The sequence below is a fragment of the Temnothorax nylanderi genome, unplaced genomic scaffold (genome assembly GCF_030848795.1).
Source record: "Temnothorax nylanderi isolate EJ_2023f unplaced genomic scaffold, tnyl_v1.0 TNYL_tig0394_pilon, whole genome shotgun sequence".
Lineage (NCBI taxonomy): Eukaryota > Metazoa > Arthropoda > Insecta > Hymenoptera > Formicidae > Temnothorax > Temnothorax nylanderi.
In genome coordinates this window covers 29,056-99,952 of record NW_027249456.1, presented here as the reverse complement: position 1 = coordinate 99,952, position 70,897 = coordinate 29,056, and the positions used below count along the sequence as shown (strand labels likewise).

The following is a 70,897-nucleotide window of genomic DNA, read 5'->3' as shown; positions in this document are numbered from 1 at the left end:
CTCCGGGACAGAGGTGTATTTTTGGACTGAGGGGACGAGTTTAAGGTGCACTCCGGGTGGATCGAGTGAGTCGTGTGGATTTCTCGGGCGTATTTTCTGGATTGGAACCGTGGGATCTCAGTGCCGCTGTGACGTGTAGCGTTTGGTCATGCACGTGTCGCGTGCGTGATCAGAGATGGACAGGAGTCGTTCCATTTGACGTGGTGTGTGACTGCCGAAGCGGTGACTATCGGGGACGGTATCTGGGCCTCGAGGATGTCCGGTTTCGTGCCCGAAGCGACTTTCTCATTTTCATTTATTCACCGCGAGGCGTGTTAAAATGCTCGCGCTCGTGTTCGCGCACGTGGCGATGACGTGACGGGGAAGCGCTCGGCTCGTCGTTGCGCGCTGCTCGCCTTTCATCGTGATTATTCGTAGTCGATCTTGGTGGCCCGCAGGATATCCGGCGTGCAGGTGGTTTCTGCGCAATCACGTGGTGGCTCTCTCGCGTGGGTTACCCCCGTCGCGGCTCTGCTCTGCTTAATATTAATATATCGCGATATTAAAGTTTGAGAGGAGTTTTAGCGATATTATTGAGAGAACATTCGATCTCCGCTGATTCGTGTGATCTTCCGCTCGGGCGTCGCCCTTCGGGCCTGGTGATAGATCCACGCGCCAGGCGTGTGGCAGTTGGAGGTTGCGTGCTCAGTGGTGTGCTGGGATGTCTCAATCGAGCAATGAGACTCATAGTTTTTTAAGTACTCTGTAAATAAATTTGCGTGCGTCATATTGCGCCCTCCTTTCACCCTCTTCCAGGTGGCGGCAAGCTAAAGAACGAGGATCGCCATCCCGATCTGAGGAGATATCCTGGGGTGGTGAAAGCTGTTGTAGACCGATAAGTCTAGGTCGAAATAAGTTATAGAGCTCTTATTGGTACAGACTGTGTACTAGCAATCATTTGAGTAGTGTAGATTGACTTGTTTCCTTAGAACTGGTCTACTTGCGCGCCCGGTTTAAACTAAGCCGTGATTGGTCCTAGGGGAGGGTACCCCGAATATAAACCTACCATGGAAAAGTCTCATGAAAAAAATTCACCACTGCCGGGGTATTGGAGCCCTGGTGGTCGGCTCGCTGCCTCTCCCGTCCCTGGGGGTAGCGCGTCGTTAAGTAGCGAAGGGCTCTCGTCGACGTTGCCCACGGGCGTCGACGAGGATAGAGCTACCGTGGAAGCTCAAGCGTTTGTTTCCGAAATGGAGGAGGGTATCAGGAAAGATATGATCTCCGCTGCGAGACAACAGGAGGTAAGTCTGCGTCCCCAGTGGCTCGCTAGGAAGCCGACATTTTTTAGAACGGATGTAGCCGCTCTCCCGCAACGAGAACGACCTGAAAAAAGGAAGGCAATCGAAATCTCTCCTCCGCATGACCTGGTTGATGGAGGGACTGACCTGGGCCTCTCGCAGGCGGACGAGCCTGTTGAAACTCTCTCTGAGGAGGACAGTGATTGCGGTATTACCTCTGTAGGTGCACCTACGCCTAAACCCAGAGGTATGGGAAAGGGTAAACGCCCTTCGAAGTTGCTGAAGATTTCGGATCCAGCTGCGGAGGCTGAATTCGCCAAATATGTTAAGTCACTCGCGGTTGAGGATCTTGAGCTGATGGAGGCGTCTAAACTGGCGGACCTTGGTCAACAGATCATGGACAACGTTGAGATTGTGAGACTCAAGTCCTCGAATTTTCAGAGGCCTATGAGAGGTCGATTGAAGGACTTCGCTATCCGTTCGAAGGAGATCTTTCGAGTCTTCCTCGATAGACTTGAGGATAAAGGAGACCCGATTTACATGAAGATAAAAATCAAGGAGCTAACCGCACAGGTGGACCAGGCGAAGAAGGCCCTGAATGATCAGAAGTCGGTCATCTCTTACCTCGAGAAGGAGCTCCAGTTGCTCTCAAGGGGAACTTCATAATGAGGGTTATGATGCGTGTGCGACTGTGCCTGTGACGAAAACTCATACCGAGGAGGTCTCTAAGGCACCACGTGGGAGGCCCAGGGAAACTCCTAAGGAGGATCCTAAACGGCGTGTGGGAGTGTCCTCACGAGGGTCGCCGGCCAAAATTGGAGCCGGCCCCTCCCACGCGGGAATGGATTTAACGCCTTCGCGACAGCCTGGCGTAGTGGAGGGCGAGTCTTGGTCGTTGGATATTAAAGGGTATGAGATTGGCCCTGGTGAGACCAGTAGGGAACTAGATGAGCATATTGCCAAGCTCGTCAATTAAAGGTGAAATTCACAGTATGCAGAGGTCAAAACTTATGGCTCTGCTGGATCCAGAGTCTGATTCGAGTGTTAGTGCGAGAGGCTCCGTTGTCTCCAGAAGAGGAAAGAAGACCGTACCTAGGATCACAAGAAGTGAGCAGATGGTTCCGCCTCGTGATCCTGTCTCTGTTCGGACTGATACGGAGTGGAGTAAGGCTGTTGGTAGGCATGTGCGCAGAAACGCAAGGAGCGGGACACAGGCTTCCGGAGCTGAGACTTGACCTCTCCCCCCTCCAACGGTGGTGCAACCTGTTTCTGGGGAGAAAGCTCGTGCGAGGAAGGTACCTAGACGTAGGCCCCCCAAGTCTGCCGCGATTTCCATTACCGGTTCGAGGGAGGGTTTCTCATATGCTGAGGCACTTAAGAAGGCGAGAGAAAATATAGTGTTGACCGACTTGGGGATTGAGTCTTCGAAAATTCGAAGAGCAGTCAACGGAGGTATCATTATTGAGATTCCGGGCGACGAAGGCGCGAAGAAAGCGGATACCCTCAGAGATAAGCTGCAGGAGATACTCGGTAATGAGGCGACCATTACCAGGCCAGTTGCCAAAGGGGAGCTTAATATTACAGGTCTCGATGATTCTGTCACGGTCGAGGAGATTATCGACGTCGTTGCTGGTATTGGCAATTGTAGGTTGGACAGCGTTAAAGCCGGGTTAATTCGACGCATGACTAATGGTCTGTGTGCTGTGTGGGTGCAGTGTCCCCTGTCCGCTGCGATCGAAATATCTTCCCGCAACAAGATTAAAATTGGATGGTCCACAGTTCGAGTGAAACTATTGCAGGCAAGGCCTGTGCAATGTTTTAGGTGTTGGCAATTTGGGCATGTTCGCAACACTTGCCCGTCGGAGGTGGACCGTAGCGGGCACTGTTTTAGGTGCGGCGGTGTAGGGCATTTGGCGCGTGATTGCTTCGCGGATCCTAGGTGCGTTGTGTGTATCGACCAAGGTAAGGCCGGTAACCATCGTTTTGACTCTGACAAGTGCCAGATGAGTGGGAGTGAGGAAAGGCCGAATCGTCCTACTCGGAGAGGCACACCGGCGCGGAGGGCTGGACCCGTAGTTCCTGAACTATGACCCGAGTCCTGCAATGCAATCTAAATAGGAGTTACCGGGCTCAGGATTTGGCAATGCAGAACATGATGGATTTAGAAGCTGGCATGTTAATGGTGTCGGAACTTGCCAGCATTCCGGATACCTGCTTCTGGTACGCCAGTGTAAATAGGTTAGCGGCGATTTATTGGGCCCCTGACAGGCTTTCTCGTGTGTGCGTTCCGCATAGTCGTGGCACCAACTACGCGGCTGTTCTGCTCGGTGATATACTCTTCGTGTCGTGTTATATTTCCCCGAACATGGATAGGGGCCTGTATATAGAATTCTTGGATGAACTCACCACCGTTGTTACTTCCGCGGAGGGCCATGTGATGATTTGCGGTGACTTCAATGCCCACTCGACCTCTTGGGGATGTCGCTCTACTAAATGGAAAGGTCGAACTCTCGAGACATGGGCTGCAGAATTTGACTTGCGATTAGTCAACTCGGGCAATGTGCCCACGTGCGTGCGTGAGCAGGGAGAATCAATCATTGATCTCACCTGGGTCTCTCCGGGACTAGTTAAGCGTGTTAGAGACTGGATGGTTTTGGAAGGTCTTGAGACCTTGTCCGATCATCAATATATAAACTTTGATATCCGTGGAGTTGGTGCTGTCCCGACTGTTGAAAGACTGGTGCAATCTAGGTGGGACATAAAAAATATGGATACAGAGCTATTCGAGCTGGCCCTTGAATGGAAGTGTTGGGTTGATCCAATTGACATGGGAGCGATTTCGGCCGATGAGAGTAGTAGTTGGGTCCGGCGTGCAATGAAATTTGCGTGTGACGCTGCGGTTCCGCGCACCAGTGCTCGGGCTAGGAAACGACCTATTTATTGGTGGTCTAATAATATTGCTACGTTGAGAGCGATATGTATGCGCGAGAAAAGAACTCTAACCCGTTCTAAGAGACAAAAATCGAGCTCCTTAGAATATATCAATGGTCTGAAGACCTCCTACAGACTGGCCCGCGACAATCTTCGGAGAGCGATCGAGAAAGCGAAGTCGTCGGCTTGGCAGGAGCTATTAAACAGCATCGAGGATGATCCATGGAGGCTTCCGTATAAACTTGTTCTCAAGCGCCTTCGGAAGTCATCCCCATCGCTCGCCGAAACGTTGGACGATGTGACGTTGGAAAGGCTGTTGGACTCTTTGTTTCCTCCTGGTAGAGAACTTATTGAGGAAGATTGGTCGGGTATCGTTTGGAATGACGAATGGGACGTCACGTGTGATGAAATGTGTCGAGCAATCCAAGAGAAGGGTAAGCCTAACACGGCTCCGGGTCCGGACGGCGTTAAAGCCGCTCTTTGGAGAAAGGTTCCGCCCAGTATGACTCTGAGACTGGCGCGGTGTTTCGACACGTGCTTGAAAAGCGGTACCTTCCCAGCAGTCTGGAAGATCGCCGGACTAGCTCTGATCCCAAAGGCTGGACCTGCTCAGGTTGGACTATTGCCCAGCGTAAGACCGATTTGCCTTTTGGATGATGTGGGCAAGATATTGGAGCGTATTATCGTCGGTAGGCTTCTGGAGTGGATGTCGGAGCATCCGGTTGCCGAGTGTTCGGACAACCAGTTCGGCTTCAGAAAGGGCCGGTCGACCTCGGATGCGCTCTTGCGTCTAAAACAGTTTACGGAGGAAGCGCGAGCCGCGGGGAAGATTGTTATGGCCGTTAGCTTGGACATAAAAAATGCGTTCAATTCCATTCCTTGGCCAATGATTAAGAGAGCTCTAAAGAGGAAAGGTTTCCCCGATTATTTGCGTAGAATTATCGCGAGTTATTTATCCGGAAGATTTGTGGAGTACCCGGCTAAGGGCGGTGGCTTCCGACGTAGAAGAGTACGGGTAGGGGTCCCTCAGGGTTCCGTGCTTGCCCCGCTGCTGTGGAACATCGCATTTGACTGCATCCTGCGCATCGTCGTGCTGCCTGGATGCATGATCATCTGCTACGCTGACGATACGCTCGTAGTAATTAGGGCCAAGGACCGCGATTATCTTATTTATAAGGCCAATCAAATGGTCAAAAAGGTAGTCCGTAGAATTAAGGAACTGGGACTTGAGATCTCGGAGAGTAAGACGGAGGCAGTGATCTTCGGCCTCCGTTTCAATCGGGCAAACGCGCCGGTGATCCGGGTGGGCCAGTCGGATGTTACGGTTAGCGGCTCCATGAAATACCTTGGGATCATGGTGGACGGAGGTTGGCGCTTCGTTCAACATTTTGAGTATACCGCGCAGAAGGCTGCCAGAATTATGAGTTTTTTGGGGCGACTTATGCCTAATTTGAGAGGACCGAACGAGAGGAAAAGGCGTTTATATTACAACGTTATACTCGCCGTGTTATTGTATGGAGCCCCGGTTTGGGCTGAGAAACTTGCGGCGTCGCGCAAGCTGCAGCGAGCGTATCGGCGTGTACAGCGTACCGCGGCGCTTAGGGTTGTAGCTGCGTATAGAACAGTATCCTGCGATGCGGCCATCCTGCTGGCTGGGGTGCCGCCGGTAGACATCCTAGCGGTGGAGCGTAGGAACATTTATACACGAATCCGTGAACTTAGGGACCGTGGCTTGGTAACCCTTGATGCGGTGCAGCGTATCAGGGGTGAGGAAAGTGTGCGGGCCAGAGAGACTTGGATGGAGCGTCTCCGGGACGATCGCTTGTTTGGTGCCAGGACGAGGGAGGCGATCTCCCCCGATCTGGACTTGTGGATGGATCGAAACCACGGTTGTCTTACTTTCCGAATGACGCAGCTCCTTACCGGGCACGGATGCTTTGGAAAGTATTTGCATAGAATTGAGCGGGCTGACACGGACGAGTGTCCGCATTGTCACCTAGCGGTGGACACGCCGGAACACACTATCCAGGAGTGCCCGGTTGGTGCTGTGGCGAGACAGGAGCTAGTGTTGGTCATCGGCGCTGACCTGACGCTGGTTGCAATTGTCCGGGCCATCACAAGATCGGAGGAGAAATGGAGGGCTTTTTCCACCTTTGCCGAACGAGTTATGCGGGTTAAGGAGGAAGAGGAGCGGCGTCGACAGGAACTGCGGAGGAATCCTCCAATAGACGACGGGGCTCCTCCTGATTTAAACGTGCCTTAGAGATCTTAGATCACCAGTGTTTATTGGACAAACTAGCCGTCCTACTTGCGTGGGCATGCGTGCGTGTGTACTGGCACAGATTAATAGACAGATAGCCAATGGCCCCTCAAAAGTCGAGACCAGCATTTCCGTGCTTTGATTACCGACACACTTTGCCCCTTACCGACAGACTTTGCCCCTAGGATTGAGTCCGGACTAAATCACATTACAGACTTTGCCCCTGGTGCGAGTCCGGACTAAATATACCCGATTTTACCTACAGACTTTGCCCCTGGTGCGAATCCGGACTAAATATACAGTGATGCCAGATTTCAGCAGTGATGTCAGATGCTCGACGCTCGGTCAGCCGCGAGCCGGCGTCGCCGGCGAGAATCGTGCTGGGCTTCTTTATTAATATCTCGGCGCTCGCGCTCGCGCGCGCGCGCACACCTAGGTCTTGTCGTACTTATTAATTAATTACTTATGATATTTATTGTATATATATATATATATATATGAAGCTGAGACCGAGGATTAATAAACAATACTATTGTTATTATATAATAATAAAGAAAACTTATTTTGTAATTTGAAAATAATTTCTTATTTTTTTATGAGCAAATCGTTAACTTTCCTAAAATTGTTAGAAAATATGCGAATAATGTTAATGATTGTCAAATAATTTTCCTAGTTTATATGTATTACATAACAACTCATTTGCCTAAAAAAATAAAAATGCAAAAAAAGTTAGAAAAAAACCAGGACTCGAACTTGAGACCTTCAGCATTCTAGCCGATCGTCTTACTCGCTCGTCCACGTTTACTATTAGAAAATTGCTTCTACCGGCTTGATAGATTACGCACATGGAAACTTTAAGCAATTTTATTTCATTAATTATTTGACATTGGCACAAGTTACTATGTTTTGTAAAATACATATAGTAAAATTAAAGGACAAATTTTTGCAATAACAGTTCTGTGTATTTCACTTTTACGAATAGATTACGTACATATTGTTGCTCAACGGAAACCGCGAGAAGGTGGTGCTCTTCCGTCATGAGATAATGTAAAAAATTAGTTTTTTTAACATTGCAATAATTTTAATATGTATAAATAAAAAAATATATAAGTAGATAAAGCTCGTATGTCTTAGATAAAACAAGGACAAGAGCCAATAACCAAACAACAGGATTCTAAATAATATAGTTTAATATTCCGTCAAAATAACTGGGACGTTTCGTGCTTTACAAAGACTTTTTCAATCAATCAAATAAATCCCTCTAATTAACTGTAATACATCATAATAATCCCGTTACATAAAAAATCCGTCGAGAGATGAAATAAATTAAAAGAAAGTTTAACATCATAAGATTAACATTAATTAATAATTATAGCATTTTTATTATGGAATTTATCCTCTCTATTGATTTAAATCATAGCGTTCGTTTTTTTTACTTTCTTAATATTAATAATTATAGTATACAAATTACATGGAGTTATTAAGAAGCCACATCAAGTTGAAAGCCCAAAAAACCTTCCCCCGAATATTACTGTAAAGAATTTATTGCGAAAAAACCCTGACTGAGATAATATTTTTTCGCAATAAATTCTTTACAGTAATATTCGGGGAAAGGGGGGATGTTAGATACGATTTGTATCAGCATCAAAAATTAAATCGATTTGCGATTTATTTAAGTGAATTTACTGTTCTAACGAAAAACTGTGTTTCAAGACCGACAATTCGTTGGCGCGCAGTTTAGTTGGAAATAGTATTAGAAATTCACACGGAAATTATTTGCTACTTAGATCCTAGCTCGGACTTGATGGCGTTCTTATATTATAATTAATTTAATGTCAAATATACAGTCTTAATAACTAATTTTTGAAGGAAATTTATAGTTTTCAAAGGAAGAAAATTCTCGAAATTATCGATGATTATACGTGTTATAAAGTGAAGAAAAAGTTTCTTGAAATTTGTATAAAACACGTCCAGCATGCAGATGAACATTGGTTTGACCAGAACAACGAATGTTATCCACATAGAATCCAAATGTTAGACTTTATGTTAAGAGTTAAAATATGTGCAATTGCAAAAAAAATAACACTGGAGGAAGAGAAGAAATAAATACAGCATCTAGAAGATCAAAAGAAATTAAGACAAAATGTCAAAAACTGAGAAATATAAAACATATGTAAAATCGTCTATTATGGCCCAACTTATTATGACTCAAAGTTTTCCACTTAAATTAATTTTTACATTTTAAGCATAAAGTCGACCGTCGTAATAAGTAATGTTAAAATGCATTCTACGCTCGCCGCAGTGACTACTGTCAAAATGCCATGCATTCTGCGCTCGCCGCAGTAAAATGCATTCTGCGCTTAGCGCTGTTTATAATGTGCAAATAAAATATACGCTCGCTCATCTATCTGCATTAGTGTCATCTTGTGCACTGTGTTCATACAAGAATTCGTGCAAATGGAGTAAGGTGCTACCTATATGTGCACATGGGTATCTTACCGTTTAGAGTACAAAATATCTATAATCTAATGGGTAGATATGATTGCAACCCGTCTGTAATACAGCAGCGTGTTTATAATCCAGTAAGTAAATTAATAGCAAATTGTTGCCAATTTGGCATTAAACTCACTTACAAAGAACTTTGCCCATTTTTATAAAGGTTTTAGGTCCCTCGCGTCTAGTAACGAGACTTAAAATGAAAGATTATTGTTAGAAGATCGAAATATTTCTGTATAAACATAATCCTTTATTGTAAGTTAATACCGTTCAGAGATACACTCTTTGAAAGATTAGAAAAATTTACAAAATGGCTTTATTTCATTCGATTTTTCGACGTCCTAGGCATCTCCTTGTGATGACGGATAATAAACTATTTTAATATATCAATTGAAGTACTTTATACAAATAAATTTGTTACTACTGATCCAGCTAATTGCAAATTTCTGGATGTGAGTCAGGGATATTCAAAATAATTGATTGTAGCCATTACCTACCACTATCACCACGGAGAAATGTCCTGGATGCCGAGAAATCGAATGAAAGAATGCTATAAAGTAGGGGAGACCGGGGCTAAACCGCCAGTTTTTTTTCGGTGCCGATTTTTAACAAGAAAATAAATAATTTTAGTTAAATGTGGTATACCACTGTAAAGAGTGAACCTTTAGCTACAAAATTTATATAGGAAATTTTTATCTATGTTGCTTTGTTTAACCGGTATAGAGCAAAAACGACAACGGTGGAAAAATTGAAATCTCAAAAATGCCGGGGTTGAACCGCCACCCCCCCCCCCGGGGCTAATCCGCCACACTGCATTTTCAATACATATACGTACATCTAATCCTGAAAAATGATAGGATACATTTTAATAATTGTTTTTTAAGAGAAAAATATAAAAATTTATTTAAAATTTTTATGCAAAACATTATTAAAAAATAATTGTTTTACCTATTCCATAAAACAATTTAGGCACGTGAATACAGAGGTTAACCAAATCGTAAACTCCCCAACGGCACGTCACATGGTCAACGCGGGCAACCACGGGGAATACGCGTGACGGCGTTCCGGTGCCATAGGATCAGCGCGGACCCTCGAGCAACCTAACCAAGCCGCGTTTCTCGCGGGGGAGCGATAAATAGCGACAGGGGGGTTAGAAAAGCTCGCGGTGGAGCGCGACCATTTTACCGACTCGACGGCGTCCTCGCGCCGATTCCTCGACGCGCCGACGACGACGACGACGACGGCCACGACCACCACGACGACGACGGCCACGACCACCACGACGACGACGGCCACGACCACCACGACGACAACGGCCACGACCACCACGACGACGACGACGACGACGACGATGACCACCACGACGACGACGACGACGACGACGACGACGACGACGACGACGATGACCACCACCGACACCACCACCACTACAACGGCGGCGACAATGACGCCGAGACGATGCGGCGAATGCTGGACGATGCGGTCGCACGCGCGACTGTCACTGACACAACGACCAACAACGACGATTTACCGCGGCCGGGAGTCGGGACGATCTACAGCGCGCGCGGCATGTCAACTCTCGCGCGGAAATCGCGGGATCTCAGAGCCGTGCCGTGCCTCGCCGTACCTCGCCGACGTGCCGTGGGCGTGAGCGATCTCGAAAACAACGGTCCGCCATCTTTTCGGTCGGCCAAAACACCCGTTTTGCGACGATACGTGCGTACCATTTCCCTCCTACACAAACTGACGCACGTGCAAGGGAAAACAGAATCACGCTCGAGGGAAACCTAACCTGAAATCGCCGTGAGCTGAAGTCGTGCGCCCGGCGCGCCACAGTGACGAGACTGGCGGACCAGCCCCGGGTGCTTACTGGCGGATAAGCCCCAAACATAAGTTTCAGGTTTGATCGCCCACGAAATATTAGACATCAACGATAATGAAAAAACTACACTGGATTCGTGTTCAGCATGCATTACTCTTTATAATCACGTACCTCGAGATTTGGAGAGCAAACATTATTGCAGATATTACAATATTTCCACGCACAGAAAATTTCACTTTCACCTTCCGAAAACACGTTTGCCCTCGTAAAAATCATAACACGGCAGGTAACCTGCCGAAACTCCGTTGGTCACATGGGTACCATAAGCAGCGTTTACAATGTTAATAGCGAGTTCGCACAATATACAGGTTCCGAGATATTTGATTTGGCGGTTCAACCCCGTTGGCGGTTTAGCCCCGGTCTCCCCTATATTTTTTTAATGTTTCAGAGAGTGTATCTCTAACCATCAATGTCGACTTAGGCCCAGTTTCACAAGTGTCGGTTAACTTTTAATCTTAGATTAACTCACTCTTCGTCTCCTTCTAACGTCCCCCTTAGAAAGAGACGAAGAGTGAGTTAATCTAAGATTAAAAGTTAACCGACACTTGTGAAACTGGGCCTTAGAGGATTATGTCTGTAGAATATTCTGATCCTCTAACAATAATTTTTTATTTTAGCAAAGTCTCGTTGTTGGACGCGAGGGTTCTAAAATAGACAGGGTTCTTTAGGCCAAATCCAATTATCAATAAAGTAAAATGTGATATAAAATAATGTAAAATCTCATAAAGTGAGAGAATGTAAATGTAATGTTTTATTATAAAATAACAATAAATATTTTAAAATTGAAAAATCTTCCTATACTTATCTTCCCGATAAATCATGTAATGGTCATCACCTGCGATGATGTTTAAAACTTTCAAAGAACTTTGTTCCCAATTGCAAATAACACTTAATATAATACTAAAAAGCAACGTACATTAAAATAATGTTTAACGCATTACATTTGTTTTGCTTTTTCACTTAACTTTTGCATATACTTACAATAGATTGGGCAGTAAAAATAAAATCAATAACTCAATAACATAAATGTTTTGTCGTTTATAGATCTTCACAAGTTCGAATTCCATTTCAACGATGACAAAATCTTTTCCTGCTCATATTTTTTATTGTTTCTATCGTATATCGACTGATATCTTTCAGAAGATCGTATCTCAAAAACTGTCACTTTACAGGATTCGTAAATTTTTGTTTTGTTGATAAGCAACAAACAAGATAGTTTGCTTTACTGTTCAAAAGTATAGTGATTTGGAATTAAAATACAGCTTTATATATTGTTTAATTTGATATTATTCGTGGGAAACAAACGCAAAAACGCAATTTTTATAGATACGACGCACTTCAAAATTGTAATCAAAGGAACAAGATACGACATATTTATTTTTAAATAACATTTATTATTGTCATTTAAAAATAAATATGTCGTATCTTGTTCATTTGATTATAATTTTGAAGTGCAAATTTGTCGTATCTACAAATACGAGAAAATGCGAGAAAATTTCGACAACTATAATTCATTTTTGGTAATCTATTTCAAGATAGGATGTAGACGTGTGTGTGTGAAGCTAGCGTCTCATTTTGCGAAAACTCACAAATTATTGAGAGTTTTGACTTCTTTTTCAATAGTTCTAGAGTTCCTGATAGTTTAAACAAATAGTTCTGGCCATTAAAGCCAAAAAACGCGTCCGTACAAACTGAGACGCTATTAGGTTCACGCACCGTCTCACTTTGTCCTACACAAGTTCCACACCTGTATCTCATCAGATTTTGCGAGATCTATAGTTCTATAACAGTTCTATAAAGAGTTCTGCCATATAAAAGCAAAAAAATTAATTATAAGGTACTAAAAAAAATTACAATGTAACGAGTGTACCGAGTTGAGACGCCAGTTGAAATCTCGGAGTTCCGGTTTATGTAAAATATTTTTCGAGTAGTTCTGAGCATATTGAATCATTTTCTAAAGAGTTCCGAGCGTTAGAATCTTTGTGTTATATTTTAAAAAATTAATATTAACCGAAAAGTACTCATGACGGAAAACGATGAGACGCTGTACGAAATCTCGGAGTTCCGGTTTATATAAAATATTTTTCGAGTAGTTCTGAGCATATAGAAGCATTTTCTAAAGAGTTCCCGGCACTAGCAATGTTGTATAATTTTAAATAAATTAATAACGCTCGAAAGTCAGGAATTTATCAAAAATGGGTGAGACGCTGGCCGTATTTCGACAGTTCTGCGAGTTCTATTACAATTTTCGTGTAGTTCTGAACGTGTTCTAACGTTTTCTAAAGAGTTCTGGCGATAAGCGTTATTTAATCATTTTTTAAATAATTTTTATTGCCCGAGAAAGACGCATTTACGGGTATATGGGTGAGACGCTCGATAAATTCCTGATTTTCGTTATTAATTTATTTAAAAATTATACAACATTGCCAATGCCCGGAACTCTTTAGAAATTGCTTCAATATACTTAGAACTATACGAAAAATATTTTATATAAGCCAGAACTCCGACATTTCCTACAGCGTCTCACCCATATACCCGTAAATGCGTCTTTCTCGGGCGATAAAAATTATTTAAAAAATGATTAAATAACGCTTATCGCCAGAAGTCTTTAGAAAACGTTAGAACACGTTCAGAACTACACGAAAATTGTAATAGAACTCACAGAACTGTCGAAATACGGCCAGCGTCTCACCTATTTTCGATAAATTCCTGACTTTCGAGCGTTATTAATTTATTTAAAATTATACAACATTGCTAGTGCCGGGAACTCTTTAGAAAATGCTTCTATATATCCTCAGAACTACTCGAAAAATATTTTATATGAACCGGAACTCCGAAATTTCGCACAGCGTCTCATCGTTTTCCGTCATGAGTACTTTTCGGTTAATATTAATTTTTTAAAATATAACACAAAGATTCTAACGCTCGGAACTGTTTAGAAAATGCTTCAATATGCTCAGAACTACTCGAAAAATATTTTACACAAACCGGAACTCCGAGATTTCAACTGGCGTCTCAACTCGGTATACTCGTTACATTGTAATTTCTTTTTAGTACCTTATAATTAATTTTTTTGCTTTTATATGGCAGAACTCTTTATAGAACTGTTATAGAACTATAGATCTCGCAAAATCTGATGAGATACAGTGGTGGAACTTGTGTAGGACAAAGTGAGACGCTACGTGAACCTAGCGTCTCAGTTTGTACTGACGCGTTTTTTGGCTTTAATGGCCAGAACTATTTGTTTAAACTATCAGGAACTCTAGAACTATTGAAAAGGAAGTCAGAACTCTCAATAATTTGTGTTTCCGCAAAATGAGACGCTAGCTTCACACACACGATGTAGACACTTAGCTTCGGGGAAGCAGAAAAACCGGAAATTGTGTAAAATCGACCTCGAATTGTGTAAGATACGACCTCCCGAAAGATATCAGTCGATATGTGAAAAATATATTTCTTGATTAAATTAATAAATTAAAATTTAAGAAATTAATAATAAAATAAAAATTAATTTTATAAACTGAAATTAAAAATATTAGATATTAATTAAAATTTAAATAAAAATAAAAATTATAATCAATAATTTTATAAACTATAAATTAAAAATATTTTTGTAACATTCTTTGCGGTGTGTGTAGAGATGGGTATAGTATCGGTATTGTTAAATATTGATTATCAATTTAATTATGTAATTGTACGTTTCAGTTTCAGACTGCGTTTCAAGATTAAAAGTACGGCGCGTGTAGTTGACGAAGCGAAAGAATATACTTTTAAAATTCACATGAAAAATTGTTACTATATAGGTGAACAAAATTCAGCCTGACCGTATTTGGCAGTTTAATTTGATGAAAATATTAATTTTATGAAATTACCAGGGAAATTACATAAAAGTTTATTTGAAATTTTAATTGATATACAAACATGAAACTTTCCTACACAGTATAAATAATAAATATAATTAATAGAATAAGTTTATTAAAGAAGCATCGCGAATTAAAATATTTATCCTTTATTTGTTCTTAAAAGAAATTTCTTATGTCATTTATGATTAAAAATATATAATTGATGCATGATTATTAACACCGAGATTAATACAAAAGTTAAGGGTTTTTTTTAAATAACCGCAATATTAATCGGATGGCAATAAAGTTAATTAATTAAAATACTTACAAAACAGTAAAAGACTTTTCGATTCAGTTTTACCCGCTTTAACTGCCCATCACGGGCATCACGAGCAGTGATCCGCTTATTACTTGACACCCTGTATGTATACACACATATAAGATACTTGATACCACATGGTATTTCCAAGGAAATGATTCGATAAACAAACTTGTATTAGGCAGTGTATTACTGTTTATCACACTATTTATTATATTTTTATTTAATTTTGTAAAGATTAAACCTGTATAAACAAACTTAACCTCTAACTACCGGCCAAATATGACATGTGAGCAGAGCAATAGAGCAGACCAGCGCGCGCGATAACATCGTGCACGACGAGCGATATCCAATGAGCGTGCAGCAATGAACAGAACAGCCGGTCGATTCTGTATCTTGGGACGAGGTGAAAATTACAAAAGTGAGGAAATTCACTAGAGAATCTACAATTTCATTTGTCGAAATCTAGTAAATCTGTTCACTTTTGTAATTTTCACCTCGTCTCAAAATACAGAATCGACCTCCAGCTGTACGTTCTGCCGGAGCTCAATAGAGGTAACTGGAAATCACTAAAATTCCCCATGCGGATGCATGTCATTGGTTAATCAATTTCCTCTGTAACTTAGTCGATAGCCAATAAGAGAACGTATAAATGTAATATATCGTTTTTTCGCTTTTTATTTAACACAACGATTAATGATAATTATAAGCTATAAACCTTGCTTGATCAATAAGAAACTTATATACGGAAGCACATATCATAGTATGTTGTAGTTATCGAGAACTAAGGTAACAAAGGTTCGGCCCCAGTGAAACGCATACTCCCTCGTCTTCGCCAACCGAAGGTTGGCAGCAGTCGGGAGAAAAATAGCGGATATTAAAAATAAAAATGAAAGAATTTTTACTTTTGATATCCGGCCGCTATATGGCTCCGACATTTTGAATTTATCAACTGAATTTAACATCAGATTAATATTTAGCAACCTGAAAAACTCTTAAGTTTGAATAACAAAAAAAATTTCATAGTTTCTTAATTATATGTATAATGGTCTATATAAGTCGCAACTTTGATGCAATAGACTCTATGTTAATCATCAATATCTTTTTAACTACAATTGACATAACAAATTTCTAAGGGCTGAAAGTCCTAACAATTAACATACTTAATTTTGATTGCAATATAACTTCTCTAACACGTCACGCGGAGTTCTCGGCTTAGAGATCAGTGCTCTGATTCTATAACTATTAACAACAATTCATTATCATTATATTGTCATTGCGCAGCTTTTTTATCATATATTATATCTGCACAACGATAATATAACGATGATAATGAAACTGTAGTTATAAGAGTTACAGAAAATAGCCTTAACGACGCGACTTATCGAGCGACTTCGTCCGAAAATGACCCGGCGCTTTATCTTAAGAACGTAGTTACTGCATTGGCCGCTACACGGTATGGCGCTGAAACCAGTGAGAAATGCTGGTCTCGTCTCAACCCGGACCTTTGGCTATCTGTCTATTAATCTGTGGTACTGGTAATTCGGGCTGCGCGTGTGCTGACCAGCCCGGTTGTAATCGGATTGGTTGGGATGACGTCGGGCACTGGAGGAGGATAGCCACAGGTCGAACATGAGTTTCGCGAGTTCGATGTCGAGACTCGGAATCGTCTGTAGACGACTTAGGACTTAGGGAGCCGCGGAATCACGCGACACGCGCCCACGCGACGCGCGACACCTGCTATTCGTCGCGGGGTCGCGGGAGGGGATATCGACCCTCCGCGAAGATCACATAAATAAGATGAAACGATCGATGCTTGCTTCAATAATCCCTCGATTATTAGAAGAAGAGACAACAGGACGACATGGCAGCATACACAAGCGAAGAATATTACGGCATGATGATGGCACTCAGAGAGTGCAACGGCCAGGTTGCCGTTGCTGCTAGAAGATACGCCGAGTTGTATCCCGCTCGAGCAAGACATCCGTCGGCTCCCGTTATACTTGCGACGGCTTAAAGGCTTTATGAGACTGGCAGCGTCTTACCAAAGAAACAAGACACCGGTAGAAATCGTGATGCCAGAAATTTGCGGAATGTCGAGACAATCATTCGCGCTGTCCGGCAAGGACCCGAAAAAAGTATTCGCGTCATTGCTCGACAGCTCGGTTTATCGTATTCGACTGTTCAGAGAACTCTGAAAGAAGAGAAATTGCACGACTATCATTACACCAGCGTGCAAGATTTACGAGAGGGAGATTATGAAAACAGAAGAAGATTCTGCGAAAATTTCCTGGCGAGAGTAGATGAGGATCCGGAATTCCCTTCTCGTGTAATATTCAGTGATAAATCGCTATTTACACGGGAAGGAGTTTTCAACTCGCACAATATGCATGTGTGGAGCGACGAGAATCCTCGAGTCACTCGAGTCAGAAATTTTCAAGTTCGATGGAAATTAAATGTGTGGGCTGGGATAATGGGCACGAAAATCCTAGGCCCAGTTATCCTTCCTGAAATTTTAAATGGTGCATCGTACGCGGAATTTTTGGCAGACAATATGCCAGAGTTTTTAGAAGAGATACCATTGGCGGAGAGAGGAAGAATTGTATTTCAACAAGATGGTGCTGGTCCACACAACGCAAGAGTGGTTACAAATTATTTAAATCAGCAATTTCCTGGACGTTGGATGGGCCGATATGGCCCGATACGTTGGCCCGCAAGATTCCCGGACCTCAATCCGTTAGATTTTTTTTGTGGGGATACTGCAAAGAAATCATTTATAAAAAGCTTCCCGAGAACGTGAAAGAATTAAATGATAAACTCCACAATGCTATTTGGGCTATCGAAGACGACATTATGGAGAAGATTCCGACAAACCTGTTGAGATGCATGAGAGCATGTATTGCGATGAACGGTGGCCACTTCGAACATTTGCTGTAATTAAAGTATCTCTTCCAAAAATAACAAATCTGCCCTTTTCAGGGCAACCAAATATTTTATTACGAGGAACATTCTCTCCGAGTTTGCAATAATAATCTGTTCTGGAAGCGAAGTAAGAAGCGCGAATTCCGTGTTTAAAATTCGGAGGCATTAACCAATCAGATATTTACATTCGATACCGCTAGTACCGAGTGTATCGTGAAATCGGTTTCTCGAAAAGATACGCGTCGGGAGCCTAGAGATGGCGCGCACTCCTACACCTCTCTACACTTAAAGGATACCAGTGCATCTTGCTGTAAACACAGCGATCGACAACTACGCGAGTACGTTTACGCGAGCATTACTTCTGTAATAACTCACAATAATTCACTCCATTACGCGAAGTGAATTATCATAAGTTACTACAGAACCCCGGTTACGTGGAGAAATTATCGTAAGTTACTAGAGAAGTAACGCTCGCGTAAACAGTGTGTATTTATTTGTAAAAGAATAGTTTTTAGCATGTGAGTAAAGAGAGTGAAGTGAATTGAAGTGAAGTAAAGAAAGTGAAGTTAGTGAGTAAGTTAAGAAGAGAGAACTAAAGGCACGGAACGTGCTTGCATGTGTGTGCGCGTATCGTTGTGGCTGTTACTACTACTACGTTTACGCGAGCGTTACTTCTGTAGTAACTTACGATAATTCACTCGTTTACGCGGAGTAAATTATCGTAAGTTACTACAAAATTCCGTTTACGCGAAAAAAAATCCCGTTTGCGCGAAGGAATTATCGTAAGTTACTACAAGAAGTAACGTTCGCGTAAACATTGTATGTGTTTTACAATGTTATTGCCAGTTCTGAAAATCTACGGTGTGCGTAACATAAACTGTAGATTTTCTGTGCTGGCAGTAAATATTGGTACGCAACTTGTGTGCATCGATCGGCTGATCGCAACAGGCACCCGACGTAAACGCCCGCGTCTAACGGTGAGTTGCGCCGCTTCTGCCTACCTCCTGTACTCGGCCCGTAATAGGGTAACAATTTTTGTTAATATCTCGGAAAGTAAGCGTTGGACACAATTTTGCAAGAGGAAAAGTTTTCTTAGAATTGTGTCAAGAATCTGTAGTTTGAAGGATAAAAGGTTGTTTCGAATCACCCTGTATATAGAGATTATTATATATTAATCATTAGCCGAAAGGATTATTGGTTATTTAAGAATATATTTTATTATTGTAACTACAGTTTTATCAGTATAAAGGCAGTATGTATACAGTAATAATAAAATCAGTCAAAAAGTATTAAGAAAGTGTAGAGCAAAATTAAGGTGTATACTTTGTTGTGACTTAAAAGTTACAAAAACAATATTTTTAATATTAAAAACGCAGTACAATCTTTAATATTAATAATAACCGATATATACATACATGATATATCTAATTATTATTTAATATTAATACAATAATAATTAATTTTATAACGTTAATAAAATTAAAAATAATACAGTAATACAGATATACCAAAAGTATTAAAAATAATTTAAAAAATTACTAGTAAGCAGATTACTTAACGCTAAAAATAAAGATAGATGTTCAGAGCAAGAGATATTACACGAATTATTCTGAGACACATTAGTTACATGAATTTTATTTCATAGATTTTGAATTTACTGGAAATTATTTATCTACATATAGTTTCACAAGTATAACGATAGAAAAGTGAAGTAAATTGTAGTAATATTTATGTTTATTACTGTAAAAGAAATATTTGGCTTAGCTTTGCGATAAATTTATTACAAATTAAATTAAATTGTAGGAAATGTTGGAAATACACATTCTTATACGCAAAGTGTAGGGGAGACCGGGGCCTAACCGTCAGTTTTTTTTCGGTGCCGATTTTTAACAAGAAAATAAATAATTTTAGTTAAATGTGGTATACCACTGTAAAGAGTGAACCTTTAGCTACAAAATTTATATAGGAAATTTTTATCTACGTCGCTTTGTTTAACCGGTATAGAGCAAAAACGACAACGGTGGAAAAATTGAAATCTCAAAAATGCCGGGGTTTAACCGTCACACTGCATTTTCAATACATATACGTACATCTAATCCTGAAAAATGATAAGATACATCTTAATAATTGTTTTTTAAGAGAAAAATATAAAAATTTATTTAAAATTTTTATGCGAAACATTATTCAAAAATAGTTACGACGGTTCCTTTTTCCGCAAAAGTCACTCGCCCGACTTGTTTTACTCCTCGACGTCCGATGACTCTATTCGGTGTCTGAACGGTTGTAATTCCCGTCTCATCCATATTCCATATGCAGTGAGCCTGGAAATGCCCGGAAATGCCTTGGAAATGCACCCGGACTGCTTACTGACGGATTAACCCCAAACACAAGTTTCAGGTTTGATCGCCCACGAAATATTAGACATCAACGATAATGAAAAAACTACACTGGATTCGTGTTCAGCATGCATTACTCTTTATAATCACGTACCTCGAGATTTGGAGAGCAAATATTATTGCAGATATTACAAAATTTCCACGCGCAGAAAATGTAACTTTCACCTTCCGAAAACACGTTTGCCCTCGTAAAAATCATAACACGGCAGGTAACCTGCCGAAACTCCGTTGGTCACATGGGTACCATAAGCAGCGTTTACAATGTTAATAGCGAGTTCGCACAATATACAGGTTCCGAGATATTTGATTTGACGGTTCAACCCCGGCGACGGTTAGGCCCCGGTCTCCCCTACTTGATCAAATTTCAAAACAATTATGAAATCTGCGTAAAGTATTCTTTTACAGCTGTGCAGATTTATGTTAATTGTATACATTTCAACTTATGTATAATTTATTATATAAACGCATCTTTCTAAAGCAAAAGATTACAGTTAATGTTAAAATTTATGAGTTATATCTGTATTAAATTTAATTTGTACCAAGTTTATATTAAACCCATAAACGTACTTTTCATATTCCTGCACTTTTAAAACCAGCATGAAGTTTTTTCGCAAAATATATACTTTATATTAGATTATTTTAAAAAATATGAAATTATATAAAATATATTATTTCAAAAAATGTCTCAGAATAATATTGATCAAAGTTCTCATTCTGAATATTTATTCAAACAAGCAGGAATGATATAAAATGATATCTGTAATAAAAGTAGATATATTTCACTATTACAATCAATTAATGCGGAATAAGCTTTTGAAAATAATTCAGTTGACTCGTGATTTCAGACTTGCGTGCCCTTATTTTTTGTTTAACAATTAATATTGTCACATCAATATAATTCATAATTCTATTCACAGCTTCATAAACCTGAAACAAATTGTTCTAAGGTTTACCGGCAATAAACAACAATAAATTAACATACTATTGGAATCTAATAAAATACAATTATATTATATGGAGTAATTAAAATATAATGTTACTTATATGTGTCACATATAAAGATAAATATCTAGAAAAAATAATAAAATACATATAAAGTCTTGTGTTCATAAAATTTACCTCTCTATATAGTTTTTGTGAAACATCCAATTTATTATAAATCCTAATAGTTTCTCTTATTCCCTTCATGTAATCTTTGACAAAGGAGGAGGGTCCCTAAGACCTGTTTTTGGCACCCTTCAAAATTGGACCAAAATGGCTGGAATCACTTCCTTATAACTTTGGAAGTAATATTTAGTCAATTCCAGCCTAAACGGAAGTATTTAGAGTGTATACTTCAAGTATACATGGCGCATCAGCGTGCCCGTATCAAGCATTTCTTTGGAAAACTAAGCGTTTTTGAGAAAAATGTTTCAGATAAAAGTTGTATGGTTTCAAGGGGGACATAAGATGGTGTCATTGGTTTGACCTTGAATAGTCATTTGAAGGTCACGTGAATGTCGATTTCAATATTTTATATAGAACCTGCTATTTTTACATATCTTGTAGCTTATCTCGAGAGCTTTCCAAAACACTTATAACTAAGTCATTTTTCATTAAGTACTTTGCGAGTTATGAGGCTTCTTACAGATAGATTTGTAGAAACGTTACTTAAGGAGATCCGAGATTGAAATCATATTATTTATTCTTGTTGATTCTCCACACGTGAACAGTAAAATCGTAAACGTAATCTTCCTTTAAGAAGCCACGTAGAGTGGGGTGTTGGATTTACGTGAGTCTCCTTGCCTCTCATTTTTTGGGGTGCTTGATTAAGGTGAGTCTCCTTGCCTCTCACCTTTTGGGGTGCTTGATTAAGGTGAGTCCCCTTGCCTCTCACCTTTTGGGGTGCTTGATTAAGGTGAGTCCCCTTGCCTCTCACCTTTTGGGGTGCTTGATTAAGGTGAGTCCCCTTGCCTCTCACCTTTTGGGGTGCTTGATTAATGAGAGGCAAGGAGACTCACGTAAATCCAACACCCCACTCTACGTGGCTTCTTAAAGGAAGATTACGTTTACGATTTTACTGTTCACGTGTGGAGAATCAACAAGAATAAATAATATGATTTCAATCTCGGATCTCCTTAAGTAACGTTTCTACAAATCTATCTGTAAGAAGCCTCATAACTCGCAAAGTACTTAATGAAAAATGACTTAGTTATAAGTGTTTTGGAAAGCTCTCGAGATAAGCTACAAGATATGTAAAAATAGCAGGTTCTATATAAAATATTGAAATCGACATTCACGTGACCTTCAAATGACTATTCAAGATCAAACCAATGACACCATCTTATGTCCCCCTTGAAACCATACAACTTTTATCTGAAACATTTTTCTCAAAAACGCTTAGTTTTCCAAAGAAATGCTTGATACGGGCACGCTGATGCACCATGTATACTTGAAGTATACACTCTAAATACTTCCGTTTAGGCTGGAATTGACTAAATATTACTTCCAAGGTTATAAGGAAGTGATTCCAGCCATTTTGGTCCAATTTTGAAGGGTGCCAAAAACAGGCCTTAGGGACCCTTTTTCTTTAAGTACGTAGAAGTGGATTATTTTAACATTATTAAACATAAGTAAGCTTCGTTATTATTTTGAAGTATAAAGGCTTTGACGCAACACTAGTTTGGGCTGTCAACATAATTATGCAATGCAATTTAATTGATATATCCATCATCATCATCATCATCATCATCATCATCATCATCATCATCATCATCATCATCATCATCATCATCATCATCATCATCATTATTATTATTATTATTTACCTTATCGAGTTGCTTCTTAGACTGCACATGATTAATAATATTAATTAATGCTACACGTATACTGACTTCTCTGTTAAGGGGATCCTATAGTGGCAGTCGTTACCGACATTTAGTTAAATGAGTTAAACTTTTAATTGGCTTTACGGAATTGCAAAATTCTTTTACAGAATTGAAGTACGCACAAAAATGTAGTTCGGGCTGGTCGACTTTATATCAAAAACCAAAAAAATTAAAAATTTGAGCACATAGAGCTGTCACTGACGACAATATTTGCTTATACAAAAATACTGCAGTTTATATATACAAAATGAGATACGGTACAAACTAGGGAAAACATTTCAGAACAATATCGTGCAATTAGAACTAAGATTGAAAGCCTAGAAAAAAAGATTAGTTATTTTAACTTTTATATGTGCAAAAGCACATTCAGGTTGATAGGATAAGCAGTATTGCGTGCAGCGAGAGATGGCGCAGCAATCGAAAAAAGGACAGATGCCTCTCGTTAGACAAGGACAGATATAGATATATAACATAGAAAACAGGATTAGAAATGTTGACATTACCGACGTCGAGGAAGTTCGGCCGTCGCTATAGGATCCCCTTAAATCAGAATGACAATTTTCTAATGAGTATATAGATATAATACAGTGTGAGATTCATACACTATAGTATATTGTGCACCAAGGGGAGAAAGTAGCGTTTTTCAGACGAGTGTGAAGTTTGCCGCCCTCGCCTTCGGCTCGGGCGGCAAATCACACGGGTCTGAAAAAACTTTCGACCCGTGGTGCACACGATATTTTTCACAACACCTTTACGGAAATGTTCGACTTCAATGCCTGTAGAGAGAGACGAGAGTGGCCAATTTCACGCCGGGGCTTACTTTCTTCCCTAAGGAGGAAAGTAAGCCCTGGCGTGAAATTGGCCCCTTTCGCCCCTCTCTACAGGCATGGAAAGTCGAACTTTCCGTGGAGGTGTTGTAAAAAAGATATTACATGCTAATACTTCTGAAACTAAACGAGATATAAAATTCTTGTTTTCCACTGACTGTTTGCTATCGAAGCGGACATTGTGTGATAAAGTTAATTTTTACCTAAGCATCGTTAAGGTTATTTCAAAGACATCTTGAATTTTTAACTGACAACTGCATGCACTTTTTATTACGTATAATTGTAGCCCGTCTTTTGACGAGTAAAATAATCACTCACAGTCGAGGTCCTACCAAAATTACAAAATGAAAAAAACGATGTAAAATGGCGGAAAGTGTTCAGTTCTTGTTGCGAACAGTTAAGAATGACAGTAATCTCGACCGTTTATTTTAAAAACTATTCGTTGACTATGGGTGCGATCCACTTGGCGCTTCAAACGCTCTTGGGAACATTTCATCCCTGTTGTTTATCAAATGTTAAACAAGGACAAAATAATGCTCTGAAGCGTTTGAAGCGTCTAGTGGATCGCACCCTACGTGAGGTTATTTTACTCGTCAAAAGACGGGCTACAATTGTACGTAATAAAAAGTATATTACATGTTGTCAGTTTAAAAAATTAAGGTATCTTCGAAATAACCTTAACGACATCGTTTAGAAAAAAAAATTAACTTTATCACACAGTGCTCACTTTGATACCAAACAGTCGCCGGAAAATAAGAATTTCATATTTCGTTCTGTTTCAGAAATATTAGCTTGTAACGCCTTTAGTGATTTATCCTGTATAATAAACATTTACGATACATACATTATAAAAAATATGATTGTAACAAATAAAACTCTTATACCTTGGTTTTACTTTCTCAAAATTTTTAGTGTCTGTGAAGTTGGCACCTCATTTTCAAAAATCGGAAATTTTATTAAGAGTTCCATTTGCACCCACAATAGTTCTACAGTTCCTGATGTATTTCAGAAATAGTTCCGTCGATTTAGATAAAAATATAACGATTTAAAAAAATGAGGTGCTAACTTCCCGTGGCACCTAAAGTTTCGAAAATATTTATTTTTATCACGGAATTCTATAGTTCTTGAAGAGTTCTATAGTTCCTGATACTTTTTAGCGATAGTTCTGGTCTTTAAGTATTTTTAAATATTTTTTTAATCTGACCGCTGGCACCTCAAGTTTCAAAAAAATTGATTTTTATCATGGAATTCTATAGTTCTACAGTTCCTGATAGGTTTTAGCAACAGTTCCGGCCTCTAAATATTTTTTTAACAATTTTTTACTGTGACCGCTGGCACCGCACACAAGAGTAAAGTCATGAATCGCAGGCAGTTTCGATCGACTTTTTGACAGTTCTCGATAGTTCTCGCATAGTTCCAACAGTTTTTATAGGTTTTAGCAACAGTTCCGGCCTCGAAATATTTTTTTTACAATTTTTTACTGTTACCGCTGGCACCGCACACAAGAGTAAAGTCATGAATCGCAGGCAGTTTCGATCGACTTTTTGACAGTTCTCGATAGTTCTCGCATAGTTCCAACAGATTTTATAGATTTTAGCAACAGTTCCGGCCTCTAAATATTTTTAAAATAATTTTTTACTGTTGCCGCTGGCACCGCACACAAGAGTAAAGTCATGAATCGCAGGCAGTTTCGATCGACTTTTTGACAGTTCTCGATAGTTCTCGCATAGTTCCAACAGATTTTATAGATTTTAGCAACAGTTCCGGCCTCTAAATATTTTTAAAATAATTTTTTACTGTTACCGCTGGCACCGCACACAAGAGTAAAGTCATGAATCGCAGGCAGTTCCGATCGACTTTTTGACAGTTCTCAATAGTTCTCGCATAGTTCCAACAGATTTTATAGATTTTAGCAACAGTTCCGGCCTCTAAATATTTTTAAAATAATTTTTTACTGTTACCGCTGGCACCGCACACAAGAGTAAAGTCATGAATCGCAGGCAGTTTCGATCGACTTTTTGACAGTTCTCGATAGTTCTCGCATAGTTCCAACAGATTTTATAGATTTTAGCAACAGTTCCGGCCTCGAAATATTTTTTTTACAATTTTTTACTGTTACCGCTGGCACCGCACACAAGAGTAAAGTCATGAATCGCAGGCAGTTTCGATCGACTTTTTAACAGTTCCCAATAGTTCTCGCATAGTTCCAACAGTTTTTATAGGTTTTAGCAACAGTTCCGGCCTGGAAATATTTTTTTTACAATTTTTTACTGTTACCGCTGGCACCGCACACAAGAGTAAAGTCATGAATTGCAGGCAGTTTCGATCGACTTTTTGACAGTTCTCGATAGTTCTCGCATAGTTCCAACAGATTTTATAGATTTTAGCAACAGTTCCGGCCTCTAAATATTTTTAAAATAATTTTTTACTGTTGCCGCTGGCACCGCACACAAGAGTAAAGTCATGAATCGCAGGCAGTTTCGATCGACTTTTTGACAGTTCTCGATAGTTCTCGCATAGTTCCAACAGATTTTATAGATTTTAGCAACAGTTCCGGCCTCTAAATATTTTTTTAACAATTTTTTACTGTGACCGCTGGCACCGCACACAAGAGTAAAGTCATGAATCGCAGGCAGTTTCGATCGACTTTTTGACAGTTCTCGATAGTTCTCGCATAGTTCCAACAGTTTTTATAGGTTTTAGCAACAGTTCCGGCCTCTAAATATTTTTTTAACAATTTTTTACTGTGACCGCTGGCACCGCACACAAGAGTAAAGTCATGAATCGCAGGCAGTTTCGATCGACTTTTTGACAGTTCTCGATAGTTCTCGCATAGTTCCAACAGTTTTTATAGGTTTTAGCAACAGTTCCGGCCTCTAAATATTTTTAAAATAATTTTTTACTGTTGCCGCTGGCACCGCACACAAGAGTAAAGTCATGAATCGCAGGCAGTTTCGATCGACTTTTTGACAGTTCTCGATAGTTCTCGCATAGTTCCAACAGATTTTATAGATTTTAGCAACAGTTCCGGCCTCTAAATATTTTTAAAATAATTTTTTACTGTTGCCGCTGGCACCGCACACAAGAGTAAAGTCATGAATCGCAGGCAGTTCCGATCGACTTTTTGACAGTTCTCGATAGTTCTCGCATAGTTCCAACAGATTTTATAGATTTTAGCAACAGTTTAGCAGAACTATGCGAGAACTATCGAGAACTGTCAAAAAGTCGATCGAAACTGCCTGCGATATTCATGACTTTACTCTTGTGTGCGGTGCCAGCGGTAACAGTAAAAAATTGTAAAAAAAATATTTCGAGGCCGGAACTGTTGCTAAAACCTATAAAAACTGTTGGAACTATGCGAGAACTATCGAGAACTGTCAAAAAGTCGATCGAAACTGCCTGCGATTTATGACTTTACTCTTGTGTGCGGTGCCAGCGGTCACAGTAAAAAATTGTTAAAAAAATATTTAGAGGCCGGAACTGTTGCTAAAACCTATAAAAACTGTTGGAACTATGCGAGAACTATCGAGAACTGTCAAAAAGTCGATCGAAACTGCCTGCAATTCATGACTTTACTCTTGTGTGCGGTGCCAGCGGTCACAGTAAAAAATTGTTAAAAAAATATTTAGAGGCCGGAACTGTTGCTAAAACCTATCAGGAACTGTAGAACTCTTCGAGAACTATAGAATTCCATGATAAAAATCAATTTTTTTGAAACTTGAGGTGCCAGCGGTCAGATTAAAAAATTATTTAAAAATACTTAAAGACCAGAACTATCGCTAAAAAGTATCAGGAACTATAGAACTCTTCAAGAACTATAGAATTCCGTGATAAAAATAAATATTTTTGAAACTTGAGGTGCCACGGGAAGTTAGCACCTCATTTTTTTAAATCGTTATATTTTTATCTAAATCGACGGAACTATTTCTGAAATACATCAGGAACTGTAGAACTATTGTGGGTGCAAATGGAACTCTTAATAAAATTTCCGATTTTTGAAAATGAGGTGCCAACTTCACAGACACAAATTTTTAAACATATATTCCAATACTTCGTTATCCTTTGCATGCCTTGCAACAGTGAGAAGAAAACTATTCACGCGGTCTTTAGGCTGCACACTTACATTCTCGCAATCTAGCATTTTTGAATCACAGTTCTCTGATTCATTGACTATTATATTTAAGTAATTTCGGATGATGTAATGAGACGTAGAGCAAGATAGATATTCTAATAATTTATTATCTGTTTTGTTCATCCGTGTATCAAATACATCCAGCCTAACATTCGCTATACCATTACAATATGCCCATTTCTTCCATTCTGGCGAAAGTCTACACAATACCAAGAAAGAATAATGAAATGTAAACGATTTGCTTTTCGTATAGTTTGATCTAGTTTATTATATTAAATACTATATCGTAATTTGTATTCCATATAATGATACGAAAATATACTTATAAAATTATTCAAAATGTTATATCTTTCAGTATCATTCAAATGCCGCGTCAATTTAAAAGTAGCATTAGACTTGCAATTGTTGTCACCGAGAACACATGCCCACTTTGCAGCTTCTTGTCTTAAGCATTTAATAAGGTCATTAGGTTTTTCATCAGATTTCTCGGTATACGTTATATTCTTAAGAAGTTCATGCAAAATGTCCCGCATGTGTATCTAAAAATCATGAAATAATAAATTTATAAAAAGTCTAATAATGGAGATCAAACATACCTATATGATGATAAATTTATGTAACATATATGTATACAAATAAAATATGTAAAAATTTTTTATGAAGGTTTATATAAAATATGTTGCAGATATAAATATGTAAATTTATTTTATAATATAAATTTCAGTAGCATTATGCATGTATAAAATGTAAATAGTTTTTAAAGTTCAAATAAAACTAACTTTTGTATTTACATTCCCTTGAAGCTGATATTATAAAGACTGTTTAATCAAATACCTTTAGTTATTTAGGCATGTATTTAATTATTACTATATATGTACGATATTTATTTTTTGAAGAAATATCATGTGTAACCAATTTATATATAAAATTGCATTTTACTTCTAACATAAAATATATATATATATATATAGATGTAGTGTAATGCTTAAAAATTATTTTGCAATAACTGTTATTATGTACCTTTAAGTATGCACTTTCTTCGAATAGAAAGAAACCAGACATATATTCAAGAGCTTAGATCATGGGATACCACGCTATAAAGTCTGTCTCTCGTTGTAGATATTTCGTTAGTTCCAAAAAAGTGGACAAGGGAAGTCGATCATTCATCAGAAAATGAAATGCATCATCGATAATTTGAGCACGATTAAGCACATGTATTTTTGTATATTCGTCAGATGTCCTTAAATAATGGACAATCCGATCAAAATACGTAGCATCATAATTGACACGATAATATCCTACCATAATATAAATACATTTTAGTTATTAATTACACACATATAATGCAATGTAATTTTTTTTTGCAGATGGTAATATATCTTTAATGCTTAATATTAGAAGAATATACTTATATTTTAATTAGAAACGCATATATTGTAAATTATTAACTATAAAACACTATGGTATTATCATTATTCAAAAAAAATGTTGTACAAGGAAATAATCCAAGAAAAAATTAAGAAAATAAATTTAAATATCGTATTTACCTGCTTGTTGTATATTGAATATCATCCATTCGTTTGGATTTGATGGAAGGTTATTGCCAATAGCAGATATCCATAGCGGGAGAACAACGGGGAATTTTAAATAAGGGGATGTGTCATTAAAATTGCAATAATCTTGTGTAGTAAATGTAACAGGTATTCCTAACGTGTCATTTAGTGTATATTGCTGCTAGATTTGCACATGTAAAAGATCAAATTTGGTCACTTTTAGCACAGGATATTGCTTTAGTTGTATCCAAGAATTCATCTTATCCTTTATATTAACTTCGTAAATACTATTTAAATTATTTAAAGCTGTTTGCATGGCGGTCCAGAAATCATCGAAATTTGACGAGCTAAAAACGAAGAACCATAACTAGAATAATCATAAGATAAGTTGTGGCATATAAATAAAAAATTAAAGAAACTAAATAAAAAAATAGAAGAGGGAACATTATGAGACATATAAATATGAGAAAGCGAGAAGCATGCAAAAATAAATAAGGAAAAAAGAAATAAAACAATTGTACAAATGATAGTGTTACACAATAACATAGAAAAGAAAATATAGATAATATAATATCGGAGAAATTATATAGATTGCAAGGATAAGACATGAAAGCATAGAATATATATGAAAATAGAAAAGCAGAATAATTTACGAGGAAAGAGAGAAAAATAAACAGAAAGAGCAAAATTTACTGCAATAAAAATGAATTTGAATATGAATAAAGAATAGTGACAAAGTAGAGCTAAGGCCGGTATTTATATAAGGTAATTGGGGGGGGGGATATGCCAGTGTGGGGAATATGCCACTCGCTATGTTTAACAAAGCTACGGCTAAAAGCGCTCTTGTTGTAAATACCATGAAATTGTTCATTGTTCTATATTTTGTTCTACGTAAGTTTTGTTCATTTTCTGGCAATATTATAGTTTTTATGAGGTAAGTACATTTGCGGGGGTGCGTAGAGGTGGACCTCGGTTCGCGTGGAAAGTTGAAAACACGATCCGTACGATGATAGACCTCGTTTTGCCCTGTAAGCAGGAGTGGAACGAGGTGGGATGGATCTTGCTTCGCGTGAATGGTTCTCTGGACAGCATTGTACTTTCCATGCAAAGCGAGACCCACCCTACCTCACCCCACCACTGCTTATAAGACAAAATGAGGTCTATCATTGCACGGTTGAAGTTTTCAACTTTTCACGCGAACCAATTTCCACCTCCACTCAATGTACCAATGCCTAGACACGTACCTATGTCTGAGCATTTTTATCATTTTAGTCCTTAAATAAGTTACAACGCGAACTAAAATCAAAGAATCAAAGATAAAAATATTTTTCTTGTATTATATTTTTATCTTTGATTTTAATTCGCGTTATACTTATTTAAAAACTAAAATGATAAAGGTGTCCAGACATAGGTCTTGAATTTCCCGGCATTGGTACATTTATCTTAGTCGGATGTTTTAACGTTGACTTAGAGTGTCTTAGAGTATAAAATTTTGGATTGTACTGTCGCGAGACAACTATCTTAAAAAAGTAGAAGCAGAAATAATAAGCATAATAGCAATTGACTAAAAGGAGAAAAAGAGTATTACTAATAAATAATAAGTAAACTAATAAATAAAGATTTTGAAATAAAGAAAGGAATAGAATAAAATAATAAGACAAATTAAAATGTAGGTATTTTATGAAATTTCCCATTATAACCTCTATTTAAATATATATAGAGAGTAATTATTACATTACTTGCCTTTTATATTCTGGATTATTAAGAAATATTTCGATACCATTCCAAAAGACGTCGTAACCCAATATATGTTGCAACATACGTAATATAGTGGGTGCTACAATGATATATATTATAAGAGATTGGATAAAATATATATTTAAGTATACATACAAACATAATTACAGGATAAACTCAGTATAATATTAATAACAAATATCTCATTAAATGCATTTTATGAAAAAATATTTTAGACAACATTTGTTTGAAATTAAAAGGAACATAAGATGGCACTATCTGGTTTTATCATAGATGACGCTATACGTAGATAAAATAAAAAACAACTTAATTTTTTATGAAAACTTTCATTTTTTATAGCTTTAAAAATAGAGATAAAAAATAGTTTTTATTCGGAACATTTTTTTGATTAAAGATGTATGTCGCTATAGCTTATATATATATGTAGTATATTTTGTTTTCTTGATTAAACAGTGTAGAGCAAATCTCATAAACAAAAATTATTCATAAACAACATGGTATCATTTGGACAGAAAAAGCGTAAAAATCGCAATTTTATCCCATTTTTGTACTTGATATTGTTTAAATAAACCATTTAAAAATTGAAAAAAATATATAAACAGAAAATTTTAAAAAACCGTAATTGCAATTCTCGATGTCATACAAGTGTACCATAAAAATTTCATTTATTTTTACCGTACATGAGCAGAGATATATATTATGATATTTACATGGGAAGTATATCTATATGTATATATACAATTTCTGTAACTTTTAAAGCAAATATCTCAGAAACGGGTCAGACAATCGATCGCAAATTTAACACAGATTTTTGGGATATATAAGTGCACAATCTCTGTAAATTTCAGCTTTATCCCTTTATTTTGACATAAGCGACATACATCTTTAATGCAAATTTTTCGAGATAATCGACTTGAAAGAAAAGAAACATTTAAATTGATTTAAATGAAATAAAAAGATTTCTGGGTAAAAAAGGTAATTTTGTTAAGTAATTTATGCTTTGATTCGAAAATATTTAACCGTACTTGCAATGTCTTACCTTTAATGTAACAGGAAAGGGATAAGTGTTAAATAATTTCAGTAGCGCTGGCTTCCGACATAAGAGGCTTCATAATGAAATCTGTATCCAAACGGAGAGATTCTTGTCGGACCTGGACTACGAACAGATCCCATATTCGGAATTCTGGAAACATCTAAACATGAAAGTTTTGATATAATTAATTGATGGATGGATATATTCAATCAGAGAAGATACTTGTGAATTTCAAATGAAAAAAGAAGCCTTTAGATATTTACATTGTTTTTTTAATAACTTAATAACCATTTCTATAATATTTTTATTTTCTATAATATTGTCGCAAAAATGTCTCTTTTTTGAAAGAATATGTTAATTCTTTAATATTATTTTTGCTATAGATAAGTATATAACGTAACTGAAAATTAACAACATTAAAATTATTTGCAAGAGGAGCTATGTTTTAGATAAAAGTGTTCTTGTTCTCCAGTTCATCTTTCAGGAGAAGGATATAAATGGGGATTAATTTTAAAGACCCATAGAATCTGTGAAATTCAAGATTAAAATTGATAGCATAGTTCTCGATATATTACAATCCCAGGTAGAACATAAAACTTATAATGACATCGTAATGATGTTATAATTATTTTATTTATCATTTAAAAGTTATATTACAACTTTGACGTTATCGTGACCCCCTTGTTCTGCATGGTGTGTTAAGCCTAACGTGGATCCCCATACAGCAGAAAATGTTTTCAAAAAATATTTCTAAATATTTCTATAAAAATATTGAGAAACATTTTAAAATGGTTTTAGGAATGTTTGAAAATGGTTTAAAAACCTTTTGTGGTAACATTTTTAAGAATATTTTAAGAATCTTTTAAAAATATTTTTAAAAACGTTCTTTTTTATCACCAAGATAAAATTTTCTTAAATATTTGAAATGTATTTTTAAAATATTAATTCAAATCTACATATTTATTGTATCATAATCTTGTTTCAAAATATTTAAAAAATACTTTTATTTCTTATTGGTTTTATAATCTTTTTTCAAATATTTTCAAAAATATTTTTGAAATATTATGAAATATTCTTAATTAAAGATGTATGTCGCTTATGTCAAAATAAAGGGATAAAGCCGAGGATAAAGCTGAAATTTACAGAGATTGTGCATTTATATATCCCAAAAACCTGTGTTAAATTTGCGATCGATTGTCCGACCCGTTTCTGAGATATTTACTTTAAAAGTTACAGAAATTGTATATATATATATATATAATATATATACTTCCCATGTAAATATCCCAGGTAGCACACATGGTCTTATTGACGTCAATTTAAGGTCATATTTCGTCCACGACGTCATATATGTCCTTTATATGACGTGTATTTGGCGTCCTATTGTGGATATGAAAGTATGACGTCATGAAAAGGACATGAATTAGACGTCATTTTAAGACCAAATTTGGTACACGACAATTTTATTTTTATTTTTTAAGTTTTTCTTAATTAAAACAGACCCATACAGCATAGAAGCTTGCAAGACATTGCAGGAACGTTACAAGTTGCAATGTAATGTTGTAAAGACAATTGCAACATTTCGTTGAAATATTAGAACAACATTGCAGAAATATTATAAGAATAATTGAAAATATAGTACTATAACTTACTCCGTGAACATATATGCACACACATACATAAAGAATAGATTTTTTTTAGAGTTATGTTTCTTTAAATTTAATTCCTAATTATTTTTCAACTTTGATTCAATTCATTAAATAAATTCTTTATTTTGTCAGGTAGCGTCTTTAGGCGTTATCATGCATGTTGTTAACGTTATTATATTAATATTATGTTAAATATAAGAATTTCATATTAATAATTATTGTACATTAATTGTAATTGCGTTATTATTCTTAATATTTACCGGTTATTATCATTACACGATTTTTGAACACTATAAAGATATGTTATATAGGAGTATAAGCAACAAGGAAGCGTCAGAATCAAAGGATCACCACTAGTCCGTTCGATCATCGATGTCAAGCGACGACGTTAGGTGCGGTACTGACTCGGATGGGTGACCGCGCGGCTGTATGCACACACGACATATACATAATAAATGTATTTTCTTTTTTTTTTTGTTTTTCTAAAATTCTTAATTCACAAAAGCGTAACGGCATATACATACCTTTAAATGACTCATATTTATGTCATTTTTAAGGCATTTTTAAAATTATTATGAACATATTTTATTTTTTAAAACAATATTTCTAAAAGATTTTACAAATATTATTGAATATATTTATTTGCAATCTTTTAAAAATATTTTTGAAAATATTTTTCTGACATGATCTGACGGACATAGAAACATTCTAAAAATATTTTTGTAAATTATTTTAAATTATTTTAATCTTCCTAAAAAATATTTTAAAAATATTTAAAAAACATTTTGTGCTGTATGGGTCACCCTGTACAATATCAAGCAATACGAATAAAAACAATTATGTAAGTAAAACAGTATGAAAAAATTAAGAAATTTACCTTGTTGATGGTTTCTGCTGCATATAGCGTAAGAATTCCATCCTTCAACCACAAATGAGGCCACGAGATAGGGTTGATCGAATTATCCAAGCATTGATGTACTACTGCACGTCCTACTAATCGCGCCACATCTATTTTGCGTATAACAGGATCTAATTTTTCATCATAGATTAGAGCTGTTTCTCTAAAAATTATTTGCAAACATAATTATAAAAACATCTTATAGAAATATACGTCAAGTACGTAAAAACGTATAAAACATTTAAAAATATATACATTATACATCTTTAAGTATAAATTAACTGTTTAAAAGTGGATATGAAATCGATTAATTAGTATTACTAAGGCAACTAATTAAATCTAAAATAGCATTATTAGAGATACTACTTATGTATAAAATACTAATTAATAGTATTTTATTTTCTTTCTCTGATTGTTTTGTGATTTTATACAAATTCTAACAATTAATAAGTCATATAAAACAGACTGATAATTAAGTAAAGAATAAAAATTTGTGCTTGAGTCACATTTAATCAAATTAAAAGATTATTTTATGCAAGAATTCGGATAATTTTATCGATTTATTTGTAAATATTTTTAAGATAATTAGACAGATAATTACTTCTTTATTTAGCTATTTTATTTTAAGATAACATCTATGAAATATGATATATATATTTAAAAAACTTGAAAATAGATATAATTACAGTTTTCATTTTATTTGTATAACAAGAAGGAATAAAAATTTGCATGCATTCTTTATGCCTTTGAATTTGGATATAAACTCATCTAATCTATAACAATTTTAATTTTGCTTTTTGTAAGAACGATAATATAAATAGACACGTTTCTTTTACATATTATAAATAATAGATACAAATGTTTATTATTATAGTATCTCTCTCCAGTCGTTTGCTCGATTCCGAGCGTCGAGACCAAATATTATAGTATAAATTTGTTAAAATAATATTTTGTGTTTTCATATAGTCTAGTTATACTTTAATTACTACACTCCATTATTTTTGATGTTACAAATTTCTACTACGAATATTAGTTTCGATATTATGGAAAAGAAACATGAATAATCTTTTCTGTAATACGATACATCTTCCGATAAGTTTCTCATACATCTCCTATAACCATCCCAATCGTTGGGAAATTTTCATTTCTTAATTACTTAGGAAATATTAGCGCGGCATTCGGATGCAGCTAATATGCTATGCATGCGTGCCAATCACACATCCACATTTTTATTTATTATTATCTATTCATTATTAAAGTAGAATAAATATCTTACAATAATACGTTTTATTAGAAATAGTAACTCCATTTTTGGACTAAATTTTTTAATTTATGTAAAATATTTCTTTCTTTAATCATATGTATTACCTATAAAAAACAAATCCCAAATTATTCATGCTCTCTTGAGGGAAATCCGGTATTGCGATATGATCCACTTTTTCAAGCTCCGTGCAACGTTTCCATTGAGATTCCAAATGTTGCGTGACATTTTTAACAACCATTTCTGCATATCTTAAACGCAATGCTGTTTGTTGTCTAAATCCGAAATTGATTCTTTTGGCAAGAGTATAATTGAAATTCGATACCACAATCGTGACGCGATAAGGAGGAATTACAGGCGTTTCATAAAAGTATGTCCTATTTATGCCATATCGATTTATTGTCTTCATCAGTATAGGCGTATTCGACAAAGCTGTATAGTCCCTGCGATGTCTTACAGTAATGTTAAAAGTCGCACTGAAAGCCGGATCGTCCCAACATGGAAATATTCGTCGGGCTCCAATCGTTTGAAAATTTACTCCAAGCAACCATCTGTCACATTAAAATGGCATGGCTTAACCTTAAGTAATAATGAATGCTTAATTATTGTCCGCATTATGAATTGGCATATGGAATTCGAGACACACAAGTATTTATAACAATAAGATATAATTAAAATGTAACAAATGTAATTATTATTAGATTATATTACCATTATATTGCTATCATCATATTTTATTAATATGTGCAGTAATATTAATAGCAAAGTACTAGATAAATCCAACCAACGGAATGGCTATGTCGTTAACTCTAGAGTGTGAAACTTAAAACAATTTCTATAACCTTTTAATATTATTTGAACAATTTAAAATTCTCATACGAGACATTTTTAGACACAAAGTATATTATGCCATAGAATAATGTTATTCTAAGGCAATTCTTTTGTTAATATATTAACACTCTGTTCTCATTATATAGTTATGTTTAAGTAAAGAAATGTTTAAGTATTAATGTTTGAATTTAAATACTTTTAACTATTATCTCATTAAATTTTGCGAAACATGTAATTTTAAACTTTTCTTATATGGCCATGGCCATAGTGGTATCGTATATAATGAATAAAGAATAAAATAATAAATGGATAATATTGTTATTACAACAAAGAATAATAATAAATACACTTTTATATAGAACTTATAAAGAACAATAATTCCAATATTTTTTAAAATAATTCGTTCTTAGTATATTAACATTTACTCACATTTTACTTCCTTCTTCATTTATGTAAGAACTTTTAAACGAGCCTTCGTCCATTATTCAACGTGGCATTATATTCCATTTGCAGTATGTAACTCCCCGATAACTCTTCAGCGAAATAAATATCGAGAATATGACTTTCGTTGTTATAGGTGTAATACTCATGGGGTACATAATAGCGTGGTGAATTTATTTTACGCAGGACAAAAGAATTTATGTCTATTTGTGGTTTTTGTGCGTGCAAGCTTATATTCTTTGTTGGTAGATCGATTTTGATAAGAACTTTTGGCATTTGCCAGAGAAGTAATTGTTGTCAAGCACATCAAGATATAGATGGATGTTATAGTGTTCCGGTATTATGTAATTCGGCAATTGAGTTGTAACGCCCAAACCAGGAGATTGACTAGTGACAAGAGCGCCAAATAGTAGGCAGCTGTTTAAAAACGACCATCCCGAGTCGAAATTTTACTCCTTCTTTCGACCTCTTATTTTCCACATCTAAGGTTCTGGAGGATTTTGATAGGTTCTATATTGTATTGTACTTAGCTCCTACTTTGTGCCTCAAATAGGCAGTAAACGAACTGTTTCCCATTTTGAGGTTTAAAAGAGGAGTTATCGGTAAAACCTTCTAAAACCCTCTAGATCCTACACTGATCCTACACTGATCCTACACTGATAGAAAAATGTAGTAAATTTTAATTAATGTTTTCTCCAATAGTTCTTATAAAGTATTTTTTTTAATTCAGTTAATATTTTTCGAATGAAAAAAATATTCATCCAATTGAAACAAATTTTCTAAACCTAATAAAATATTTACTGAATTCAAAAGAATACTTTATTAGGACTATTGGAGAAAACATTTATTGAAATTTAGTACATTTTACTATCAATGTATTTTATTAAAATAACTAATTGTAATTGTGTAAGAAAGCCATGTAGGTGTAATGGAAACCATTATGTTGTAATGGAAAAAATTGTGACAGATAATCTATTAATGATTCAAGGAAACAATTTTATGTATGATAGCAACACTTTTCTACACAAATGCCATTTAACAAATAATATTGTACTAATTCCTGTAAACAATATTACAACAATTTGTGTTCTTATGAATATTAATAACCAAATGTATGTGGGTATTCCTGTCAACCAACAAGAGCTTGAATAAATAAATACCGGTCCATATTCAATTATCGTAAATTTATTAATTTTTAAATATATGAAGATAAGTAATTATAAGAAGTAATAACAAAAATAAAGATGTTTTGTAATAGTTTTGTATATATTTAAAATTTCCTACCTTTAGTTGCACATATACGCATGCGTACACATACATACACACACATTCTTCTCATTTTATTTTGAATTATTAATTTTAATAAATAAAGAAAAAAGAGAGAAAGAGGGAAAAATAGTATAGAAAAATACAATCTATATATATAAAAATGAATGTATGTATGTATGTATGTATGTCCTTTATACACTCTTGAACTATTCGATCGAATTTTTACCAAAAGTATATGAAATAGGGGTAGAATTTCCCGAGGAGTATTATAGAGTGTATAGTTTTTCGTTACCGATTTCCTGGAAACCGGTTTTTTTAATTTTTCTAATTTTTTGAGAAATAATTGACCGAATCTCAAAGAATTATAGATCAAATTTCTACCAAAAGTATATGAAATACTCTATGAGATAAAGTAAATCTTAAAAACAAATACATATTACAAAATAATAATGACAGATATGGATATAATATGTATATATATATATATATATATATAATACTGAATTGATAAGGCGTTTTCCCATTAAAAAAAAACATTGTTTTAACATCTTACGGAGTTTACACAAAAATGTTTATAGATATAATTTAAAACGCAAAATTAATAAATAATATTAATTTTATCCCAAAATAGAAACTGAAGAAAAATAGTATACATTACGTATACAACATGGCGAAGAATATCAAAAAGATAAGAACTACAAATTGTCATCTTTAATTGTTGTTTTTCTTTTCTTTTTCTTTTATCCTGTCAGAAGCATGCTTTAACCATGTTTTAATCGCTGTTTCAATGGCAGCTTCTGTACTTGAAGGTGATTTTATTTGTACAGCACCTATTTACACAAAAAAGAAAAAGACAATTTCATATCACTAATAAATTAATTAAAAACTAAATTAAAATAATATTTAATACACTTACGGATTATCACAGTTTTCAAATGAAGTTTTGCAAAACCTTCCTTTCTATTCTTTTGACCTGCAAAGTTGAAGCCTTTTGCAAGTTCATTAGTAAGAACGTGTTTTAAAATTCTATTAGTTCTTGTGGTAACAGTGTCACCTCCTAATGTTGATAAATACAATGACTAGAAAACAATTAAAAAAATGTAAAAACATGTATTTATGTAAACACGTTTCATATATTTAAAAATATATATTAACATATTTTGATTAATTCATACCACAGTGTTTTGCTTTTCACGGTCACTTAAATAATCTTCTAGACGTTGTAAGTCTTCACGTGTTTTTAATGGAAACTCAATGGGAAAATTATCAGGAATAGAGGGTACACCACTTGGAGTACAAAATTGTTTAATTAAACCATATATTTCATTCATCTGTTCTTTCATTTTCGTTATATCAAGAAAAACTTGTTTTGAAAAATATAAGTTTAAAAGATGAAGAGTACTAAAGATCAGTAACATAAAATAATATGAATATATTATTTTATATTACAGTAATGTAATATAAAATAATATGAATATATTATTTTATATTACAGTAATGTAATATAAATGTCAGTAATATAAAAAAAGAAAATGTTTTTTAATTTTATAGAACGATTAAGATACATACCAGCAAAGGTATGTGAATGTGATCCTTTATATGAACTACTTGATTGGTAATTATGTGAAGAATTTGAAGATTGCGACAAAGTCTTGATGTTTCTAGGAACAGTAATCGGTGACAATGCTGGTGTTACAGTTTGGTCCAATGGTAAAACGGTTTGACGTGAGGAATCTGTAGCGTCTGACGTTTTAGTAGAAGTGCTGCATGTAGACACAACAGAATTCGAGTGTGTGACTTGTTGCGATAAACAGTCTAATATAACAAATCCAAAGGAAAATATTAAAAATAAAATCACAAAAATAATTAATTGACAAAAATTTTGCTTTACATATACCTTTTTGTATGATGTTACTTGACGTAAATTGTGGTGTTACAGATTTATTTGATGACTTATTGTGAACTGAAAAAATAATAGCTAGGTTATCATCTTTATTAGACAAAAAACTTTCTTTACTCTAATAAAGAAACAAGCAAAGATAGGTAAACTTAAAGTCAATTGTGAATACAACGAATTGTTGAAAATTATTCTTACGTGTTTTGGAAATTTTTGGTGGTGGATGGAAAATATCATCTTCGTTACTTTCTGATTCGCTGCTTGTACGTTCATATTTTGAATTTCGTTTACGCTGTCTTTTCTTTATTTGATTTATATCTTCTAATGCAGATGATTGTACATCTGAAAATTCTTCACATTTTTTCAATTTTTTATTTGCTTTATCCAAATCATCTATAATTGAAAAAGACAAGATTGTTAAAAACAAACTAAATAAACATAATCTAATTTTATGCATCAAAATTCACTAACTATAAACAGTAATAAAAATTGTAATTATAGTACAAAAGTGACAATAAAAAATTATAATAGTAATTTATAGATATATTAGTATGTACATACCATAGGAAAAAAATATTCGTTGGACGTAACATAATTTCCATGCATCCTCTTTTGGTTCTTCTCCAACAGAAAGTGCCTTTTTAAATCGTGCACTAGTTTTGTACGGTGGCCACCAAACTTCTTTCTTTCGAGGTGTAAGCCATGTGCAATGAACTAAAGCGATTGCTCCTGATTCTTGTTCGTCAAGATCGTTAGCGAATTCGACACCAACAAAAGCCATTTTCACACTGATAGAAATGGATTACCAAACAATAAATTAATTAAACCTTAAATTAATTTCACTAATATAGATATATTATAAATACGAAATAAAATAAATACTTACAGTTACAACGCAATCATGCAATGTACTTTATAATATAATAATTGTTTCCGCGTATATTTCTCTTGTCACAGACGTAATTATCACGTTGTTGAATTATTAATTGCATGCGCTGACTCTGTAATTTTATGCATCAAAATTTACTGACTATAAACAGTAATAAGATTAGAATTATACTAGTATGTACATACCATATAAAAAAAATATTTGTTGGACGTAACATAATTTAATTCCATGTATGGTATAATATTTTTCGCAATGAATGTAATATTTAATTAAGATACTTATATCTAAGCATCTAAAATTACATCAATTTAGAACGACCAAAATCCTTGTTCGAAACGCGGTGACGATCTGTCGCGACGATTATAATCGTTGCCACGATTATAATCATTGCCAGTATATATAGTCCAAGTTAAAATTCTTAATTGTTTATTATTCTCTAGCGAAGTAAAAATTACTTATTTGGTTTAAGTATTGTTTTGTTAGCTTATGTATTATATTAAATAAATTTGTAATGCCACAATTTACGTAAAGTAATATCGAAGAAGGTAAAAATAAAGCAAAATTTTTATCCATTAAGGACCAGTTTCACCAACGTCGGTAAACTATAACCTATGATTAAACTCACTCTTCATCTCTTTCTAACTACTCTCTTAGATTATAGATCGTGAATAATGAGCACACTAAGAAACCCATTTTAGTTGAATCAACTAAATCTTTTGGTTGGAAAATTTTTTGTTATGTTAACCAAATTTTTGATTCACATAACAAAAATTTTTAACATAACCAAATTTTTTGTTGTGTAAATCAAATATTTTTTATGTAAACTAAATTTTTTGTTATATTAACTAAAGAATTTTGTTTACTCATATCCAACCAAGGATTCTTTGGTAATTTATACTACGATACAATTTACTGTAAGATTCCTGCTTTTACAAGAATCCGAATTTAATATAACGTTGACCTTCCGAAACGTATAATAGTTTATGCAGGATGGAAACGAATAGAAGAAAGCTATATTGTAAAGGGACGGGAATAGAACACAGTATTCTCAACAACCGTTTAATGTATTTGTACTACGATACAAAAGAACAGTCCATTGCACGGAACTGTAGAAAGAACGCGCGGATCGCGTTAACAAAGTACGACCGTCTATGCCGATATTCGGGGAGAGACTCTGTGCTTGCAGGCACGAGCTTGCACAGGTAACGGTCACGCTGGATCACGTGAACATTAGATCTCACCCTCCGGGAAGACTCAATTATATTTATATTTGACGGTAGTATCTAACGTCGCTGATCGATCGAACGTCGTTGTATGTGGTATTTCAACATAAAAAAAGATTTCTCTAGGTTGCGATACGAGAAGATCATGAGTTTTATGCGAAAGGAGATAATGTTTTAGCGTATAAATAACGACTAGACGTTCATAAAAATATCGCGTATTGTTTTACACGTCACAATTTATAATGTCAGTATAATTACAAGAAAGGAATTCCTCTAAAAAAAAAAGAAAGAATTAATTAAATAAATTCAGATTTCTAAAATAAGCTTTTCAATTATTTATTGCGATTATTTATTGTGTTTAAAATGTTGCTGAGTTTTAGAAATGAGCCTGTTCTTTTTCTCGCAGGTCATAGAAGATGCCTTGCGCAGTACGAAGATTTGTCAAGCGCGTTCCTTCCGTGAATTAATACGAGTCCTGCAACAATTAGTAACGCTTTGCAAACAGGATGAGAATGGTCCCAGACAGCACCATGTCCAAAATCGGGATATAAGGCGTCTTTTAGACATTTTTTAGCAAGACGTCTAAAAGATGTCTAAAAGAAATAAAAATTTCTTATGTCCCGCTTTTGGACAAGTGTGCTGTATGGGGTGCGTCTTTCGAATGGAAAAAGATCCTTCTCGTGATCATCGATTCCTTACCAGCAGTTATCTATATAGAAGGTATCTTTACAGATAAATCTCTAATTATATTATTGACGATTTATAAATTTATATAATTCCTTCTCAAGTATCGTCAATTACATTTTATATTATTTTATATTACTTTTATATTAACGTATAACATTAAAAATATTACAATTAACATATTATTAAGAATTAATAACATTTCTTGTCAATCTGATAAGTGACTCGTATAATATCAAGTTAAATAATATAACTAATATAGAGTCACAAAGTTATGATGTTAATATTAATTTTGTGACATTGAAAGTTTAATTTATATAAATAATCGTTTCCTCTTTAATAACCATGCATTTATTTCTTCGTTGAGGTAACGCAAAACACGCAACAATTAAGGTGATTCCGAGACCGAAGTATGTCGAAGGAATTGCTATATGAAGGCGTAATTACTGTGAATTCAGTCACTCGATGGGATTCTCCGAAGCAAACGTCAACATAACATCGGCATTGAGAAAATATTGAGCGAGAATATCAGCCACAAGATTACTGATAGTAAGGCAACAAGGTGAAACACGGAGCATTAACATTTGGAAGGATCTGAGATTTATCGAGAACTGCATTGTAACTATAAGTGATATCGGAGTCGCATCATAGTAAATCGTAGTAAATCAATATTTACATATATGATTGTGTTAAGTTAAAAAACGTTATTTCATAATTTATTATATTCGATGTTTTTCTTAGTTATTACCTATAATAAATATTTTTTAAATTTTATATCTATATTCCGTACATATTTGAACGTTAGTCGGTGATCTATCATCTGGACGATCACCTTGAAGAAATTCTCGCAGCACAACATACTTAGTAATACTAGATGAATATCATCTACAGTTATTTGTTATTACTAATTGTCTGATACCAATTTTATCATTTATATCATTTTTTCGACTAACTCTTATATCTATGGCGTAAAATTATTAACTTCCTTTTTTGTTTTTAAGTACAAATAAAATCTCTAAAATTCTCTTAAAAGATTACCTTCTTATTCTAATTAAAGTATAAATAATGATTAATTTAATGATAATATATAGGGGAGACCGGGGCACCATGAGCCACAAAAATTCAAACTCTGAAAAGTATTTTTAAATATAAGATTTTTGTCTCATTTTTTTTAATAATTAAAGCACTATGTATATTTTAAACTTTATTTAGCGTATTTGGCAAATATTGATTAGTTTTTGAGAAAAAAATTAATACACATTTTTTGAGAAATGACCTAAGGTATCCCATACCCAAGGCACCATGGGTCTGTCACTGGGGCACTATGAATCACACACAAAAACTAGGTTTATTTATTCAAGAAATAACGGAAAGTTACAAAAGTTGAAAAGAAATTTTATTTTATACGTTTTCTTATGACACTGTTCAGGATTGGGCAGAACAAACATATGATATCAGAACCCACTACTAAAATACCTTTTTTTTTTTTAGAAAACCTAACTTCTGACATGTTTTCTTCAATAAAAAATAACATATATCATCAACCTATCATCAACCTATCTATCATCAATCTTGGTGGCGTGTGTGACCCATGGTGCCGCAGCATTGGGTGTCCCATATATATGGTGCCCCGGATGCACTTAATATAGAAAACGGTGAAACGTAATAAAAAAAATAAATGATACATGATTATCTGTAGTGTAGTAAAATGACAAAAGATGCTAGAAAGTTACACCTAATTTTTAGTACGTGTATATTTTACTACAAAAACAATATTAAAACATTTCTAAATGGTTAAAAAGAAATTTACGCATCACGAAAACCATTTATGTCACGTGCGTCTCGAGACTACGGACTTTGATAACTGCCACCTAGATACGAAGTATGGGCAACGAAATAATTGTCACATGATACTAATTGGGTCAACCTAAACATTCTGGATTACCCTAAACAATCAATGACCCATGGTACCCTGTGGCTCATGGTGCCCCGGTCTCCCCTAACTATTGAATGTAATCAGTCACGTTAAAGCAAAATGGGCTTCACTTTTTCAGTGAAGTAATAGATGTTATAAATTAGCTATCACATAATGAACTTTTTGTCATTATAACAAATCATTCTTTGGTAGAATTATCTCAATGCTAGATGCTACAACTCGGCCAAATTGCACTATCTTTAGTTGAAATATGTGATACATCTTCAAAATATAATATAATGCAAGCTTGAGGAGGCAATCATGACAAATATCATAAGTTTTTATATCAAGGACAAGAAAAAAGTTATATATTTATCAAATGTTAATTAATAATATATATATTTATATTTATCAAATATAAGTATCAAATGCTATTTAATAATAATATCTATCGATTATCTAATAACAGGAAATTCTATAAATATATAAAAATTTGACATAAATAATTAAGCAAAGAGTTTATATACAGATATCACATAGAATATGTATATATTTTTGGAATTTAATTAAAGGGTGAGAGTGATCCCGGTGTAAGGTACGTCCATTGCCGTAATTTGTGGAGATCTGATGTCAGTTAGATTTAGCTGTATTTTATCCGTAAACACAGGTGACCCAGACGGGTTCCATGGGTCAGGTGGTAGTTGTACATCCATCGTGGTGGATATTTTTAATTTATCATCGACTATTTCCATACTATAGAAATATTCATCCTACAAGATGTATCACAGAAAAAGTTAAGTTCGAGCAAAGAAGTTCAAATCATGAAGGAAATATAGCAATATACTAATTTTTCAATCAAAGAATTATTAAACTATTGAAACACAGTAAATATTTATATTTTATAACTCTAACGTTATATTATGCTTTCTCGTAAATATTCTCCATCCTAGTTGAACACATATGTTGAAGTAGTTAGGAAATTTATTACAGAAAATCACTAAAGTCGACGTGCAATAACTAACTTTTTTGTTTGTTAATCTGAACAAAACAAGAATGATGAAAAATGTAAAGTATATAAAAAGGTAAACTGTGTACGTACCACTTCCATCCCATTCAAAAAGTCAAGAAAGTGTCCTGAATATTTGCAATTTTGTCTAGTCTTCGTAACACGTACATGCGTATCATTTTGTTTAGCGAAATACTTCGCCAACGCTAACGGTATAACTTGAAACTTGGACTCCTGTTTCTCGTTTCTCTCGTATTGCCCATATAGTTTATCCATATTGTACTTGGTTGTGCAAGTGCCTATTGGTGTCTTTTCCTCTACGGTAAAACCAGATGGGAAATTCATGTTTGCCAGTTTAGCCATTAGATCACTACCCATGTTGAATTGCTCAACAATATCTTTAATAATACCCTTGATTATCTTCTCAATGTTTATATTCACGCGTATATCTTGTACACCACGCTCATTGAAATTGATGACAAACCACTGTTCGGATTTAATATTCTCTTTCGAGACCTCTTCTGTAATGTTCGAATTTTGATACTTCAAGGTCGACGAGGTCATGACGTCTCGTAAGAAACAGGGTAAGGTAGTCTTAGATTGTAAAGGCTGACATATTAATACAGCAGTTAATTGTGTAATTTGAAGAGGCTCTCTGTATACTACAGTAGTTTTGTTCACATGAAACAAATATTCCACATTGCTCGTTCCTTCTGGGACGCTTGCGTTAAGTGCTAAATAAATGAACAAAAAATGTGTAGTCAGATATGATATATATCAGAATATCGTTATCAATATATATATATATATATATATATATATATATATATATATATATATTGTTATAAATATTATAAAAGTAATGGCTGCATTTGTTGAGGGATTTTATGCATAGACTGATAAATATGAACAATAAATAAGTGAAATACGAACAAACATAATAAATAATTAAATCGAAGAAAACCGTTAAACGGTCAGGATCTTGCGGTTGCTGATGATAATGAACACGCGAAGTTGGATTCGAATAGCTGTACTTGTTACCTTACCTAGTAAGAACGGGATGAACGTGTTCAGCATCGTGAAACAATGTACTTCTTGACACGTCCGCTAATGTTACTCTTCTTTCTTTTCTGAGCTCCTTTATATCAGAACGTCACCATTAACTATCGTATAGAGAATGTCGATCGTTTCAATCCGCTTGTCATTACAGATGTACGTACACTGGCGGGCAACGATTCGTTTCCTGTGTTCCTATGACGCTTCTATGTTCCCCTCTTACCTCAGGAAACGAATCGCCAGTACGATGTAATACGATTCGAACGTTGGTTCTTTCCTCTGTAACGTAAACAATATCCTGGCAGTGATGTTTACATCTTGCTGTAAGAATATGCTGCGTGTCATACCCTTCCTTCCAAAGCACGTTCGAAATCCTCTGCGCGCAAACTTCCTATTAAATCTTACTGTAATTTATATAAAAAGTATTTTTGTACCGTAAAAGATTTAATCACATATTATTATCACTAAAATAAAACATATATTTTACAAAAGATAAAATTTATATTCTGAGTAATAATAAGAATATAGTTAAGTAATATTTAATTAGGTAATATATATGGTTTGATTATTTATTTAAATATTTATAAAATTATTGCTAATTATATATTTAAATGTCATATTTAATTCAATATAATTATACTACTCAATATAATTAGACCCAGTCCGGCCAAAATCTAGGATGTAAAATGTCGTTTTTCTTCTTTTTTTCTTATTGGTCGTGTTCATAAGTGAATTGACAAGTAAATCACAGCAAACTTCTTCAAGAAACAGTATCAGTTTTATTATAACAAAATATTGTAATTGTAACTGTGTTAGTTATCTTACAATTCAAAAAATTGAATTAAATTTGTTCTTTCTCTTTCCTAAAAATTGTAAATTTTTTAATTGTGACAGCATCAGAGTTAAGAAAACAGTCATATTTTTATCAAATGCTATTTAATAATATATCTATCAACTACTTAATAACAGTAAATTCTGCAAATACAAAAAGATTTGACATAAAGAGTTAAGCAGAAAATTTATATACAGATATCACATTGAATAATGTATATTTTTGGAATTTGATTAAATGGTCCTGATAGTAGTCCAGGAATGATACTCTTTCTGTGCTATAGTTTGTGGAGATCTGATGTTAGTTAGATTAAGCAGCATTGTTTCCGTAAATACAGGTGACCCAGATTGTTTCCATGGAATACGTGGTAATTGCACACCCATCGTAGTGGACATTTTTAATTTATCATTCATTACTTCCATAGTATACAAATATTCGTTCTACAAGATTTATCATAGAAAAAGTTAAGTTCAAGCAGAAAAGTTGAAATAATGAAGTAAATATAGCAATATATTAATTTTCCAATAAAAGATTTTATTAGGTATATTAAAACATGATAAATATTTATATTTTATGATTCTGTCGTTGCGCTATATATTGTGCTTTTTCATAAATATAAAATTCTCGATCCTAGCTGCATCCATATATCTACATGTCGCAATGATTTAATATGACAGTAATTGGTTGAAGCAGTTAAGAAATTAATTATAGAAAATCTAAAGCTGACGTGCAATAATAATTTTTTTTGTTTATTAGTAAAAAACAAAACAGGAATGATAAAAATATATATAAAATATAAAAAAAGTAAACGTGTATACGTACTACTTGCATCCCGTTCAAGAAGGAGTCAAATATTTTCGAATATCCGCAGTTCTCTCTATTTTTCTCAATACGTATACGCGTACTTCTTTGTTCAGCGAAATGCTCCGCCATCGCTAACGGTATAATTTGGAACTTGAAATACTCGTTCCTGTCGTAGACTCCATACAGCGTATGCATATCGTGCTTGGTTGTGCAAACGCCTATCGGTGTCTCTTCCCTTTCGGTAAAAGTGGTAGAACCGAATGGGAAATTCCCAATTGCCAGTTTAGCCATCTTATCACCACCTATGTTGAATTGATTAGCAATATCTTTCATGATACTTCTGATCACCTTGTCAGATTTTGCAGGCACGAGTATATACTGTACACCATGCTCATTGAAATAAATCTCGAACCACTGTTCAGATTTGATCTGATTCCTCGAGACTTCTTCTGTAACGTTCACATTCTGATACGTCAAGGTCGTCGAAAACGTGACGTTTTGTAAGAAACAATAGAGACTAGTCAATAGATAAGGCTGACATATTAGTGTAGCAGTTAATTGTGTAGTTTGGAGAGGGTCTCTGTGTACTACAGTAGTTTGGTTGAAATCGAACAAATATTCCGCACTAAAATTGCTTTTTGAGATGTTTGCGTTGAGCGCTAAAAAAAATAATGTTATATAAGTAGACACGTAAAATAGACGGATGTTTGCGTTTGTTGAGAGATTTTATGCACAAACTGATAAATATGATAATGAACATGTAAATTAAGCTAATTGGATTCGAATAGTTGTATGATACTTGTTATATCTTACCCGACAGCAAGAACGGGACGAACGTGTAGTTCAGCATCGTGAAACAATATGTACTTCCTGACACGTCCGCTAATGTAACTTTTCGTTCTCCTCTGAGCTCTTTTATATCAGCTAATATATATGCTCATCATTTAACCTTCCGTTTAACCGTGCGTGTAGAGAAATATCTTTTCAACTCGCTTGCCATTATTATAATTCGAGCGTTGGTTAATTCTTTTGTCTATTACATAAACAATATCTTTTGGCAATGATATGTTTACATTTCACATTTGAAATCCTCTGTGCAAACTTTCCCATATTAGATTTCACTTTATATAAAAAGAAATATTTTTGTGCCGTGAAATATTGATTACATGCGTTGGTACCATTAAAATATTTGCAAAAACCATATATTATTTTACAAAAAAAAATTATATCCTGGAGTAATAATAAAAATATATATCTTTAAATATATAATTGTGTAATATATGATTTAATTATTTAATTATGTAAATATTAATATATAATTGTTACTAATTATTACTAATTAATATTTAACTGGCACATTTAATTTAATAATTATAAAATTTGAATACATACCACGTGGGAAGAACACGTGGCTGTCACATTGACTGATGGCGGGAAATACCCGAAAGATACAAACGAGTCCACGTTCTCGATGCTGTACCTTTTCGATGGCAGGCATTGCATCTTGCACGGCACCTACAAAGAAGAAGAAGAAGCTGACGCTGACGCGAGTAAACAAACTTGACGATGCGCTTCAAGCCGGTTTGTGCGATTCCTCGTGAAAAACGCGAGCCAGACTTGGTCCTGCCGGTCCTGGTCAATCGTCAATTGTGATTCATCGTTTCGGACGTGGAGCGGACGGTTCCTTCCACTCGCGGTGAGGTCGGTGAGGATGAGCGTGCGGCAGTACATCCATCCGAGGAACAAGTACAAACGACCGCCGGATTATAAGCAACTCGCGGTCATGTATCCGGAGTTCCGCGAAATCGCGATAATGGTATTATATTCTCTACAATTTATAAATTGCAATACAATGTAATAATGAATGTAATAAATTACATTTGTAACGCGAAAGAAACTTAATTTAATATAATTGTATTAATATCATACGTTTTATTGGAATATATATAATATAAATATATTTAATGTAACGTAATGCAAGTATAATATAATAATATGCGTTTCAGATCTATAAGGAAAGTAAGGGAAAAATCAGTAAAATATAGACAAATAGATTGTAGAAAATGTGCCAATGTTTACGCATACTTACGTCATGTAATTTTCCTCTTTTGTAAGTGTAACGCACTTAAATGAGACGTGAAATGAACAGAATGCTTTTTGCCCATGTTGGTTACCTAGGACTTTGTGGGAAAGGTTAGGATCGACTTCAAAGAGAGGAAGAGCCTGCACGTGCTTACGGAGACACTTTTGAAGCATGATTTTGATCTACATGTGAACATCCCGGCGGACAATCTGAATCCGGCGATTCCCCTGCGCTTGAATTATATTCTGTGGATGGAAGATTTGATGACTCATTCTAAATTGGAGATGGGCAAAGTCACGGGCATCGACATCGGTGATTAGAAACTGCTTTTGGAAATGTTTTCCCGAAGTGTCGACAGAACTTCTAAATTTAGAAAATTTAAAAATAGAAAAAGTGAAATTATTGCAATCATATTATGATATTAAAGTAATAAATGTTACAATGTTAATCATAACTGCAACGGTAAAGATAACTTTAATTAAATGATATAATATTATATGATTTGATTCATTCATCTTGTGATGTATATGTATGCTTAATATAGCATTTTAGATTGCTATTCGAGATCTCTGAATAATTTTGTTTCAAATAGGTACAGGAGCAGTTTGTATATACGCTCTGTTGCTGGCAAAAATCTACAAATCTCAAGTGATTGGTACCGAAGTGGATGAGAGAAGCGTGGAGCACGCCCAGAAATGCGTAAGGAGAAACGAATTGCAAGATTTAATTGAAAGTAGGTCCTATTAAACACTCTATTTCTTGAAACGAAAGAAAAGCTAAAAGCTGATAGATACCTTTAGAATCAAAACTCAATTCTTCATGTAATGGGATGTTCTGATGTAGTAATTACAGTGAACTCCGATAAAATTTTTAAGGACGTGGTACAGACAGGTAGAGTTTACGATTTCTCGATGTGCAATCCGCCGTTTTTCGAGAGCGAGGACAACGGCTTCGAAAAAATCGCGAAGGTTCTGCCACCGAGAAATGCGCCTACTGGAAATGATGGCGAGCTGAAGACCGAGGGTGGCGAAGTAGGCTTCGTGACGAGGATGATCGAAGAGAGTGTTGAAGTGGGAGATCGAATAAAGATCTACAGCACAATGATCGGTAGGAAAGCCGATCTGGTCGGTTTAAGACGATTGCTAAGATCGAAAGATATAAAGAATATGACGTGGACGGAATTCTGCCAAGGGCACACAACACGGTAAATAAACGTATTAAATTAATAAATCATTAATAATTTTTTTAAATACAACATCTATTAACGCAGATTGATATTAGTTTATTAACTACTTGGTTATATTATATCACTAATTATTTATCACTTTGGAGTTTATTAAAGCTGTATAGTATATTTGTCGACAGATGGGGTTTGGCTTGGAGCTTCCTACCGCAAAGTATTGTGAATCTCACTACAGCACCTGTCATCAGAAAACGCGGAAAGTCCATAGTGCAATCGTTGAGAAATTATAAAACTTCGATAACGTTTCCCGTGGAGGATAAATTTTCTTGCGTAGATGATATAATAAGCTTCTTGAGATCAACGGCGGAAGAGTTAAATGTAACGCATCACTTTCCTTATTTCTAACGTTAAGTTTGTGGATTATCGTGACGTTAAGGGGCAATTTCACCAACCACGGTTAGCTTAACCGACGGTTAGAGTTAGCAGGATTGACCAATAGAAAGCAGGGTGGATTCATTTCTATTGGTCAATCCTGCTAACTTTAACCGCCGGTTAAGCTAACCGTGGTTGGTGAAATTGGCCCTAAGTAATTGAGAGCTAATTTTCAAATTTTTCGCTAACTTTTAATTTTATTACTGCAACAGGTCAAATTGCAAGATTTGCCCGTTCCTGAGGATAGTTTCGACGGCTGGGCGTGTCAAGTAACTGCAAGAGAAAGATCATGGGAGCATACGCGCAGAAAGCGGCGTTTAGCGCAACAGATTGCATTAAAACGAGCGAAAGGTGAAGATGGCGAGTGTATTGAAGCGAATACGTGTGCTGAAGAAACTTCGAAAACCGAGAACGTCACGACGAATCCGCACGAAGAAAATTCTGATAAAGAAATACCTGACAAAGACGTTCCTCTGCTTGTTTGTAAGCTCTGGGTAGAGGCTGAAAGCCTTGATGATTCTCAGGATGTAATTACACAATCTGACGAGATACTCAGGATGTGGATGGTGTTCGAAAATGGGTATGGCGGTTTGGACGCGTTACATTCGCTGCGACAGTACCTGATAAACAAACTGGGAGTGAGGGAGAAGATTCTAGATAATCCGTCAAAATTTAAGAGAAAGAAAAAGAAGGCAAAAGAGTCGCTGCTCTAGTCGTAATCAGGCAGTAGAAAGAATTTAGCGTACAATAAATAGGTTGCAGAAAATTCTGAAGGTTCTTAATTAGATCGCCGCGTTACATATAAAACAATTTATTCCATGCAACATGTTGAAGAAAGTCTGTAAGGATAGTAATGTATGTCTACAGGATAGTATATGTAAACCAAGTTTGTAACGTTCTTTTTATTTTATGATATATGTGAAGTTTTGTAATTTTATTTATATAATTCCCCCCCCCCTATAATGATTATTATTTCTCTCTTTATAATACAATTTGTCTGAATGCAATGCGGTAATTTGTTATTACGTTTATAATCGTAATAATTATTATTGCAATACGAAAATGAGCCCGTCGAGAGAGACCGCGGCAGAGGTCGACTATGGGAGCTTTCCAGTAAGCGACACAAGTCGACACAAGTAATCGTTTTATCTTTGTTACTCATTACCAAAAAAGAAAGAACGATGCTTGTGTCGACTTTTGTCGCTTGCTGGAAAGCTCCCTATATCGATCGGTCGATTAATTGGTTTTTTTTTCTATCACTGCAGAAAAATTGCTGGTGCTTTCTTCAGGCCTGAAAACTCGTAAAATCTACGAGGGCTATAACGGGAATAATCAGCATTATTTTCTGCAATAATCAAAAACCTCGCGACACGATTACTATCGGACTATCGGTCACTACTTTTCGGTCGAACCGCGGCGAGAGATTTCGGATCGGGCTACGAATAGATCCGTGGAGCGGGTAAAACAAATTATAATTAATATTAACAGCGGGATAACAATCGGTTCTTTTACTTACGGTCCTAAGACTATAATCGCGCAACTTGAAATCAGCTACGGCATACAATGACTCGATTAACATTTGGCCATTGCGTCCTTAATTACGAACATGATCGGTTAACAATACCATTCGCTACTTCATACTATTATCATCGTCATTCTCGATACCGCATTAGAGATGCCTAGGATATCTTCATATTAAGCAGGCGTGTCTGTTAAGAAGAAAAACCTGAATTAAAGGATATCCATAAAAATAAGAGGAAGCACTTTCTCGCGAATTGTTGTAATAGAAGATGAAACAAGACGAATTATACTCGTATGGATGAACTGTAAATATCGTAATACTTTCTTCTTTTTCTTATCGGTGGTAATTAGGATGGAGTGACGACAATATGCCTGAACGGCACAATATGATAATGTCACAAAAAGGAAAAAAAATGAAACATTATTGAGTGAATTCGCATAAATGGGTGCATGCGCTAATGTATATTAATGCAGATTAAAGCATGTGTACACACATCTACGTTGCGCACAACATAATGATGAAATATTCAACATATATTTTAATAAATTGCAAAATTACAACATGCAAAATCATACTCAAGTCTCGTAAATTCACCTGCTTATGCATGCGTCTTGTGTAATACGACAGCCTTTAATAAGCACTAATACATTCAAGAGTGTGTCGAAAGGGTTGCGAATTCGCTTTACAAAATAATAGAGAAAAGGAATTAATTTCGAGAGTCTGATACGAATTTAGTCAAGTTTAAACGTTACTTAATTTGATGAAATTAACAACCAGCACCGTCGACGTATTTGTATCAGCGGCATTTTGCATGATAAACAATTTGAGCCTTAAAAAATTGCGTGGTCGCGTGCGCGCAAGTGAAGAAATGGTATTGCTTTTTTTGATTTCACGCAATGGCAAAAAGGGAACAATCTCTTTTATCTTAATTAACTTGAAGATATAATCTTCACTTAAAATTGCTCTCTTTAAGCAACATGGCACCTGTGTCTTTATATACATTTGATATAAATGTGCATCTTGCATGCAAATTCAACCTCGACGGGTACATTCCTCCCTTTACCTTCACAAACACACTACCAACGACGGTAATCTTATGTCTCGTCTCTTTTTTTGAGTCTCGTATCCTAATTGCGTTTAAACGGTATAACAAAAACGGTGCAAGTACCATAGTATATATATATATCGTACACAACGATCCTCGCGCGAAATCGTCATTTTTCACGACAGAGGACTAGGGCTTAGAAAAAAGAAAGGAAAGACTACTGTTCGTCGTCGGCGAACGAAAGACTCAGCTCTTCGCCGCCACGCCCGACTCTAAGGCGTCAATTTTGATAGCTTCCAAGTCTTTTGTTGTCTTCTGCTCGACCTTCTCGACTTTTTTCTCAGTTGCTTTCTTGATTTCTTTATCGTTCTTCTTGGAATCCTTTTCGGTGATTGCCAGGACGGCTTCGCCGTCATCCGGCGACTGTTCCTTTTGCCGCTTTTCGATCTCCGCCTTGAAGTTATCGATATCCTGCTGGCTAATTTGCACGAAAAGTATGCCATTGATAACGTTGAGCATGTCCAGCACAGAGCCCATGCTAGGCGGCTGCACCTGAATCGGTGGCAGGCTTACGCCTGACTTGCCCGTGTAAATCTCATTCATCTTCTTTTGTAGCACGACCGCCTGCTGGGTCAGGTGGCGTAAGCAATCGCTGCTTTCCTTCGTTTTCTCGTGCTCCTCGCCCAGTTGCTGCTTATAAATTGCGTAGGTCTCCTTCTCGTTGTTCAGCGCCGCTCGAAAGTCACCCATGCATGACTGCGTGCGTGCTACTAAGTGATACGATACCGCAACCTTCAACGAATGAGGACCGTGATAACGTAAATTCAAGGCTAACGCGTGTTCCAGGAAACGCAACGACAACTCGTATTCGCCGACCGCGTGCAGAATCAGCGAGATGTTACTCTGCAAAAATCAAATATGATATTATTATTGTAATTCAAACGTTAACTTTTTGGGAAATTTATGATGCCTTAAAAAATACATAATACTATCTTATAATTATATATATATATATATATATATTTATATATATATATTTATATATATATATTTATATATATATATTTATATATATATATATATATACAAAATATAGAAATAACCCGTACTTTGTAACTTTGTAATTTTTATAAGAGGAATTTCTGATTAGACTTACGTCGAGCAAAGCCACTTCCGGATGATCTTCACCGCAGACTAATAATGCTAGATAACGTGCTCTGTACAGTAATCTTAATGATACGGATACTTGCCCGTTGGCAAAAGAATATAAGGCGAGATGTATCTGCAAGCAAAAAACAATACATTATTCATTATCACACTGTAAAGAATATTACATCATTTATATTGTCCTTTTTATATTTTCTGTATAATTCGGTAATATAATACACACAATGTATAGGTCTATGATGCGTAGAATTATTTTTTTTACTTTGCACTGTTATTATTTTAACAACTCTTATTTATTTTAGGAGGATTGTGATATAACTTACATATTCTGTTATGGTGTATGGATGATCAATACCATTAACCCTCTCCGACATGAGCACTGCCTTCTGCTGAGTGGCGAGTGCCTCCGCATGGTCACCCATTATGTAGTTCAATCTTGCTAACATTCTAAGACACTGGGCAATTTCGGGATGCATAGCACCATAGACATTATTCAGAAGATTCAGCGCTTCGCTGATCAGCTCATATCCGTCCTTTAAATATCCTTGTTGGATCTTGCTTTGGCCGGTGGTGTAAAAGTTATATGCGTCGCTAGCCTAAAGAAGTTAAGTTGAAATTACTTGGCTTTTTATTGTCACACGCAATTTTATCTTAAACGAAAATTATTCGTTAGATTTTTATAAATTTAAAGACTTTTTAAAATTCCTTAAATATTAATTTGAGTAAAAAATGTACTCTTTTAAGATTTAAAATTTATAGTTTTCCTTAATTTAATGAATTATTGCTTCACAAATTGACTTTTAAATTTTTGATTAGCTATCAGTTAATTAATCTTGTTTGTATGCATTTAAGATTGACTACTTACTCTAGGATTGATATGTTTGACGACGGGGAAGATGTTCAATATGTCTTCTTCGAAGAACGTCGCACGGTTCTTGTTTTCGAAGTTGTATTCGCGTAGTAGTATCTGAATACCGGTCTTGACGCAGAAGCCGCGCAACAGTGAAATTTTTTGTAAATGGAAGTGTTCTATCGTAGCTTCCACAGATTCCGGGCTCGGTGTTTCCCAGTCGTAATAAGCCTTTAAATCACCCTTAATTTGCTGCCATAACGATTTAGGCGTCAACGATGCCCACTCTACTTCTGACTGCAGTGGCCCGTTGTTCCTCCCCTTGCGTTTATTGCGGCGTTTGGCAGTTTTGCTCTGAAGCTGAAATAAAAAATTACTTCAATTTAGCTACTGAAATTTAATTACACGAAGTATAATCTTCTTAGTAACTATTTGTTGTTCTTCACTGTTTTTATTATTGACTTGCAATTAACAAAATCTCAATCCTCTTAATCGTTACTTAACTTGACCGTTAATTAATTAATTAATAATTATGCATGAATTATAAATGTGCTACAATTAATCGTACCTCTTCTAGATTTTGTTGCGGGTGTATAATCTGTGCCGACGACAGCAAGCAATTCAGAAAGTGGCTGACAGCCGCGGATAGACTCATCAGTTCCGTACCCTATAAAATGATACATTTACACAATTGTCTCTTGTATATTTATTAAACATGCCGTAATTTTATCTTGCACAACTAAATATTGTACCTGCATGTAAGAGGTAAAAATGTGTTTGGCCGATCGGAGGATCAGCTCAGATACAGCAATGCGGTTGAGATACTGCAACTGTGGTACCGCGGCTAACATAGCCGCCAATTTACCGAGATAGCGAATGTTAATGCCTCTACCATGGAGAGCCTCCACTAACGTGCTACCGTCCATCGCGGCCGCTGTATGATCCAGGCACTCTCGAATCTGGAACAAAGATTTTCTTGAGAAAAAAAATACAATTGTACAATTATAAGTACATTCAGAAACAATCCACATTTCGCATCTAATTGCAGAAATACTAAAAACTTGTGCTGCTAAATTTTACGACGAACTTACGAATGTCGGCAGTTGCACAGTGAGCAAGAAGTCCGCGGCGTCCTTCACCAACTGCTTCTGCTTCTTCAGATCGGGACCATTAGGATCTGGATGCTTGACGCCGGGCGAGAACACGTCCGGATTGAATCTCACGTCGAACTCGGCTTCTCGCAGACTACCCACCGCCGTCGCCGCTCTTCGTACTATCTCTCTCGTGCTTTCCTCCACTATCGCCCAGAAATAAACCTTGTTACAAAACCAGTTCTCTCTCGGCCTTATAACAATATATTTCTTTATAATTTATTCTTTTCAATTCTTTCTTCTTTTTTCCTAACATTCTCTCAATGTTAATAAAATCCTGATAATTCTAATAAATTCTGATAATTAGTAAAATTCTGAAGGCTATTTCTTCACATATATGATCCTATATGATCAATGCATGCATGAAAAGATATAACACGCACGTTCTTGTTTCTCACCGCCTGTGATTGAGTCAGTGATGCTCTCGACAATCTTCTTAGCCTCGTCAGCCTCTATTAGAGATTGACCGCAGTCTTCCTTGTTACTGTCCACTGTTACAATAGCAGTCGAATCTTCCTTTTTGTCCTCCTTCTTATCTTCCTAAAATTATTGGTCTGTATTATCTTGTGTACACATACTATCTCAAGTTATTCGTATTTGAGGAATAAATGTAATGAAATATGAAATATAATATAGAAAAATATCTGTTTACATGTACCTTTACAGTCGTCTCTTTTTCCTTTTGAGATCTTCTAACTGATGTAAGCTGTTGAAGATGAACGGCCGCGTGCTTGATAAATTGAACGTACCTGGCCTCGACAAACGAGTCTATGAGTTCCTGCCGCAGACAGGCCAGTCTGTGCTTGTGTTCCACTGGGAAACCTAAGGCTCGTGCTTCTTTGCTCAGTTCCACACCTTCAACTGAACGAGAAGAATGTTTTCCAAATGAATAAAACAGCTTCTTTTTCACATTATAGTAGAATTAGTACTATTCGACTCACGTTTCAGAAAATTTACATCGGGTGGGAAGGTCCTCAACAAATCGAGCACATAATGCCGCGAATCGTTACCAATGATACCCTTGCATTCCACACTGCTACAAAGTTCGATTTCCTCGCTTGCGTCGTTGATCACTTTATGAGGAAGAATTTTCAACTGCTGCCCAGCTTTGTTTAACTAAACGCGAGTATTAAAAATATTTCAGTAATAAGACACATTAGATGATACTACGATAATTACAATGACAGTAAAACCATTAACTCTTTTCTTTAGTAAAAAAAACTAATTAAACTGAAGAAAATTTATTGAAGAAATTAAACGAAAGAAAAATGTAAAAGTAAAAAACTGTAATAATTGATTAATCAATTCCTTAACAGCTTTTACATTGTAAAAAAAACCATTAATTTACTATTTTTATCTCTTTTTCAATATTTTTCTCAATAATTTTATTATTATTATGCAGATTTTAGTTATGTATTTTATTTATTTACCAATTCAAGATACTTTGGATGCGTGAGAACCGTCTTCCCGAAGTCGATCGACCCATAGACCACCGATTGTTCTTGCTCGCGTTCCAGTATACCTGGTATGATAGATTGCGCGGTGACGCGGTAGCCTCTAGAAAATTCACATAGAACAGATTATTAATTAAGAAACACACTAATAAGAAGCCCCAGGAAACACACCTATAATCGATGACAACGGTGCCGAGAGTATAGAGACCGGGCAAGTCCACAGCCGCATATACTCGGACACCTTGCAGATCATTGCGAGGCGCAACAAAGGCCGCAGCGTCACCGCCCAACTCCTTATAATGATCGCGCACGTCAAAGCCGAGCGAGAAAAAGATGTTGTTCCAGATAAACATCTGCATTTTAGCTTCCTCGCCAGGATTGATCGCCATCACGTTGCCATCGATAACCGCCACCGCTCCGCGAGTCGCGGCCGCTACGAAGTCACTGTGGACCTAAACAATGCAAAAATAATTATTAGGAATTATTTAAGAACTCATTATTAAAACTATTAAAAAGTGACATTTATTTTCACTATTATATTATTCCAATTTTAAAATTATTATTGTACATTTATAAACATAATTAAAAAAGGAATGATTTTCCATGAAAAAATAAAAGATAAAGAATACAATTTTCTCTGTACTACTAGTTTGGAGACATTATATTGTATATTATTATATCAAGAAAAAGGGTTAACGGCATACCTTAAAAATGGCACGCTCTCGTAGCAATCTTTCGGGAAGGTTTTTACGCGGTAATTCCCTCGTAGTTTGCAGTTCCTCGTTCCAATCGCGTGTTTGTCCCGGGATGTGTTCCTCGTATCCCAACTTAGAGGAAAAGGCTAAGAAGATTAATTAAATTAAATTTCAATAACAGTTTTCGCAAGCGGTATTAATCCATTAGCACTTTCGAGTGATTAAAGCCAAATGTAACACAGGTAAATGAAGTAGACTTCGGTTAGAGAAGTTTCTCTACTATATAGTTTCCAAAACTTACTGTCTTCCGCGCGAATTGCATCAATGGTGTGTTCGATTTGCGGTGCGCTCCAGGCATACAGCTGATAAGGTGTGGCCACTCGTTCGAAGGGATGCCTCTGAGTCCTGCGCCGTTGCATAGAAGCAAATCCTCGTTTAAAGGTTGGACTGAGCTGATTCAACAGCTCGATCAAACTGTGACATAAATGGCTAGGTGTAGCTGGTTTAGGATTAAACACTTCTTTGGTTGACTGGTTGACAAAGAAACCTCTGGCGCACGCGGTCAAATAATATTGCTTGTCCTCCAATGTGACCACGTGTAAGTATATCAGATCGCCGTGAAGTTTTCTGTGGCCAGGTGGTGGATTCCATCCTGACGTTGTTAGGACCTAGGGAAAATACAAAAGAAATTTAGAAACCTTTTGTTTTTTTTCTTTCTTGGTAAAGGTAGAATCTAATTTTGAATTTTTTAAAAAATAAAAAGAATACTTAATCATCTTTGAGCAATTTTACTTCGAAGCGATTAATATTCATCATTTCGAATAAAATTAGGATAAATATACATAATCTTTACGTTTCTTTAATAAATTTATCTAAGCTGTATTCTTTAGATTTATGAAAAGATTTTCTAATATCTACTTTCCGAGATAGAAAATTTGCATCCAAACTAAAGAACTTTTCAAGAGTTTGATCTTTCTTAGACTTTTAGAGAAGGTTAGAAAAAATATCAATAATACAGTATTTTCATCATGTCAATTCAATATGTAACATATCTTTTCTTATTTTATTATTTTCCAACTCCTACGATTAAATTATTAAATGACTTAAAAAATTATGTACCTTGAGACACGGCGGGCACTTTTGCTCCTTCGCCTGCGGTTGGAGAGGCAACAGGGGCCTATCCCTACAACCGGGTATAATGTAATCGGGTGGCGTGCAATCGACCGAATCCGCCCGGGTCTTCTTCTTCTCTAAGATATCACCGTTCGTGACAACATTGAGAAACGACAGACTGCTGCACTCGACGCCGTTGTAAGCGTCCGCGGGATCCACAGACTTCAGCAGATCGCGTACGTGTCGCACATGTATGCGCGCCTCCCGCATTGTGTACGGCTCCTCCACCACTTTGATGATCGAGCCGTCCTTCAGGCCCTCGATATTCTTCAGTTCGGCGAAGTTGTCCAACGTGTTGCCATCCAGCTGCAGTGAAAAGCACGTGCGGTGACACGTGTCTTCGCGGTCCATAAGTAACTGATGAATTTCCTGCAAAGAAAAGACATCAGTAAAGAGTAGAGATATTAGTTTAGGCGTTGATTTCTTCGAAATACTGTACAGAAATCTTGCCATAAACTTAACATAAACATGACATAATATAATAAATATGACACAAAGCAATGAACAGAAAGTTTTAATAAACAAAAAGGGATATGCCATTAAAAAGAAAAAGTTAAAAAGTAAAATTAAGTTTAAAGTGTTGATAAAGACAGTTCATTAAGTAACCTAACAATATAATTAATTGAAACAGTATGTTTTTAGGCAGTGTACACATGACACTTTTATTATTCGAAAGACGAACGGTTACCTGTACGAGCTCCATACTGGACACCTGAATGTCAAAGGGTTCAGAACCGGGACTGACAATCTTGACAGTGAAGCCCATGTCCTGAATGAAAACAACTTCTTGCTCATTCGAGGCATCCTTCTCCTTGTCAGTGACGTCCTTCTCGTTCTTATCACTGTTTTTATTGTCTTCATTCTTCTCCTTTTCACCTTCCTTCGTCGCTTCAACTTCCCCCTTTTCCACAACGTTCTCCGTGGCCGTGCTCGTGCTTCCATTTTCATCTGCCTCCTTGGTCACTTCTACGAATAATCCATCATATGTAAGGAATGGTTCCACGAATTATCTCATAGACTTTTTAGTATTATATAATTAAGAGATGTATTTTATTAAAAAAAATAAATACTAAGAGGTCCTATACTTTTAATAAATCAACTGAAGAAAAAGGGGCTTAATGCCATAACAGAGTATTCGTCTTTAATAATATTTCTGTGTGAATTTTTTCCAAAGCAATAAATACCGACAAATAATCAACAATTGCGGTTTATTGGTTTGGAATAAGTATACAAAAAATTCATATATAGAAATATTAAAGACACGAATGACTCTGAGAGAGTCCGTTTTTTCTTTCAATTATTTTATCAAAATTCCATTAAATTTATTAGTGTATGTAATTGCTTAGATTTTTACAGTTTTAGGAATTATTAACACACAAATAATCAAAAGATACTAAACTCAAATTCATCTAAACTTTCAAATTTCTTTGAAAATAAGTTTTATTTACAGAATAACTTGGAGATTTGACATTATATCCGGATCTCTATTTAATACATTTCATTATACGAATTCAGATTAGACGAAACAGTCCTAAGTAACGAGATAAATAAAAAAAATTAATTGAATCAGAATTAAGAGAAGAAATCACAGAATACAATGATACTCGCTCTCGCCCTGACACTGAAAGGAACACGACGCATTTACAAGATATAAATATATCTTCGAGTCAAAGTAGTTTCACGTTGTCAGGCGCACTTTCCGATGCACTCTCAGACGCACTCCCTCACCACTCGCATTCACCGGTGCGCTTATAAATAAGCGGCAAAGTAAATAGTACGCACCGTACTATTTATATTGGGGCACGTGTTTGCAATACGCATCAGCTTCGGAGTGCCAGCAACGATCTATGTCAAGAGAATGCCTCTTGGATCGTTAGCAGCAATAATAATTACGTTATCTTTTGTCATAATAACATTTAGAGAGAGAGTCTTGTCGATTTAGTTTTTCATTCCCTGGAATCCCTATTTAATTTAATCCCTTATTATATTATTTGTTAAAATCTAACAGTATCAATTCTTATTAAACTAATATCTATTAATATAAATCATTTTATACGTGGGGTTTTTATCTTATTTCTTTCTTATTGCATATCCTTTTCTTTCTTTCTTAATCGCTTTAATCGTTGTTATTAAAACGAACAAAATTATTAATTATATTAGTTTCTATAAAATTAAATTCATATAGATGCATCTTTTTCAGTCAAAAACGCTACTATATTCTTATTATCACCGCTAGACACCCTGAATTAATAACAAGAAGTTTTGTTTTTATAATGGTCGAATCGCATGCTTGGCATTCCGATTTTAACAGTTCGTAAAAATGTTTAACCGCGCAATTAACACATAGTTTTATACAAATGATCGCAATTTTCCGCCAAGGACGCCATGTCACGTTTCGTAAGTATCGTCGACTTCGAGTAATCGTCAACGACAGCAGTCGAGTCGCGGCTACTGATAAGAGACCTGTCCCACAATTCAAGTGCCGAGAATCACATAAACCATGAGTTTAGAAAAAGTCGACAAGACACAAAAACAAATTCTATAATTTAAGTAAATAATCCGTATATATTAAATTTTTTTCTCTTTAGTGATTCTTTACGCGTGTGGACACTTAAATCACGAGGTAAATTGAATTAAGTAAGAGATGTTACAATCATATCTTCTATGTAATAAATGAAAACTCATCCTTGACAATTAGATAACGGAATTTTACGGTTTGAGACACTTCGTACACTACTCTTCCTTCTCATTCTTTTTATTGGCGCTTATCGCCTACTTTGCTGTCTTATCACCGTGTTATCGTGTACGGTTCCATCGTCGTTCTGTGTAGAAGCATTGTACTCCTGTTACAACGCGGTACGTTAACGTGATGCAGAGATAAGACATTTTATCATAAAATACGTGATAAATGGTGGGAAGGATCTATGTGGAGAAGGACCAGGAAGATTACAACAAATATTATCGAGAAGTATATTTAGAAATAACATAATGATAGTAAAATATCGTAAAAACGTGTTATATTTGAACTTGATATTTTTTATGAATGCTTAAAGGATGCCATTTAAAAATCTTTATCTTAAATATATAGCGTTATAAAGAATAAAAAAGAATAAGAAAAAAAATTAGCTTCAGTCGAACGGTTCAACTAAAAACTAATACCTATTTAAAGTTATTGAATTTCGAAGAACTCACTAATTGTCGCATACGTTTTATAACTTAATTATTTCGGTTATTACGGTTATCTATTATTAGCTGTCTAAGTTTCGAAATAAAATCCACTAAAAAGAGGCTGCACTTAAGCGGCGTAAACAGATGATAACAATATTCACGGCTCACTCGTAATAAGAGGCAGATAAATAGAATGTATGCGGTGACATTATTAGGACATTGCTGCTAATAATTATCGCGAACGAACGATCGATATTATTCATCCATCTGTCTCTAAAGCGTGTTGATAAATGCCATCGCATCAGTCTCATTCATGCGGCAATGCGAAATTCGCGAGTGGCTTTAAAATATCATTCATAAAACCCTCTCACGACCAGATGACCATCAATACTCGCGAATTGCCGCGCGCTTTTCTTCTCGCCATTTATAATTTAATTCACCGACGCGATGCCCATGACGGAATCGTGATGCGGTATCGTCGTCAGTTGACCCTGGTGAAAAAATGATCGATTAGTCACGTTTTTGGTTTCAATATAATTCTATATATTTTTTCATACAGTCTTCCAATTCAATCTCCTAATAACTTTCTTTTGAATTTCTTAAGCACACCATGTATCGAAAATCATCAAATACTTTTTCATGAGAAAACTTGAAATACAATTTGGAAACGTAAAAAATATAACTCGCGAACAGATTTATATTACCTTTTTTATAATAAAAAAAGGGATTAAAAAATTTAATGTTACAGATATCCGATATTAAAGATGTAAAGATTTATATTATAAATTAAGAAATAAAATTAATTTTTTAAATAGGTAATAAAAGATTTATTTAATTTAAGGAGCAAATTTTAAATTATGCCTATTTTTGCGAAGATCAATCCCAAAGAATACGTATATCTAGAAGTAATCTGTAAGACCTCCCAATTTTGCAGACGTCTACTCAAACAAACAGAATCTATGTCAAGAAATTGAAAAGGCGGACGTGAATATATAAACTTGAAGATAGATATATGGGGTAGATGGCTATACCATTTACCGCTAAATATAGAGTCCAAGCGACGGGTTTACTGTACGGGAGTTATGCGAGTTCACGATGCGCCGGAGACACGTGAGGAGGATCGATTTAAACACGCAAGCTCAAAGGTGAAAGTACGAGCGTCAGCGTTAGCTGCAATTGCGCCAGTTAGTAGCCCGAAGCCCGACTCGATTATCATCGAGGGATGTTTGTCTGACGTGCAGAACTCTGGCGGCACAATATAACAGCCGGCGCCGATAACCCCGGCTATCGACACCGGTACCCTCGGCGACTCCGCATGGGCATTGTTCCCTTGATACACGTGCACAAGAGGCGGATCGTTAACACGAGACTCTCGTCCCTCCTAGCTTCTAATTAAACCTGCAAATACACGAGCGGTTACACGCAGGGCTCTCGCGCCGCGTCTGGTCAAGTTTCTCTGGGTTTTCTGATGAAACTCTTAGGGCCAGTTTCACCAACGTCGATTAACTGTAACCTTCGATTAAACTCACTCTTCATCTCTTTCTAACTGTCCCCCTAGAAAGAGACGAAGAGTGAGTTTAATCGAAGGTTACAGTTAATCGGAGATGGTGAAACCGGCCCTTAGAATTGTTAGACTAGTTAAACGTTCGTACAAACTGGCGTTTCGCCGCGGACTGAAAATATTGTTACTTGACGCTTAGAACAATTTTCTAATCTGAGAACAATTGTTTTTTGAGAATTTTATGAATTTCAAATTTTTTCAAGCACACACGTGCTATTCATCCGTTCCACGTCCGAGAAGGAAAAGTGTGTCCTGAAAAGTATTCGTCGGTGAGTTACATCCTTCAAACCCTCCCGTCAATCAACGTTGATCTTTGAAAGAGGAACACGTGTTCCATTGCTTCTCTCCCTATACTTTTTCCACTTGTGTCGGTTGAGCAAAGAGAGCAAACCCTAACAAAACAATTGAGAAAATTATTTTATCTCTCACAAAATCGAAAAGAAGATTTTCCAAATGGTAAATTCAAAGGCAAATCAACCCCAGAAGATTATCTAAAATAGGTGTCTGGATAATTTCATTATGATTGTACATCAATAGTCGCCGCATTGTCGCCGTCTCAAAGATAAATCTTGCAAATCATTCGAAATATATTTCTGGTCTTGAAAATGTCAACATTCGTTCTAATCACGAATACATTGCATCATATATTGACGTCATTCTGAGCATCGGTGTTGCATCACCCCCGGTCGTTTATCTTATGTTATAGTATATTATCATCTCGAAACGTTGATTATGTATGGAAATTCGTACATATCGCTAAAATCGATACATTAATATATATCCGATCTCAATCCGGCGTTCACGATCATATCGTGCATTGTGCAACATGCATCCTAATACTAAATATTACGTCATGCATGCTGTTCGTTTCGCTTTAAAATTCGAGACTTGTAAGTAACGGTACCCGCGGAGGCCCGGCGTTCACGCAGAATCGATACTTCCGATCGATGTTTTCGTCCCGAGCACAGCTGGAGATGTATTACGTAAATGCGATTACGTTTGCGGCGCGTGTGTCCTCGTTATCGTCGTAAGTGACGATCTACAGACGGATCATTGGCATCCCTTTAGAACCGAATCGAGATGCTCGCTTGGAGAATTCGTCATGGATCGGCCGAGCCTCGTGAGTTCTCATTCCGAGTTGCTACCGAGTTTTGATGGGGAATCCCGACAAGTCGCATCTTTATCCGAACTGCCGAAATTCCCGACACGTGCTTCGCTAGTGTTTTGGAGTTTGGCAGGTAAACGCCGGTTTTTCAAATTTCTCAATTGCGACTTTGTCGCATGAGAAAGGCAGGACCTTGCACCGTAATCTCGTGTAGTTCCGTTCGCAAGTACATCGGCAAGTTCTCGGGTATCCGAGTACCTCGCGAGAAGCGGCTCGATCTAAGAGACCACGACAAGTTCCTCGCTCTCGGTAACTTCCCAGACAGACAGCACCATGTCCAAAATCGAGACGTAAGACGTCTTTTTAGACATTACATCATAAGATGTCTTAATTTTAGTTCTAATTGCACGATACATGCCGTCCCTAAAGTTCAATTTCATTTTGTATGTATAATAAACCGCAGTATTTTTATATCAAGCAAATATTGTCGTCAGGTGACAGCTCTATGTCCCAAATTTTTAATTTCTTTTCGTTTTTGATACAAAATCGATTGTCGTACTCTAGATTTTTGTGCGTACTTTAATTGTGTAAAAGAATTTTGCAATTCTGTAAAGCCAATTCAAAGATATCTTCTAATAAAAAGATGTCGGTAATTCTGCTACTTTAAAATCAAGACATAGGAGGTCTTAAAGATGTCTTTAAGATATCTTCTGTCCCGATTTTAGACATGCTTGCTGCCTAGGTTTTTCCGAATACCTCCGCGACTCTCCATGACTCTCTCGAGAAAGGTCTCGATGCGACTCGACCGTCCAAAAGAATCTCTTATCTTTGAGAGCGAGTTTGGCGGCGATTTCCCAGTATTTCCACAGGTACGAAGGACGGACCGTCTCGGCGTGACGCAGCTGTGACGTGGTAAAGAGGAAAGGGAAGAAATGCGGATACAATTCACTCAACATTCAGCTCGAGAAGAAGACGCTTTCGCCGGCCGGAAGGGAGGTCGGTAAGAAAATTCGTCCATTGGCGCCGCGGCGCGTCTTCTGCTAGGCCTCCCCCCTCCGCCGGCGTCCCTCCGCGTGCTATACCGCGGCTCACATGACCCCGTGTGCCGAGATTCGCGCAATTCGTAGAGTTACATAACGCGCCTCGCGCTCTATCTCGCTCCCTTTCTATCTCTCTCCTCGCTCGATCGAGGCCGGCTTGCCTCGCGCTCGATTATCTGAACGACGAAGCAAAACGGTTCCGACGAGCCGCGTGAGCCGCCGTCCTCGTCGGGAATTACGAGACGAGGACGGTGTCGTCCCCGTCGAGGGATTACATAACGCTCGCGGCTCGCGGATCGTCGGAGCGCGGCGGATTAACCTTAAAGAAACGGAGCGCGGCACCCTCGTGCGGGCGCGCGAGCATCGGTACTGACCGGTCACCTTCGTGGCATCGTGCACCTGATCGCCGTTCAGCAGGGGTATCTTCGCGCTGCCGGTCTCCCGCTCGGACGTGTCGATCTGTGCGCCGACTGCCATTTCCGCGACCAGGCCACTCGGATTGGACTACGAAGAACGAAGAGGAAAACGGGAACGATAAAGACGACGATGACGACGACGACAGGGTGTACCGTGACGACGCGGTTTTCTACTTCCTTCGGCTGCCTTTCTCCGCTCGTGCGAGCCACGCTCTCTCTCCGTCCGTTCGTCCTTTACTCGCTCTCCTCGTTGCGATTTACGGTTACGCGCACGCACACCCTTTTGAATCGTTCGTCCGGGACGGAGAGCGACGACGACGTCCGACTTTTCAACGGGGCGGCACACTACTCCTTCGGCACACTGCACAGTATTGCTGTGACTCCGGTGCGCGCGAATCCCACGGCTTGCACGTGCGTTTCGAACGGGGTACAGCCTGCGGCGCGGCCCGCGATTGGTCCGTCCCGGCGGCACGCGATTGGTCCGTGCGCCCCCGGTGCTTTTTTTGCGTGCGCTAATAAATAATGAAGTCCCTAGAAACGCATTCCGCAGCGAATTTAGCTCCGGTTCACTTGATCGGCAATTAAGGGGATGCTGGAGCCGCAGGCGAACTCGATCAGCGTCGATAAAGAAGTGCTCACCGACTATATCTGTCCTTGTATAGACAAGGATATAGACAAGGATAGCACCTAACCTTGCATCTTCCACTGGTCTAAGTAATATCTTTTTTTTAAGGCTTCAAATCTTACTTCTAATTGCACGATATTATTCCTGACAGTTTTTTGTAGAGGGCTGCATCACTATTTTCTATAGAAAAACTGCAGAATTTTTGTATAAAGCAAATATTGTCGTCAGGTGAAGACAATATTTATAAAAATAAATTTTTTTTTAGTTTATCAGAAAAAATCATGTACAGCCCTCTACATTTTTGTGCGTACTTTAATCGTGTAAAAGGATTTTCCATTCTGTTCAGCCAATTCAAAGATATTGCTTAGACCGATTATGCCTTGTCGCTGTCACTCCAGGATCCCCTTAAGGGGATGCTGGAGCCGCAGGCGAACTCGATCAGCGTCGATAAAGAAGTGCTCACCGACTATATCTGTCCTTGTATAGACAAGGATATAGACAAGGATAGCACCTAACCTTGCATCTTCCACTGGTCTAAGTAATATCTTTTTTTTAGGCTTCAAATCTTACTTCTAATTGCACGATATTATTCCTGACAGTTTTTTGTAGAGGGCTGCATCACTATTTTCTATAGAAAAACTGCAGAATTTTTGTATAAAGCAAATATTGTCGTCAGGTTAAGACAATATTTATAAAAATAAAATTTTTTTTAGTTTATCAGAAAAAATCATGTACAGCCCTCTACATTTTTGTGCGTACTTTAATCGTGTAAAAGGATTTTCCATTCTGTTCAGCCAATTCAAAGATATTGCTTAGACCGATTATGCCTTGTCGCTGTCACTCCAGGATCCCCTTAAGGGGATCCTGGAGTGACAGGCGAACTTCCTCGATGTCGATAATGTCAACCTTTCTAATTTTGTTTTCCCTATATCTGTCTTTGTCTAACGAATTGACATCTGTCCTTGTTTGATTGCTCGCCATCTCTCGCAAGATTCGGCAACTACTGTTGCTGCTCTTCTTGTCATTCTGCATCCGTATTTGCGGTACTAAAATAAAATTCACATTTTTCTTTTATTG

The 70,897-nt window shown here is 36.2% G+C and overlaps 6 protein-coding genes, 2 long non-coding RNA genes and 1 pseudogene across 13 annotated transcripts; 2 read left to right on the top strand and 7 right to left on the bottom strand.

Moving 5' to 3' along the window:
• Nucleotides 1–18,252: 18,252 nt before the first annotated feature.
• On the top strand, nt 18,253–44,310 carry LOC139782205 (uncharacterized). Of its 2 annotated transcripts, XR_011720815.1 has the most exons (4): nt 18,253–18,650; nt 18,830–18,906; nt 43,260–43,573; nt 43,905–44,310. It is a non-coding gene; the product is annotated as an uncharacterized lncRNA (long non-coding RNA). The 2 variants fall into 2 exon arrangements; XR_011720814.1 differs by having other exon boundaries at nt 18,253–18,906.
• On the bottom strand, nt 22,513–37,616 carry LOC139782186 (aminopeptidase N-like; annotated as a pseudogene).
• LOC139782185 (uncharacterized) lies at nt 39,408–40,187 on the bottom strand. The gene is made up of 3 exons (XM_071721153.1): nt 40,020–40,187; nt 39,761–39,923; nt 39,408–39,674 (listed from the first exon to the last, which is right to left on the bottom strand). The coding sequence occupies exons 1-3, from the start codon at nt 40,185–40,187 to the stop codon at nt 39,556–39,558; spliced, it is 450 nt and encodes a 149-aa protein (XP_071577254.1). The 3' UTR covers nt 39,408–39,555.
• On the bottom strand, nt 40,334–41,827 carry LOC139782197 (uncharacterized). The gene is made up of 5 exons (XM_071721162.1): nt 41,628–41,827; nt 41,303–41,529; nt 40,940–41,134; nt 40,742–40,807; nt 40,334–40,659 (listed from the first exon to the last, which is right to left on the bottom strand). Exons 2-5 carry the CDS (start codon nt 41,520–41,522, stop codon nt 40,334–40,336), a joined length of 807 nt encoding a protein of 268 aa, XP_071577263.1. The 5' UTR covers nt 41,523–41,529; nt 41,628–41,827.
• A 1,115-nt stretch (nt 44,311–45,425) lies between the features above and the next one.
• On the bottom strand, nt 45,426–47,725 carry LOC139782204 (uncharacterized). 2 transcript variants are annotated; one of them, XM_071721172.1, is made up of 4 exons: nt 47,505–47,725; nt 46,869–47,192; nt 46,552–46,775; nt 45,426–46,222 (listed from the first exon to the last, which is right to left on the bottom strand). In XM_071721172.1, exons 1-4 carry the CDS (start codon nt 47,533–47,535, stop codon nt 46,019–46,021), a joined length of 783 nt encoding a protein of 260 aa, XP_071577273.1. In that variant the 5' UTR covers nt 47,536–47,725; the 3' UTR covers nt 45,426–46,018. The 2 variants fall into 2 exon arrangements, with proteins under 2 accessions (XP_071577273.1, XP_071577271.1); XM_071721170.1 differs by having other exon boundaries at nt 46,552–47,192; nt 47,505–47,721.
• Nucleotides 47,726–47,856: 131 nt separating this feature from the next.
• On the bottom strand, nt 47,857–50,667 carry LOC139782203 (uncharacterized). 3 transcript variants are annotated; one of them, XM_071721169.1, is made up of 4 exons: nt 50,543–50,667; nt 49,964–50,183; nt 49,169–49,809; nt 47,857–48,786 (listed from the first exon to the last, which is right to left on the bottom strand). In XM_071721169.1, exons 2-4 carry the CDS (start codon nt 49,998–50,000, stop codon nt 48,580–48,582), a joined length of 885 nt encoding a protein of 294 aa, XP_071577270.1. In that variant the 5' UTR covers nt 50,001–50,183; nt 50,543–50,667; the 3' UTR covers nt 47,857–48,579. The 3 variants fall into 3 exon arrangements, with proteins under 3 accessions (XP_071577270.1, XP_071577268.1, XP_071577269.1); XM_071721167.1 differs by having other exon boundaries at nt 49,964–50,271; nt 50,543–50,661; XM_071721168.1 differs by lacking the exon at nt 50,543–50,667 and having other exon boundaries at nt 49,964–50,343.
• A 6-nt stretch (nt 50,668–50,673) lies between these two features.
• On the top strand, nt 50,674–53,771 carry LOC139782201 (U6 small nuclear RNA (adenine-(43)-N(6))-methyltransferase). The gene is made up of 6 exons (XM_071721166.1): nt 50,674–50,966; nt 51,329–51,545; nt 51,826–51,966; nt 52,077–52,437; nt 52,599–52,794; nt 53,061–53,771. The coding sequence occupies exons 1-6, from the start codon at nt 50,862–50,864 to the stop codon at nt 53,559–53,561; spliced, it is 1,521 nt and encodes a 506-aa protein (XP_071577267.1). The 5' UTR covers nt 50,674–50,861; the 3' UTR covers nt 53,562–53,771.
• Nucleotides 53,721–69,586, bottom strand: Clu (clustered mitochondria protein homolog). 2 transcript variants are annotated; one of them, XM_071721164.1, is made up of 17 exons: nt 69,154–69,586; nt 62,594–62,871; nt 61,852–62,274; nt 61,034–61,400; nt 60,742–60,878; nt 60,209–60,489; nt 60,014–60,140; nt 59,525–59,699; nt 59,242–59,444; nt 58,967–59,123; nt 58,524–58,729; nt 58,185–58,391; nt 58,001–58,099; nt 57,448–57,792; nt 56,906–57,178; nt 56,572–56,697; nt 53,721–56,318 (listed from the first exon to the last, which is right to left on the bottom strand). In XM_071721164.1, the coding sequence occupies exons 1-17, from the start codon at nt 69,254–69,256 to the stop codon at nt 55,662–55,664; spliced, it is 4,164 nt and encodes a 1,387-aa protein (XP_071577265.1). In that variant the 5' UTR covers nt 69,257–69,586; the 3' UTR covers nt 53,721–55,661. The 2 variants fall into 2 exon arrangements, with proteins under 2 accessions (XP_071577265.1, XP_071577266.1); XM_071721165.1 differs by having other exon boundaries at nt 58,982–59,123.
• On the bottom strand, nt 64,906–66,604 carry LOC139782202 (uncharacterized). The gene is made up of 2 exons (XR_011720813.1): nt 66,112–66,604; nt 64,906–65,564 (listed from the first exon to the last, which is right to left on the bottom strand). It is a non-coding gene; the product is annotated as an uncharacterized lncRNA (long non-coding RNA).
• Nucleotides 69,587–70,897: the final 1,311 nt, after the last annotated feature.

Coding starts and splice junctions, on each gene's coding strand:
- LOC139782197 (XM_071721162.1), bottom strand. CDS start 41,522: ATGGCTTTTGTTGGTGTCGAATTCGCTAACGATCTTGACGAACAAGAA. Junction 41,135..41,302: donor ACGAATATTTTTTTCCTATG/GTATGTACATAC, acceptor TTTCAATTATAG/ATGATTTGGATAAAGCAAAT. Junction 40,660..40,741: donor AAGTAACATCATACAAAAAG/GTATATGTAAAG, acceptor TTGTTATATTAG/ACTGTTTATCGCAACAAGTC.
- LOC139782204 (XM_071721170.1), bottom strand. CDS start 47,535: ATGCTGAACACGTTCATCCCGTTCTTACTAG. Junction 47,193..47,504: donor GTTCATCCCGTTCTTACTAG/GTAAGGTAACAA, acceptor TCATTTATTTAG/CACTTAACGCAAGCGTCCCA. Junction 46,223..46,551: donor TTTTGAATGGGATGGAAGTG/GTACGTACACAG, acceptor TACATCTTGTAG/GATGAATATTTCTATAGTAT.
- Clu (XM_071721164.1), bottom strand. CDS start 69,256: ATGGCAGTCGGCGCACAGATCGACACGTCCGAGCGGGAGACCGGCAGC. Junction 57,179..57,447: donor TCAAACATATCAATCCTAGA/GTAAGTAGTCAA, acceptor TAACTTCTTTAG/GCTAGCGACGCATATAACTT. Junction 56,698..56,905: donor CATACACCATAACAGAATAT/GTAAGTTATATC, acceptor TTTTGCTTGCAG/ATACATCTCGCCTTATATTC.
- LOC139782201 (XM_071721166.1), top strand. CDS start 50,862: ATGAGCGTGCGGCAGTACATCCATCCGAGGAACAAGTACAAACGACCG. Junction 51,546..51,825: donor AGTCACGGGCATCGACATCG/GTGATTAGAAAC, acceptor TGTTTCAAATAG/GTACAGGAGCAGTTTGTATA. Junction 52,438..52,598: donor TGCCAAGGGCACACAACACG/GTAAATAAACGT, acceptor ATTTGTCGACAG/ATGGGGTTTGGCTTGGAGCT.
- LOC139782185 (XM_071721153.1), bottom strand. CDS start 40,187: ATGAAAGAACAGATGAATGAAATATATGGTTTAATTAAACAATTTTGT. Junction 39,924..40,019: donor GTGAAAAGCAAAACACTGTG/GTATGAATTAAT, acceptor ATTGTTTTCTAG/TCATTGTATTTATCAACATT. Junction 39,675..39,760: donor TTTGAAAACTGTGATAATCC/GTAAGTGTATTA, acceptor TTGTGTAAATAG/GTGCTGTACAAATAAAATCA.
- LOC139782203 (XM_071721169.1), bottom strand. CDS start 50,000: ATGCTGAACTACACGTTCGTCCCGTTCTTGCTGTCGG. Junction 49,810..49,963: donor CGTCCCGTTCTTGCTGTCGG/GTAAGATATAAC, acceptor TATTTTTTTTAG/CGCTCAACGCAAACATCTCA. Junction 48,787..49,168: donor TCTTGAACGGGATGCAAGTA/GTACGTATACAC, acceptor TAAATCTTGTAG/AACGAATATTTGTATACTAT.